The 72,089-nt window shown below is 43.9% G+C and overlaps 1 protein-coding gene across 1 annotated transcript; it reads right to left on the bottom strand.

Moving 5' to 3' along the window:
* Window positions 1-27,049: 27,049 nt before the first annotated feature.
* Window positions 27,050-53,654, bottom strand: IL1RL2 (interleukin 1 receptor like 2). Its single transcript, XM_070472952.1, has 10 exons — window positions 53,597-53,654; window positions 52,327-52,558; window positions 48,566-48,761; window positions 45,959-46,118; window positions 43,332-43,406; window positions 41,567-41,696; window positions 40,511-40,647; window positions 35,727-35,870; window positions 31,536-31,697; window positions 27,050-29,027 (listed from the first exon to the last, which is right to left on the bottom strand). The coding sequence occupies exons 1-10, from the start codon at window positions 53,652-53,654 to the stop codon at window positions 28,573-28,575; spliced, it is 1,749 nt and encodes a 582-aa protein (XP_070329053.1). The 3' UTR covers window positions 27,050-28,572.
* Window positions 53,655-72,089: the final 18,435 nt, after the last annotated feature.

The following is a 72,089-nucleotide window of genomic DNA, read 5'->3' as shown; positions in this document are numbered from 1 at the left end:
TGTTTTACTTTTTGACAACTGGTTTTATACCCTTTCACAGAACGGTTTCAAGGTACAAGATGCTTACTCATGATTACACAGGATGAGCATTACATCATTTTGATTTTTAGGAAAAGCAGGATTTTTTTGCTTTTTAATTTTATAGTAATTCTTCTGGCCTTGGGGCTATTAACATTTTATGCAGGTCAGGTGATTGTAAACCTATTTTCTGTTTTTATGGTGACTTTAACTGAAAGGTAACAGTGTCATAGGGAAATAGTACAGAGTAGAATTATATTCTTGTTAATACAAAAATTAATCTTTCTGCAAAAGTTGTCAGTTGCGTTTATCTAAGAAGTTTACCCCACACAGACTCTGCGACTTTGGTGAGGCAGCTTCTGCCTAGCACTCCTGACTGACAATTAACAACCATCTCATTGGTACCACACTAGGGCTAACTTCTTATTTCTCTAGATCTTTAACTATATTAACAATGGTTTTTATAACACAAGCTTAGCACATTAAAGGCAAAAATACAGCAAGCAAAAACACAGTAAGCAAATCACAACCCAAGAACCACCTATAGAATAATTTTTCTTATGTTTTCTAATAGGACTCCTTTACCCCTTTAAAGGGCTCTATATCTATTAGGGCTTTTATATAATCAGGTTCTTTATGCTATTTTATGATTAGGATATTATAAGCAATCATGCATATTAGTACCAAAGGCATAAATGCATTTGGCTAACAAACTACCAGCAAAGGAGTTTAAATTAAAACACTTCTTTCACCCTGGATAGTCTCATAAAATACCACCACCTGGAAAACTTATTGATTAAAGTTCTAAATTGATTCTTATTTGGGAAGAGATCGGGGAAGGCCTTTTGCCTGTGTCAGAGAAATTAGGGAATAGTCCATTGAGGCAGGCAACAGAAAGACAGATATCATCTTTAAGGTGAGCGCCGGGGGCAGCTTTTCGAAATCCCTGAAAACCTGATCTGCCTTGCCTGTCAGGCTTTCTCCTCGTGACCTTGTCATGGGTGGGATCTCGCGAGCTGGTTTTCGAAACCCCTGAAAACCTGATTCACCTTGCCTGTCAGGTTTTCTCCCTTACGGCCTTGTCATGGGTAGGGTCTCGTGAGCTGACTTTTTCGAAACCCCTGAAAACCTGATCCACCTTGCCCGTCAGGTTTTCTCCCTTATGGCCTTGTTAGGGGTAGGGTCTTGTGTGTTGGCTCCGGCAGACCCCCACCTCAGCCCCTTGTAGCTGCCAGGTCAGGGAATGCCGCCTGCCCGTGAGACCCCCAGAGCAGCGCTCTATTAGACAAGAGTCGCCCAGTCACCCCCAGCACCCTGTACTTACGACAGAGCCCAGAGTGCAGTTTTTCTGTAGTCCAGACGTCCACCACCACAAGCACCCTTATCAGAGCACCCTTATCAGAACCGGGGTGGGGAAGGAAGTGACAGGTTAGAGGTGAGAGGGCCTTTCACATTTGCCCTCTGGGGACAGGTGTGCTGGCTCTCTAGGGCTGGTGATTTAGTCGCTAAATCATGTCTAACTCTTGCAACCCCATGGACTGTAGCCCACTCGGCTTCTCTGTGCATGGGATTTCCCAGGCAAGAACACTGGAGTGGGTTGCCATTCCCTTCCCCAGGGGATCTTCCCGGCCCAGGAGTGGAACCCAGGTCTCCTGTAGAGAAGGCAGATTCTTTACCAACTGAGCTAGAGGGAAGACCCCTAGTGGTTCAGTGGGTAAAGAATCCACCTGCCAATCAGGACACCTGGGTTTGATCGCTGGGTCCACAAGGTCCCCTGGAGAAGAAAAAGGCAACCCTCTCCAGTATTCTTGCCTGGGAAATCCCATGGACAGAGAAGCCTAGCGGGCTACAGTCCATAGTGTCACAAAAAGTCAGACACAACTTAGTGACTAAACATGCACGCACACAATTCACAACAGGTACGCTGACTGCACTTTGAACTGTGTCAAAGTTATGCTTGGCTGGACTCACTCCTGTAGACTTAGCCATTTGTGAGTGAAATGATTTGAGAGTGTGCAAATTGAGCATTAAAGTAACAAATAGGAAATCTATCGTCTCGCTTCTAATGCCAATGGGATTACAACAATGGGTGCCAAGATATTATTTACCACTACATTATGTTATAAACAGTGAAGAATAAATTTTCTAACTATGATGAAATAAAACTAAAAATAATTATCTGTGCTACATGTGAACAAACTGAACCACTAGGAAAAAAGAAAGTCATCAAAATTGAACTTAAAATTGGAATCGAGATTTTAAAAATCCAAACATGTGGTACACATTTCATGATTTATATAAGGAAACTTATACTTTAAAACATAAACTTATATTTATATATATAAATTTATACACCTTAAACTGATGATTGAAGTAAGTCAAATCATTATGCTGAACATCTTAAACTTATGTCAATTAAATCTCAGTAAAAGTGGAAAGAAACAATTTAAAAATCAAAGCTTGAATATTAGCCACAAGAATGTCACATATCAAACTTGGGGTATGGTGAAAGCTGTACTGAGCGGGCAATTCTTTGTTAATTAAGCATTTATCTTGAGAAGTTAGAAAAGTCAGTAATCACAGATAAAGTTGAAAAGAAAGGTACAGATACTTATGGATAAAAAGAAAAGGAAATTAATTGACTAGGAGGAAATATTTGCATTGGTAAATCCAAGCGTTGAAAGGACTGCTGCTGAAACTGAAGCTCCAATACTTGGGCTACCTGAGGCTAAGAGCCCACTCATTGGAAATGACTCAAATGCTGGGAAAAACTGAGGTCAGGAGAAGGGGGCGACAGAGGATAAGATGGTTGGATGGCATCACGGATTCAGCGGACATGAGCTTGAGCTGACTCTAGGAGATGGTGAAGGACAGGGACACCTGGTGTGCTGAGCCGATGGGGTGCCTAAGAGTCAGATAACAGCAAGACAATGGAAGGAGACGATGAGACAGACGGCTCTGCTTGGTCAAAAGGCGGGAGGGAAAAGTGAAAGTGGAAGGAAACAAATTAGATGAAAAAAGAACCATAATGTATATATTTAGGACCTAAGGGCTTTTAGAAGGATTAATTTATTTATATCTCTCCACGGCAATAAATTTATGTCCACAGTTTCTAGATAATTATAAATTAGCAAAATTGATTCAGAAAACTTTTGTAACCAAATTAATCAATAAATGTGATGGAAATAACAAATAGCGTGTAAAATCACCATCAGAGTGATACTGTACTCAGACAGTTTCATGGGCAAAGTCTTCAGATCTATAGAAAAGAAAGAGTTCCCTATCTATGTTAACACCTGCAGAGCCAATGAAAGATGGAAAGCTTCAAAATTCCTCCTATAAAGCCAGCAAAATACCTACAGGCAGAGTTTTAAAAAGTAAAGATCAGTTTCATTTGTACATATAAATGAAAATTCCAAATAAAATTTGATAAATGTATCCGCAAATAAGATTACAGTCGTCATTCAGGAATGCAAAAATGGTTAATACAAGGTTACATATTAATACGTCTAATCAAAAAGCCAAAGAAGAAAAAGCATACAATCACCTTAATATCTGCTAAAGACTTGTGATGAAATTCAAGCACCTTCCGATACTTTTAGTAAATTAGGACTAAAAGATGATTGTATTCAAAGCAATTTGAATCTAAAATAATTAAAAATCTTAACAGTCAACAGCATAGCTAAAGTTAAAACATAGAAACATATCTACTCTCACTTCTATGAATAAAATTCTAGACATTCTAACAATTAAAGAAAAAGAAATAGGTACCATAAATAATGGAAAGAAAAAACAAATCTATTATTATTTTCAGATTATTTTTTAATTTCATAAGCATCTATGTAGGAAAAGCATAGTTAAATCTGCTCCCAAATGTTTAAACTAATAGGAATCAGCCAGTTACAAAACAAAAATACAAAAATCAACAGTACCCCATTAGTCAAGAATTAACTGCTAGAAAATATGGGGTTAAAAAAAGATCCTAGTAACAATTCCAATAACAACAAAAACAAAATAATTTCTGGAGAGGAACTCTTTAGGAAACTTTGGCAAAGATCTACATAGAAAAAAAATTATTAAAGCACAATGTTTAACATGAAACAAATATTGAGTTGAGAGATATTCCATGTTTTTAAAGAGGCATAATGTAAATTATGGAGAGGGAAATGGCAACGCACTCCAGTATTCTTGCCTGGAAAATCCCATGGACGGAGAAGCCTGGTAGGCTACAGTCCATGGGGTTACAAAGAGTCGGACACGACTGAGCGACTTCGCTTTAATGTAAATTAATGCATAAATCCAAGGCAGTTCTAATCAAAATACCTTTAGAAATTTGTTGAAACTTGAGAAACTAATGAATAAACAAGGAGAGTTAGGAAAGTGTTGGGGGAAAAGTATAATAATAATAGTAAGCGGTAGGTCACATTTCTAGATGTTAAGACACATAAATGCACCATCAGTCGTGTCTGACTCTTAGTGACCCCGTGGACTGTAGCCCACAAGATTTCTCTGTCCCTGGGATTTTCCAGGCAAGAACACTGGAGTGGGTTGCCATTTCCTCCTTCAGGGAATCTTCCCAACCCAGGGATGGAACTGGAGTCTCTGTGGCTCTTGCTTTGGTAGGAGGAGGGAGCCCAATTAAGACTTAGAGTATAAAAATATAGACAGTGTTTATGCCCAGATTTATGAATGTTTTTTCCTATGCTTTTTTTTGTGTGTGTGGCATTTTCAAAATTTTACTCAAGTATTTATAAACAAGAGAAATCTTTGAAAATGTAAGCTGTGTACAAAATCCTAAACCTCTCCCTCTGCCCTGCTTGAGGCTCCCACTCACTCCCTTCCATTCACCCTCTGCTCACTCACCTCTCAGCCTCTCCCTCATTCCAGCTTTATGCTCTGGCTCCAGTTTGATAAGGGGTCACGTTTCCCAGAAAGTTCTCCCCGACCTCCTGTCCCGCATCCTCACTGCTCTTCTCACGTCACATTTAAATCATGTGTAAACAAGAGAACTGATCAAAGAAACTCTTAGATTGAAGCTGGTATTTCCCTAGATGAAGGAAGTATACTTTATCTTATGCAGAAAACTCTTACACTTATTTCTTAATCAGATTATTTTCAAGATTGGTTGTCTCATTCATGTTTTAATCTTGAAAGGGAAGAAAAATAATGTCCCTTCTTCCTCTCTGGGTTCTATAACTGAGCACCCCCCACCTCCCTGACCAAAAAAAAAAAAAAGATTCACAACAGAAAAACAAACTAAAGTTGAATAACATGTACACCTACTGTCTGTATGGGTGGTACCCAGGAAATCTTAGTAAACTCCCTGAAATGACCGAAGTTGCCATGGTAAATACCACCTCCAGCTCAAAACACAAGAAAGCTGTTGGGGGTGGGGGACAGTTATGGGAAGTCATCAGTAAGTGGACAATGAAAAAGGGTAAGGCTGTTAGGCAGATGTGACTAGATGCCTTCACCCTGGACCAGTTTCTTATGATTTACAGTCATCTTCTTTCTGGTACTGAGGATAGATTTACAAATGGAGACTTCCTTTATGAATGTAAATTTCTCTTAGAAAAGGCTAATTTCTACTCTGTTCAGAGCCTCTCCTGTATCTGCCATGGCTTAAAAATAATCAGCTCAAAATATATTCTCCTTAAGCCAAACAGGCAGGTTTTGAGATGGTATATTTTATTCCTCTCCAACCCTGGGACTTAAAACTAGCTTATCGTTCTCAATTGAAGTATCTTTTTTAAACACAAAGTGGTAACATTACAAGGGATGTGTATAGCTCTATATTTAAGGCAGATTTGTTGTCTGTTTGGAAATAGGCACAGAGAAACTTAAACTAGAGAGGTGTTTAAAGTCTTTATACATAACCCTTTGCTGAGATCTCGAAGGCAGAAAAGGTTCCCATCGCAGCCTTCACTAAATGTTCATGTTTTATTGTTCAAAACTCTCTGGCCTCTGCCCATTCTGTTTATGTTTTACCCTTTCACATCAATGACCCAAATCTCTTTCTGATCTTCGGTGGTTTCCTTTTGAACTTCCTCCCATCAGTGGGGATCTTACAACCTCCCATCAGTGGGGATCTTACAATTCTTTCTTCTCCATGATATTTGATTGTTGGTTTTTTGTTTGTTTTCCTCTTAAAAAAAAAAAAGGAAGGCAGCATATTAGTCAGTCCAGCCTGGGAACAAAACATAAATTAACTCTTTCGTTCAGGAACGACTAGGAGCAAACAGACTTGTCTTTTCACCTGGGAATTCACACAAGGTATTGGGGACAAGGTGGTAAGTGAATCAGAGCTTCCTGGCCAGAGGAAACAACTGCATATTTTTCTGCAGAATTTGTTTTGTATTTCTGCAATTTATCCCATACCTGGTAGGTAGCAACATCAGAGAAAGAGAGACAGAGAAAAAAGAAGATGAAGAAGACGAATGATGAGTAGGAGGAGAAAGAAAGAAAAGGAGAAGGAAAGAAAGGAAGGAAGAAAAGAAACTGCATCGTGCCCTGCTAATTCTAGCTCATGGTTTCAGCTAAAATAAAAGGCACGATTATTAGAGCCATCCCAGACAGCAGCTCCCTTAAGCTCCCCGCCTTCAAACAAGCAGAACAAAAGCCAGCACACCAAGCCATTGCCATCATCAGCACCTGATTCCTTCTGGCACGTCACCCTGTTGCATGATGCCCTATCTAAATCCCATGACTTAAGTAGTCTTTACATTAGGCATTGGGGAAAATAAGAGAGAGGGAGAGAAAGAGACTTCTCTGTATTTGGTTGGGTCAGGTATGAAACGGAAAATTCTTCAACATCCCAACCAGCCCGGTTGGCACCAAGACGGAAAAGGCTCACAGCTGGGACGTTCCTCTCCGGGACCTGCGAGCTGGACGGGCCTGTGATGACAGCCATCCCTCTCACAGTAAAGGCTCCCTTGCTCAGCCCTCGTTTCCATGGCTGATTGGCCTGTTGCCAAGCGGAAGCTGCGTCCCTTGGTACATGCTTGTCCTCATGTCTTGTAGCATCATTTGGACCGCCCAAATACAGCAGCGACAGTCCTATTTCTCTCCTGGGTGTGCTGTCTCTTACTTGCCTGCCAGCTGCCTAGGAGAGGCCCACTAAGAAAAGACCCGTCTGCTCCAAGCTGCCGTGTTAGCAGCTAGGACCAGTTCTCACTCAGTTACCCTGACCTGTGGCGGGCAGGCGTACGGAAGCAGGGCCAGGGAAGCATGCCGCTGGAGGCCCAGCTTCATTTCATTTTACCAACTATCGAAAGCGTTGATGAGGTTTTGTGTTGTTGATGTTTAGCCGCTCAATCATGTCCCCATGGACTGTAGCCTGCCCAGCTCCTCTGTCCATGGGATTTCCCAGGCAAAAATACTGGAGTGGGTTGCCATTTCCTTCTCCAGGGGATTTTCCCAACTTGTGGATCAAACCTACATCTCCTGCATTGGCAGGTGGATTCTTCATCACCGAACCATCTGAAAAGCCTGTTTATTTGGCCAAGTTACACCAAACAGATACATTAAAAATTGCTTCTGAGCCACTGAGTCATTTTATAAAGGCTCAAATCCCTTTCATCAAAGGAGATTCAAACTCATTAGATTTTATTCTGTAGGAAAACTTGCATAGCTTATGGTTGATATCAATAAAAACATCTGAAGAATAAGTTGAAAATATTGAGGAAGCTTATATTTGTCAGAATTTTTTCAATTGCAAGAAACAGACATCCACCTTAAGCAGAAAGGAGGAAGATCTAATTCCTGAACTTGAGCATTCTAGGGAATTCAGGTGCGGCAGGATCCAGCATCTCCAACAAGGTCATGAGTCAGGCTTTCTCTTTCCAGAGCTCTTTTCTCCTTCTCTGATTCTGCCCATCTTTGTAGCTCTTCACTTTGGGCATGATTCTTTCTTAATTCTGACAGTTTCTATGTTTATGGGAAGAAAAATTGCTATTGGCAACCCACTTCCAAGACAGAAAGAAAGACGGAGAGAGACAGAGAAGAAAGCAGACAATTTTTCCCTTATTCCAGCTGAAAAGAACCACGGAGGATTCTGGTTCATCCATCCTGGGTCTCAAGACTATCTTCAAACTGTGAAGACAATGGTTTATTAGGATTGCCTGAGCCTGCGTCATAGACCACAGGGTCCATATACATACAAGTGGGAGTTTCTCAATGGGATCAAAGGAAGGGTGAGACAATGTATAGGTCAGACCCAAAGTGTAGTCTACCACAAACCCAAGTCCTGTATAGGAACAAGAAGTAAAATAGGAGGAAAATCATCATTCAGTGACGTCATGGCATATTGAATTTTTAAGTCAACTAACACTGCCTTCAAATATTGTGTGTATTTAGAAAAATGTTTAAATTCTGAAGCTCAATTTTAGCATCTGCAAAATGTACCTGACAAGGATGGTGTGAGCTAAGTGACTGGAAGATAGTAGATGCTCAATGAAACTTAACCCCCACAGTCACTGAGTTAGCGGGTATCATGCCCTGTGACAGGTTTATGTGTTTTTACAAACACCCACGTTCATTTATCTTTTCCCTTCCTCTTATTTGCAAAGAACATATACTGTCCCCAAAGTGGGGCCACGATGCCCTCTCCCCAGAGCAGCCCACATTGAAAGTCAGTCCCTCATTCTTTCCAGTAGCAAATCTCCCATTTTACAGCTCTGCTCCTTCTCAGTTACCTGTCACATTGTGACACAATCGACCTACTTTCCCCTGCAAGTGTATGAATAAAGCCACTGGGGGCATCTCCTTTTAAGGAAACATTCTTCTTTATACTGCATGAGTGTGTGCATTTTAAGTCACTTCAGTCTCTCTGTGACCCTATGGACCATAACCCACTAGGTTCCTCTGTCCATGAGATTATACAGGCAAGAATACTGGAGTGGGTTGCCATGTCCTTCTCCAGGGGATCTTCCTGACCCAGGGATCAAATCTGTGCCTCTTATGTCTCCTACATTGTCAGACAAATTCTTAAACCACTGTACCACCAGAGAAGCCCAGATTCATTTTTTTTAAACTGGGAATAAGAGTTGATCTGGGGAACATACTACAGCTTTGGTGTTCTCCTATATGTGTGTATATTTAGCTTGCTCCCAAATTTCCATTCTTACAAACAATGCAACAATAAATATTCTTTTAACTCGGGGAGGGTTAATTTTAAATTTACACTGGCTCTGCTTCAGTGACTTTAACCCTTTTTTGTTTTTATAAGCACACATGATGGCCTGCCTGGAGGAGATAACCTGAGCCGCCCACCTGCGGAGGACTGTAAGGAAGTGAAACTAACACATCACCCTATCTGAGGCTTGCCTTTCTAAGGGACATGTGCAAAGACTGAATCGTCTTTTTGCTTTGTTTCCTGCCCCCCCCCCCCCCATTTCTGATCCATAAAAGAACCTGGCAACCAGGGCCTGCCAAGTTGGCTATTTTGAGGTGCCATCTTCTTGGTCAGCTGGCTCCCCAATTAAAGGCTCTTCCTCTCCTCAACCCCTTATCTCTCAGATTCACTGGCCTGTCCTACATGGAGCAGAGCGCCCTTGGACGTGGTGACATTCTTACACGTGGGTCTTTGTTTGCACATGTGATTATGTCTTTAGATCACACCTTAGACAGCTATGCTGGTTTTCACCAAACTCTCTGCACAGTGATCTTAACCAACATGTGGCGTCATCAGAAGAGGGGGAGCGCTCTGTTTGCCCCAGCATCTTGCCAGTGCTGTCAGACTGTTGGCACTTTGCTAATCTGCCGGCCATAAAGCAGCATCTTGCCACCTCATGTGCTTCTCTCACTGCTGTTGAGACTGGGCTTCCCTGCGTGCCTGGGCCACTTGGTCTCCTGTCCTGTTTTGGTTTTCCCATTTATATCACCTTTCTATTTGTTGTTGTTGTGGTTGTTGTTTTCTCTCTTTAATATTTAGGAATTCTTTTCATAGTTCAGACATTTATCTTCTGTTATTGTGTGCAAGTAGAACCCGCCTGCCAATGCAGGAGACACAAGAGATGCGGGTTCAATCCCTGGGTGGGGAAGATCCCCTGGGGGAGGAAATGGCAACCCACTCCAGTGTTCTTGCCTGGGAAATCCCCTGGACAGAGGAGCCTGGAGGGCTACAGTCCATGGGGTCGCAAAGAGTCGACACAACTGAGCCGGCGAGCACAGGTCTTCTTCAATAGTTAAATTTCTAAAATGTTTCATTTAGAAGTCTTCCTTCTGATCAGTAATTTTTAACATACTTTGTAATATAATTTTATAGTGTAATGTAATTTTAATTTTAAGGACTTTGGGGAAATTTTCTATGAAAGTCAACTTTTCCTCTGGATGATGTTACAAAGATCAGTAACATTTTCCATCAGGGGTCCCCTGTCCCTTTAATTATGGATGCTAAAGCTAGTCTTCCCAGAGCACTGCAGGGTGAATCATTTGTCCCACTGTTACAGATGGGGAAACCAGTGCTCAGTTCTGATAAATGATGTGTCCAAGATCACAAAGCTAAGTGACCACCCAAAAGACATATCTGAGACTCTGTGCTTCTGTAACTTGAAAGTTAGATGGTTGTCATTCACAAGCTCTTCACTTTGTCTTTTTAAGAGCTCTCTCCCGTTTGAGCCTGTTCCAACCTGTGTCATGACGACCCCAGATCTGACTTTGCCTCTCACGCTCCTTCCCTCCACCCTTTCCATCTCCTTTCTTCCGCCAACACTGATTCACAGAGCTGAGTGAACCGAGGGAATGGGCTACCTCCGCCCCATGCCTCGGGGCAGTGATTCTGGAAAAGCACTGGATCAAAGGACCTAGGTGAGGCCTGGTCACCTGAAACCTTTTATCTTCCTCGTGTGAAAATCTGTGCCAAAGGGAATCCAAGCAGGATCTTTTCTCTGTCTCTGATTTTCAGCTGAGCCTGAGACAGAGGAGGGAATATCTTAGTTCCGCCTAACCTAAGTGCAGACAGTGACAGCTACAGGCCCATGGGGAGGCAGGGTGCTGCAGCTGAAGTGGCCTCGTTACTGGCCAAAATCTTGGCCTTCTCTGCCCACCGAAGCCAAATGAAAAATACGGAGACAGAGTTTGGAGGAAATAGAAAGATGGCTTTCCCAGCCAGCGGAGAGGGGAACATAGTAGGCTCGGGCTACAAGAACAGGGCTCCTCCCATGAGGGGTCCAGGACCGTATATGAGGGCTTGCTGTCTGGTATTGGTGATGAGGAACAAAGGTGATAGGATCTTGATTTTTCCTTCTTGCATTGTTTCAAACACAGTCACAGGCTGGAGTCAGTAACCCAATAATTGAATCTGGCAGTTCGGTGGCTCTGGGGCCTACACTCTGACATGTAACTACAAGGGGAAGGGTGTTGTAAAGAACACCAGATACAGGATGTATTAGGCATAGAATCCAAGGATAATAGGTGTGAAGTGCAGCTCCTGAAGAGTTGGGGGGCAGAAAAGCAAACATGGAGAGTTACGCAATCCCACTCCTGGGCATACACACCGAGGAAACCAGATCTGAAAGAGACACGTGCACCCCAATGTTCATCACAGCACTGTTTATAATAGCCAGGACATGGAAGCAACCTAGATGCCCATCAGCAGATGAATGGATAAGGAAGCTGTGGTACATATACACCATGGAATATTACTCAGCCATTAAAAAGAATTCATTTGAATCAGTTCTAATGAGATGGATGAAACTGGAGCCCATCATACAGAGCGAAGTAAGTCAGAAAGATAAAGACCAACACAATATACTAATGCATAAATATGGAATTTAAAAAGATGGTAACAATAACCCTATATGCAAAACAGAAAAAGAGACACAGATGTACAGAACAGACTTTTGGACTCTGTGGGAGAAGGTGAGGGTGGGATGTTCTGAGAGAATAGCATTGAAACGAGTATGCTATCAAAGGTGAAACAGATCACCAGCCCAGGTTGGATGCATGAGACAAGTGCTCAGGGCTGGTGCACTGGGAAGACCCAGAGGGATGGGATGGGGAGGGAGGCGGGAGGGGGGATCGGGATGGGGAACACATGTAAATTCATGGCTGATTCATGTCAATGTTCGACTAAAACCACTACAATATTGTAAAGTAATTAGCCTCCAACTAATAAAAATAAATGGAAAAAAAAAAGGAGCAGTTAAAGTAAAAAAAAAAAAAAAAACTAGGAATGGTCAGGTCTATTCAATGTTCTCTTTATCATCTTGTTCTTGGGAAAGGGAAAGAAAAAAAAAACTCATTCTTTAAAAAAGAATTATTTTCCTTTTCGCTGCAACAGCCTGACCGCTTCCCTTCCCACTCCCCACCCCAAGGAACAACCACTCCAAGCCTGAAGAGACTCCATGGGCCACCTCTGTTAAGAGTGTTTGGTTCTTGGAAAGAGCCTATTCCTTCTCCGCTCTCCTGGGGGTGGGGGTGGGGGAGCCCGAGAGAGTTTTCCCTGAGTGAGCTGTCTGACACAACTGAGCAACAGGAACAGGAGATTCTCATTGCTTCGTGTCAAATCAACCTTTCAGCTCTTCACAGAAACCCTCAGAAATTGAATTTTTAAAAATGCCAGGGCTCCCCCTGCAGGACACGTGGAGCAACTACAGATGCCTCGAGGGCCGCCTGCATCAACGCCAGGTTTGGGGTGTGGGGGTATTCCTGCCGCTTGTGTGCCGGCTGTTCTGTGCTTAATCGCTTCAGTCGTGTCTGACTCTTCAGTCGTGGGACCCCACGGACTGTAGCCCGCCAGGCTCCTCTCTCCATGGGATTCTCCAAGCAAGAACACTGGAGTGGGTTGCCATGTCCTCCTCCAGCGGATCTTCCCCAGCCAGGAATCGAACTGGGGTCTCCAGCATGGCAGGCGGATTCTTTACCAGCTGAGCTACCAGGAAAGCCCTTGTCTGTCTGCAGGGGTTTTTAAAGTCAGTCCTGGTCCTTGGGGGCAGACAGGCAGCCACCTCCCAAGGGAGGTTCACAGAGAGGCTGTGCCCCAGTGGCCTGCCAACCGTGATTGGGGGCGGGGCAGGGGGCTGGGGGTTGCCCTGGGATGGGGCCAGCAGCCCTGAGGACAAGTCATTCTCTTCCAGATTCTCTTTCATCAGCAAAGTGGAACCTTCCCCCATCGGGGCCACCACCTCCCTCCACCGGAGTCAGAGTGTGGATGCTTTCTTTTCACTCTGAATGAGATGGACAGAGCCTACCTCTCGTTCATTCAGTCGTTTGTGGAGATTTTCCCAGCTGACTGATGTTATTCCAAATAAAAAAGATGGAAATCTCAGAAGGGAATGGTTTTCAAACACGGAGGCCTGGAGTACATGTCCTGCTATTTTCCACCCACCCCAGTAAACGATTTTGCACTGTTGATTTATTCCAACAAGCAGATTTTTTTTTCCATTTATTTTTATTAGTTGGAGGCTAATTACTTTACAACATTGCAGTGGTTTTTGTCATACATTGAAATGAATTAGCCATGGATTTACATGATTCCCCATCCCGGTCCCCCCTCCCACGTCTCTCTCCACCCGATCCCTCTGGGTCGTCCCAGTGCACTAGGCCCGAGCGTTTGTCTCATGCATCCAACCTGGGCTGGTGATCTGTTTCACCCTAGATAATATACATGTTTCGATGCTGTTCTCTTGAAACATCCCACCCTCGCCTTCTCCCACAGAGTCCACAAGTCTGTTCTGTACATCTGAATCTCTTTTTCTGTTTTGCATATAGGGTTATCGTTACCATCTTTCTAAATTCCATATATATGTGTTAGTATACTGTAATGGTCTTTATCTTTCTGGCTTACTTCACTCTGTATAATGGGCTCCAGTTTCATCCATCTCATTAGAACTGATTCAAATGAATTCTTTTTAATGGCTGGGTAATATTCCATGGTGTATATGTACCACAGCTTCCTCATCCATTTGTCTGCTGATGGACATCTAGGTTGCTTCCATGTCCTGGCTATTATAAACAGTGCTGCGATGAACATTGGGGTGCACGTGTCTCTTTCAGATCTGGTTTCCTCGGTGTGTATGCCCAGAAGTGGGATTGCTGGGTCATATGGCAGTTCTATTTCCAGCTTTTTAAGAAATCTCCACACTGTTTTCCATAGTGGCTGTACTAATTTGCATTCCCACCAACAGTGTAAGAGGGTTCCCTTTTCTCCACACCCTCTCCAGCATTTATTGCTTGTAGACTTTTGGATAGCAGCCATCCTGACTGGCGTATAATGGTGCCTCATTGTGGTTTTGATTTGCATTTCTCTGATAATGAGTGATGTTGAGCATCTTTTCATGTGTTTGTTAGCCATCTGTATGTCTTCCTTGGAGAAATGTCTGTTGAGTTCTTTGGCCCATTTTTTGATTGGGTCATTTATTTTTCTGGAGTTGAGCTGGAGGAGTTGCTTGTATATTTTTGAGATTAATCCTTTGTCTGTTGCTTCGTTTGCTATTATTTTCTCCCAATCTGAGGGCTGTCTTTTCACCTTGCTTATAGTTTCCTTTGTTGTGCAAAAGCTTTTAAGTTTCATTAGGTCCCATTTGTTTATTTTTGCTTTTGTTTCTAAAATTCTGGGATGTGGGTCATAGAGGATCCTGCTGTGATTCATGTCAGAGAGTGTTTTGCCTATGTTCTCCTCTAGGAGTTTTATAGTTTCTGGTCTTACATTTAGATCTTTAATCCATTTTGAGTTTATTTTTGTGTATGGTGTTAGAAAGTGTTCTAGTTTCATTCTTTTACAGGTGGTTGACCAGTTTTCCCAGCACCACTTGTTAAAGAGGTTGTCTTTTTTCCATTGTATATCCTTGCCTCCTTTGTCGAAGATAAGGTGACCATAGGTTCATGGGTTTATCTCTGGGCTTTCTATTCTGTTCCATTGATCTATATTTCTGTCTTTGTGCCAGTACCATACTGTCTTGATGACTGTGGCTTTGTAGTAGAGTCTGAAGTCAGGCAGGTTGATTCCTCCAGTTCCATTCTTCTTTCTCAAGGTTACTTTGGCTATTCGAGGTTTTTTGTATTTCCATACAAATTGTGAAATTATTTGTTCTAGTTCTGTGAAAAATACCGTTGGTAGTTTGATAGGGATTGCATTGAATCTATAGATTGCTTTGGGTAGTATAGCCATTTTGACAATATTGATTCTTCCAATCCATGAACACGGTATATTTCTCCATCTGTTTGTGTCCTCTTTGATTTCTTTCATCAGTGTTTTATAGTTTTCTATGTATAGGTCTTTTGTTTCTTTAGGTATATATACTCCTAAGTATTTAATTATTTTTGTTGCAATGGTGAATGGTATCATTTCCTTAATTTCTCTTTCTGTTTTCTCATTGTTAGTGTATAGGAATGCAAGGGATTTCTGTGTGTTAATTTTATATCCTGCAACTTTACTGTATTCGTTGATTAGCTCTAGTGATTTTCTGGTAGAGTCTTTAGGGTTTTCTATGTAGAGGATCATGTCATCTGCAAACAGAGAGAGTTTCACTTCTTCTTTTCCTATCTGGATTCCTTTTACTTCTTTTTCTGCCCTGATTGCTGTGGCCAACACTTCCAAAACTATGTTGAATAGTAGTGGTGAGAGTGGGCACCCTTGTCTTGTTCCTGATTTCAGGGGAAATGCTTTCAATTTTTCACCATTGAGGGTGATGCTTGCTGTGGGTTTGTCATATATAGCTTTTATTATGTTGAGGTATGTTCCTTCTATTCCTGCTTTCTGGAGAGTTTTAACCATAAATGGATGTTGAATTTTGTCAAAGGCTTTTTCTGCATCTATTGAGATAATCATATGGTTTTTATCTTTCAATTTGTTAATGTGTTGTATTACATTGATTGATTTGTGGATATTAAAGAATCCTTGCATTCCTGGGATAAAGCCCACTTGGTCATGGTGTATGATTTTTTTAATATGTTGTTGGATTCTGTTTGCTAGAATTTTGTTAAGGATTTTTGCATCTATGTTCATCTGTGATATTGGCCTGTAGTTTTCTTTTTTGTGGCATCTTTGTCTGGTTTTGGAATTAGGGTGATGGTGGCCTCATAGAATGAGTTTGGAAGTTTACCTTCTTCTGCAATTTTCTGGAAGAGTTTGAGTAAGATAGGTGTTAGCTCTTCTCTAAATTTTTGGTAGAATTCAGCTGTGAAGCCATCTGGTCCTGGGCTTTTGTTTACTGGAAGATTTCTGATTACAGTTTCAATTTCCTTGCTTGTGATGGGTTTGTTAAGATCTTCTATTTCTTCCTGGTTCAGTTTTGGGAAGTTATACTTCTCTAAGAACTTGTCCATTTCTTCCAAGTTGTCCATTTTATTGGCATAGAGCTGCTGGTAGTAGTCTCTTATGATCCTTTGTATTTCAGTGTTGCCTGTTGTGATCTCTCCATTTTCGTTTCTAATTTTGTTAATTTGGTTCTTCTCCCTTTGTTTCTTAATGAGTCTTGCTAATGGTTTGTCAATTTTGTTTATTTTTTCAAAAAACCAGCTTTTAGCTTTGTTGATTTTTGCTATGGTCTCTTTAGTTTCTTTTGCATTTATTTCAAGCAGATTTTTAAAAATTAATTTTTATTGGAGTAGACTTGCTTTACGACGTTGTATGAGTTTGTACCGTGCAGCGAAATGAATCCGTCGCACATGTACATATATGGCCTCCCGTCTGCACTTTCCCATCCAGGCCACCACCGGGCATCAGGCAGAGTTCCCTGCGCGGTACGGCATGTTCGTACTAGTCACTCTGTACGTGCCAAGTCACTTCAGTCGTCTCCGACTGTGGCCCTCTGGACTGCGGCTCGCCAGGCTCCTCTGTCCATGGGATTCTCCAGGCAAGAATACTGGAGTGGGTTGCCACACCCTCTTCCAGGGGATCTTCCAGACCCAGGGATCGAACTCACATCTCCTGAGGCTTCTGTACTGGCAGGCAGATTTTTTTGTTTTTTCTTTTTCTTCACCTCTGAGCCACCTGGGAAGCCCTGTCTATTGTATACACAGTATCAATAGTGAATATGTGACAGTCCCAATCTCCCAGTTCCTTCTACCCTCTCTTTCCCACTTGGTGTTCATACATTTGCTCTCTACATCTGTGTGTCTATTTCTGCTTTGCAAATAGGATCATCTGCACCATTTGTCTAGATTCCACATCTGCGTTAACATACAATTTTTCCTTTCTCTTTCTGACTTCCTTCATTCTGTATGACAGTCTCTAGGTCCAGCCACATTTCTACGAATGACCCAGTTCCCCGACAAGCTGATGTCAATACCTACTCACAAGACCTATAGTCTCCCCAAGCATCTCTTCTCAGGAATATCCGTACCTGTCACCTGTGCTATGCGCAATTAACTCAGAACCAGTGACTTCGGAGCAGGGCAGGGACATCCTCCAATTGCAAGCCTCCTCTTAATTTTAGGGGCTCACACTCCTCACAGGGGAGCAGCTCTCCACGGTGGCCCACCTGACTCACTTTGGTCCTCTCCTCTTAAAACCAAAGACCTCAGCCTCTTTCAGCTGGGGTGGGGAGGGAAAGGAGAAGACACAACAGAGTTGTGACATCGCTGTTGTGTAAGTAACTTACTCTACCGGAGTGGGCAGCAGGCAGACGCGGTACCTCGATGCCTCTCCCCTTCATTTGTTTGGAGCCCTGTACCTCTCCTCATCCCTATACTGTGGGTTGTCAAGGTTTTAGGATGCAACTGGATGGGGCAGCAAGAGAGCCCAGACCTGAGGAGCGGCCCCGCCACCAAGTCAAGGTACTGCTTGGAGACCGCGCCCCCCAGGGCCACCAGCATCATAGCACACATGGTCTCACCCAGGCACGCCCCAGGGAGACAGGCCTGGGAATTACACAGCTGCACCCCAGGCCCCAGAAGTGTGTAACCTGGTCCTTCAAGACTCCAAATATCCCACCGCATCTTGTTGATCATCTCTTTTGAAGCATACAAAAATGCATGAAACAAGAAATTTTCCATTGTGATGACCAAAATAACAATTCAAACATGAGCCTGAAATTCTTTAACTATGAATAAATATTTCACTTGCTGGTATCTTCAACCAGTATGGTATGAGTCACAACCACAAGTTTTCTTAAGGGGAATTTGAAAGGATGTTTCAGACGTCTTAACTTGGAAATTCTATTTCCAGTCACCTATCCAAGGCAAATCATCAGATGAATGCACCACATTTGCAAAAGCAACAAATTGGAAAAAACCTAAAGACCCCTTTTTTCCTAATATTTTTTAAAGAATTTTTTATGGACCATTTTTTTAAAGTCTTTCTTGAATGTGTTACAATATTGCTTTGGTTTTATGTTTTGGAATTTTAGCCATGAGGCATATAGGATCTTAGCTCTCTGACCAGGGATCAAACCCCCATCCCCTGCACTAGGAGGTGAAGTCTTAACCTCAGGACCACCAGGGAAGTCCCAAAAGATCCTAAAATCAAGGATTAGTTTAAAAATTATAATACTTCTATCCAATGGGATGCTAGTGTTAATTGCTCAGTTGTGTCCGACTGTTTGCGACCCCATGGACTGTAGCTCTCCAGGCTCCTCTGTCCATGGTATTCTCAGGCAAGAATACTGGAGTGGGTTGTCATTTCCTTCTCCAGGGGATCTTCCTGACCCAGGGATCGAACCCGGGTCTCCTGAATTGCAGGTAGATTCTTTACTCTCTGAGCAATGAGGGAATTTCCATAGGATGCTGCTGCTGCTGCTGCGTCACTTCAGTCGCGTCCGACTCTGCGACGCCACAGACGGCAGCCCACCAGGCTCCCCCGTCCCTGGGATTCTCCAGGCAAGAACCCTGGAGTGGGTTGCCATGTCCTTCTCCAATGCATGAAAGTGAAAAGTGAAGGTGAAGTCGCCCAGTCATGTCTGACTCTCAGTGACCCCATGGACTGCAGCCTACCAGGCTCCTCCATCCATGGGATTTTCCAGGCAAGAGCACTGGAGTGGGGTGCCATTGCCCTCCTCGATAGGAAGCTAGGCAACCATTAAAAATGGTGGGTGGGGAATACAGCTAATAATCCTGTGTTGTATGTTTGAAAGGTGCCAAGAAAGGAGATCTTGAACATTCTCATTACAGGAAGAAAAATGGTAACTATGTATGATGAGGGATATTAACCAGAGTTATTGTGGGAACCATTTCACAGGATATACAAATATTAAATCATTATGTCGTACACCTGAAACTGGTTTAGCTATATGTCATTTATATCTCAACACAAAACATGTAGTTCTATCTTACTGGATTGTAATTATGTCCACGATACGCTGGAATGCTGATATATTAGTCTGTTATTGGGGAACAATTAGGTACAGATTCCAAGATCAGGTCTATGTAAATATTCATATGTACACCAAAATATTAATAAATATTTTTAATAATTTCATGTCTTTACAAATCTTTCCAATGGACAAATAATCAGGAAAAGGAAAAGCTCTTTATATATTTTTTCATTTATTTTTATTAGTTGGAGGCTAATTACTTTACAATATTGTAGTGGTTTTTGCCATACATTGACATGAATCAGCCATGGATTTACATGTGTTCTCCATCCCGATCCCTCCTCCCGCCTCCCTCCCCATCCCATTCCTCTGGGTCTTCCCAGTGCACCAGCCCGGAGCACTTGTCTCATGCATCCATATATTTTTGACAATAAAAGAAAACCACATGCCTTTTCCCTTAGCTAGAAAAACAAATCTTTTTCTTTTTTTGTAGACAAATTTGCTCAAGTGTCTGAGAGTTAGTTGGTTGTTTTTTTTTTTAATCTCCTTTTAACCAACTGGAATGTTTCAACTTATTTTGGAGAAAAGTTTATATATATACAAAAACAGAGAAAATAATACCATGGGCCCCCATGAGCATCATTCACAGTTATCTTTTTTCACCCATTCTCTAGAGGGTTCCTCCTCTCTCTATGCTGAATTATTTTGAGGCTAATCTCTGACATCCTAGTATTTCATCCATAAATGCTTCATTATATCCCATCCAAAATGCAAGGACTCTTTTGGAAACATAACAGTGCTATTGTTATCACATCAAGACATTTAAGGGCAAAGCTACAGTACCATTAAACACTTTGTGATGCATTTCCCTCGGGCCATTTCTTACAACTGCTTACTCCTGGGTGATCTCTTATATCCTTAACGTCTTCATTTTTAGTGTGGAGAAAATATAAGGTCACTGACAGTACTAAATTGGAAAATATATTAAAGAGGTTAGTATAGGAGTCCAGCAGCTTGTACGTGTCCTAAACTGGCAGTGACAGGCGACTTGCGTGTTTTCCACTTCCTCTTCTACTAGGCATTTGTAGGAATTTGCCCTTATTTTATGAATTTCCTATTCATATCTTCTGGCCCCTTTTCTAGTGGGCATTAAGAATAGCAACGCTTATCTTTCTTATGCTTGCTCACCTTTTTTTTTTCAGTTTATTCTATGCTTTTCTATTTTACTTACAATTATGTGGGAAAATACATCCTTCCTTTCCTTTGATTGGACCCAATATAATATATAATCTATATTTTTTCAGTGTTTTGTGTTTTTCTGTTTTTTATTCGGTTCATATAAACTTTGAGGATCACTCACTAAATGAGCCCCACAATCTATTTTCACTAAAAAAGCAAAAATATTGGGTTGGTCAAAAGTTCACTCATGTTTTTCTGTAAGATGTTATGGAAAACATCAAACAAATGTCTTGGCCAACCCAATATAATCACTCTTTGAGCTCATGAGCTTATTTTATATATGCAAAATCAGGTTTTTCCTAAGATGGAACCACTCTGTAAACTCAGTTACATACAGTAGTCTTGGGTAAACCATATTCACAGCAATACCGATTAGCAGCTGTGTGTAGGGCTTCCAGCCCTTTCCACATATCGCACTTAATATTTACCACTCCTATCAAGAAAGTATCACCGTCACCTGGATTCTAGAGACGGCTCACTGGGCTAATGGAACAAAGAGATTAGCCACCTGGAACCCAGGTTCTCCACTTCCCAAGCCCCTCTAACACCAGACCAAGCTTCCTTCCTCACTTGCAAAGTGGAAATCCTTAGGGTGCCACCTCACAGAGCTGATGATGAACCATTATGTACAAAGCATGTAGAAAAATGTCTAAAATGTTGTGAGTACTCCTTGAATGCTACTTATTGCTGTTATCATTAGTGTAGCAACAAAATTAATAAGTGCAAAATAATAACTATAATAAAAATGACAGTACAGTAAAAAATAATATGAATTATTATTGTTGTTTAGTCATGGAGTCATGTCCGAACCTCTTGTGACCCCACGGACTGTAGTCCAATAGGCTTCTCTGTCCAGGGGATTTCCAGGCAAGAATACTGGAGTGGGTTGCCATTCCCTCTCCAGGGGATCTTTCTGACCCAGAGATGGAACCTGAGTCTTATGCACTGGCAGGCGGATTCTTTACCGGCTAAGCTACCAGGGAAGCCCATGAATTATTGTAACAGTATAAGAATAATAAAAGCCAGTGTTCACTGAGGTCTCACTAGGCACCAAGAAGTATTTTACTGGCTGGTTGTCCTGCAATATTGGTACTTGTATTTTTTTTTTTTTTTCTTTTTTACAGAGGAAGAAACTAAAACAGAGAATATGCGACTTGCCTTGAGGGGCTAAGAAGTCACAGATTTAGCAAATGCACTCAATTAGTAGGTGGTGGATTTGCGGTTGGAATCCAGGCAGCATGGCGGCGGGGCAATCTTTTAGGAACGATCACCTCACACCCCTGCGTCGTGGGCATAAAAGCACAGTCTCCTGGTCCCCGTCACAACTCGTGGACAGACGGCTCAGGCTTGGAAGCCCAAGGGTTAGAAACTCAGTGACAGGCTTAGAAAATGGCGCTCTCTCAACCTTTCCCACAGCCTAAGAAGGAGGAGGCTCTTGGCTTCGACAAGCTGCGCGGGCCGCTGCAAGGGTAAGGATGCTGCGTTCTCAGTCCGGGATGTTCCAGGCTCCCACACAAGGGGCGCGTTCACTCGGATTCGCCAGCAGAGGGCGCAGTGGCGCCGCGGGGAGACCTTGGATGTCTCCAAGTTGGGGTGTTAACCTCGGTTCCCCCCCTGTCTCAAGAGAGGAAATGCTTTTCTCTTTCACAAGATCCTTCACCCACGGGGCTGCTTTCTTTCCCTCTTGATGTCATCCTGTTACACAGGCAGGAAGTTCTGTTGGCTCAAGACTTGGCTGTAGGGAAGACTTCTGCTGCCCTGCGGTCACAGAATAACAAACAAAGCCCTTTGACCTAGAAGTTATGCAACCCACGAGGAGCCGGAATCACTTGATACAGCCTGTTGATGGGCGCGAAAGAGGAGAGTGAAAAAGCTGCCTTCAAACTCAACATTCAAAAAACGAAGATCATGGCATCCAGTCCCATCACTTCATGGCAAATAGGGGGAAAAGGTGGAAACAGCGACAGATTTTACTTTTTTTAGTCCCCAGAATCACTGCGGACAGTGACTGAAAAGTGAGTGTTAGTTGCTCGGTCCTGTCTGACTCTTTGTGGCCCCATGAACTGCAGCCTTGCCAGGCTCCTCTGTCCATAGGATTCCCCAGGCAAGAATACAGGAGTGGGTTGCCATGCCCTGACCCAGGGATCAGACTCGCACCTCCTGCATTGGCAGGCAAATTCTTTACTGTCTGAGCCACAAGAAAAGCCCTGTGGGTGGTGGCTGCAGCCATGAAATTAAAAGTCACTTGCTCCTTGGAAGAAAAGCTATGATAAACCTTGACAGCATATTAGAAAGCAGAGATGTGACTTTGCCAACAAAGTTCTGTATAGTCAAAGCTATGGTGCTTCCAGTAGTCACGTATGGATGTGAGAGTTAGATCATAAAGAAGGCTGAGCACCGAAGAACTGATGCTTTAAAACTGTGATGCTGGAGAAGACTCGAGAGTACCTTGGACAGCAAGATCAAACCAGCCGATCCTAAAGGAAATCAACCCTGAATATTCACTGGAAGGACTGATGCGGAAGCTGAAGCTCCAGTACTTTGGCTACCTGATGCAAAGAGCTAACTCACTGGAAAGGACCCTGATGTTGGGAAAGATTGAGGGCAGGTAGAGAAGGGGATGACAGAGGATGAGATGGTTGGCTGGCATCACCGACTCAATGGACATGAGTTTGACCAAACTCTGGGAGATAGTGAAGGACAGGGAAGCCTGGCATGCTGCCATCCATGGGGTCACAAAGAGTCAGGCACAACTGAGTGACTGAACAACAACAACACAGTATTTCATTCTGGACAGAGAGGGGGCAGGGGTACACAGTCTTCAGGCACAGTCTTTGAGTCCACCGGAACCACTGGCTCTCACCCCATCCAGCTCTCCTCTGTGGCAGAGCTCAGGTGGGTCTAAGAATCCCACCCCAGCCCCTCCTGCAGCAGGAAACTGGAGGCAGGCAGAGAAGAGGAGACAGAGCAGAACACAGCATGAGCCGTCCCGTGAGACATTTTAGTGCCACCTGTTTCAGCTGACGTGAGTGCACCCCTGTCCCCCACAGCCCCTTTCTGGATCTGCATTCAGAAAAGATGCACTTTCTCCTCTTCCCAGGAGCTGAGAGGTGGGGGCTGGGCAGCCTCCTCCTGATAAAGACAAGAAAACCGCCTGAGGTCCAGTCCTCTGATGACGTCTCCCTGTGGATTCCATTCTCCTGCTCTCTCTTCTTCTTCAGTAAAGTTGCTGAGGTCCTTGCAGATCGGCATCTGTTGCGTTCCTAGGAACAGTCAGATCAGGGCATCAGAGGTGGGGCATGGCAGTTGTTGTTAATAAGAGAGCCTCTGATCAAGACAGCTTAAACTGCAAACCCTCCCAAAGCAGTCGAGAAAGGCAGGAAAAACCAAACAACCACTTGCCATATTAAAGCAGCTTGTTTATATCCTGCCAAAGTAGCAAAAAAACTAATTTTTGTGTTTTGTCAGACGGTTACTGGAAGGCGTGGGGTGGGTCTGACCGCTCGATGCCCAAAAGCCAATAAACAGGCCAGGTTGGTGGAAAGGAAAGTTTGCTTTATTTCAGATGCCAGCAACTTGGGGGTAAGGGCAGACATCTGTCCAAAAGCCAACTCCCCCCACAGAACTTTTATAGTCTGGGGTTGGGGGAGGGGGGCGGGCTTCATGCAGAACAGCACAGTCTGATAGTCATCGTCAGATTGGTCACTGGTGGCCTGACCAGTGTCATCTTGATTGTTTTAGGTACAGTTAATCTTCATTTCCAGGGTCCTTTGTTCCCAATTCTTGGATTTGTGGCAGCTATGTCCTCTGTACAGTCTTTTCATCATGTAGTTAACTTCTCCCATCTGGTGTTTTAGTATCTATAAGACAGCTCACAGGATACAGCTGAGAATATTATCTATAGCCCTTGACAAGAAACTAAAGGTCCTTGACTGTGCTTAACAACTGCATCATTATCATTTGGTCTCCTTTGACTGTTTCCCTTTGTTTCTGAATTTCTCGTTTCTCTGATGAAACTTATTCTTTGACTAAAGTTTTCCACAGACAAAGGGGAGTCAGAGGACCTGCTGGGGAAGGGACCATGAGGTCCTGCTCTATTTCAGGAGTTTGAGTCAATGGTAGACTGGAACCAACAGATTATTTAAGGAAAAGCAGACCCATTCCTAAAAAACCTACCTAAACAGGTTGGCAAATGTGCAGGTTTCGGAATCTACACTTCCCTTACAACTCACAGGCAGGAACTGTACTGGCTTTCTCGATTTTGTGGATTTGATTTAAAAAAGAAGAAGAAGAATAAAAGAGCCTCTGGGGAGAGGTGACTCACGAGGGCAAGAGCCAGGGCTCAAGGTCTGATTGCCCCTTCCTCTAGGAGGAAGAAGAGGAGGGTGAGGTTTCGGTTTCACTGCAACAAACATCAGCATCCCTTAGGAGCTGCCTGGGTTTGGCAGGGGAAGAGGGATAGCTGCACAGTTTCCATCCTCTGTCACTCAAGAGCCCCAGAAGAATTCCGCTTGAGACGTGTGGCCTCCAGGGCTTCGTCCCAAAGTCCTGCAATTCTGAGCGCTCCCCAACCCCCATCATTTATTGCAGATGTTGTGGACTCGTCATCTGTAGAGAAGTCTCGAAGAAGGAAGCCAAGGAGGAATTTTCCACTTCCTGAACTTGGCACACACACACCCCTGGATACGGGATAAATGAACCACACACGCAAGCGTGGAAGGAAAGTTTATAACTGTGAAGTGGGATGGAGCGCTGGGAAAAGGTCAGCTGCCTGGGGCCAGCAGGAAGCCTCTGAGTCACTGTGGGGGCAGGGGGATGCAGGGGGTGCCAGGAGGCACTGAGGGACCGGCCCCGCCACCCACTCCCTGTTGTTCAGACAGCTCCTCATCCGACCTGGGAGCGTGCCAAGCACTCTCACGGGTGTATCTGCATCTCAGTCTTTGGGGGAAAGACCAGCTCTCTCTGGACCCTTTGTTTGACATGACTCAGCCTTGAGGCTGCCCTTTCTCAGGGACAGATGCATGGTGTTCGAGGGGAGAGACCAAAGGAAGTGGGTTTTGTGGGCAACTCAGTCATTATAGGAACGAAACAGAAGTTAGAGGGGCATAGCACCTGCATGTCACCTTGACTCTGACCTCTTCACCTCTCACTGTAAGGGAGCAGGACCCCCTGGGGCCTTCCCGTGTCCTCTGCTTGACTTCCCGCTGAAGCACCTGGATGACAGTGTTTGGTGCATGTTTCCTGAGGTTTTCTGGTAGATAAAATAAAACCATCCCTCTTCAACAAATGGAAAATGTTAACTACTTGACAACCGTGAGCACACAGCCCCAGGCCTCTTGGAGCCTAAGGACTGATGGCGTTTTGTTTTTAAATATTTATTTTTCTGCTCCAGGTTTTAAGTTGCAGTGGCACAAGGAATCCAGTTCCCTGACCACGGATTGAACCCTGGGCCCCCAGGCCTGGGACTGACGATGTTTGTCCCTGTGACATTACCTGCTACCTCAGCATCAGCCAACCAGGGTCATGCTTGAGCTTATCACACATCTGTGACCCTCCTTTCTCCTCGGGCTTTTAAAAGGGTTTTGTTGAAACCCTCAGGGAGTTCGGGGCTTCTTAGGGCACGAGGCACCCATTCTCCTTGCATGGCCCTGAAATAAACCTTTCTCCGGCCCAACCTCCAAAGTTTCCATTTGTTTGACCCCACTGTGCACCAGGGAACTTGTCTTAACATCACCCCTACCTCCAGGCCAGCCTCTGTCCCCTAAGGTTTGCCCAGGTGACATGGGGCTCACCCCCAAGGACGGGGACACAGCTCCTTTCACCTCACCAAGCCCAGCTGCTGAAATGAGCAAACGAACCAGTGGTGGCCTTCAGCTCTCCTACACCCTGCCTCTTTGTCCACTTCCTTGACACTTAAACCTTCTGTTCTATGCACATTGAGCGTGAGCCCGTGTCAGCTGGGTTGCTTCTCTGGTGGCTCAGTGTTAAAGAATCCATCTGCAACGCAGGGTTCATTCAATCCCTGAGTCAGGGAGAACCCCTGGAGTAGCAAATGGAAACCCACTCCAGTATCTTACCAGGGAAATCCCTTAGATTGAGGTGCTTGGAGGCTACAGTCCCTGGAGTCGCAAAGAGTCGACACGACTGAGCGACTACATACAGCCGCACTCACGCCTTGTCAGCTGACAAATGAATGTTCTCAGCCTTTACCGGCCAGCCTACATTTCAGTAACAAAGCCAGTCTAACTCAATTATTTGTCTTTTCACCTTATTGCTTTCCTACAATTTCATTTAAAAATGAGTAGAAATTAAAAATGAAGGTGCTGCAACTGCTAGTAATAAGATCAAGAATGATTTGAGAATTCTTGGGTATTCACAATGGCAAATATGTCACTTGTGGTTTACACTTTGTGATCTTTAGCAGCTTAGAGATGTGCTCAGTTGCTGAGATAAAATAGTAAAGGATGCCCCCAAACCAGTGAAAATGCACATGTTAAGGACCGCCCACAGACCGACCCCCTCCAGCCTCTATGATGCTTCTTTAGGGCCACACTCTAGTCTGCTTGGCTGCCGTAACAAAATACTATAGACTGGGAGGCTTATGAGCAATAGAAATTCATTTCTCAGTGTTCCAGAGGCTGGGAGTCTGAGACCCAGGGGCCAGCATGGCCGGGTTGGGGGTCCCCTTTCCAGATGGCAGATTTCTCACATGGCAGAAGGGGCAAGGGAGCTGTCTGGGGTCTCTTTTATAAGAGCACTGATTCTACCCCCCAAGGCTCCTTTCTCAGGACCCAGTCACCTCTCAAAGGCCCCACCTCCTAAAAGTATGATGCCAGGAGTTGTTGCTGCTTATCAATCGCTCAGTCATGTCCGAGTCTTTGCAAGCCCATGGACTGCAACATGCCAGGCTTCCCTGTCCTTCACTGTCTCCTGGAGTTTACTCAAACTCATGTCCATTGAGTCGGTGGTGCCATCCAACTTTCTCATCCTCTGTCGTCCCCTTCTCCTCCTGCCGTCAGTCTTTCCCAGCATCAGGGTCTTTTCCAATGAGTCAGCTCTTCACATTAGGTGGCCAAAGTGTCGGAGCTTCAGCTTCAGCATCAGTCCTTCCAATGAATATTCAGGGTTGGTTTCCTTGAGGACTGACTGCTTTGATCTCTTTGCAGTCCAAGGGACTCTCCAAGTCTTCTCCAGCACCGCAGTTCAGGTGTTAGCATTCAAATGTGTGACTTCGGGGGACAGGAACTCTCTGAGCATTGCAGCCACCTTTGCAGGCTGCTGTTGTCAACCACAGAATAAGAGCTGGACTGTTTCTCGGCTCCTCCATATCAGGGTTTGACTGATAAGACTTTATAGCTGATTTTAACGTCAGTGATCCCTTCTGAGTTGTTCAATCATGAACTGACCTGTGAAGAAGGCACGCTGGCTGGATGACTCTGTCCGCTCAGAATAGAACTCCGTCATCTTGGTGGGGTGACTGTGTCTACCACGGGTGGCTCAGAATTCTGGCTGCCAGAGGCCCGCTGGGAAAAATAAGGGCGTTAAGCCTTGTTTTTTGGTTGGACAGGCAAAGCGGGAGGCCCACCAGCAGGGGGCGCTCGTGGGCAACCAGAGTTGGTCCCCACAGGTCTAGGTGACTTCCAAGTTGCTTCCCGTGTCAAGGGGCCCAGAGTGCAGCGTCACAAAACTGTTTATTTGCACGAGAGGAGTAAGGGGCTGAGAGACACAGTCAATGCTCCCTGAGGACAGGGCCCTGGCACGCTGGTCAGGCGTGACCTCTGCCAGCCCTTCCCAAGCCCACAGGGTCCTCCCGTGGATCTGACCCCCCACGCTCCTGTCTCCAGCCCCGTGGGGGTCACACCATGTGCCAAACCTCCTGACAGCTGAACCATGACTCCCAAACCCTCCATGGCTCCTCCCCGGGGCTCAAAGGCTAATACTCCACGTTCGCAAGTCTCATGAGTGCTCCGAGCCAGTCAGTTAATGAGGGCCTCTTGAGAGGTGCTGTCTTCCCCTAAAGTAGCTCTGAGCAAAGGCAGCAGATAAACCCAGGTCTTTCCAGAAGGACACAACAAGAAACAGTAAGCTTCAAGCAAGCAGCCCAGATGCAATGCTTCCTTGTCTAACTGTGCACAACGCTTGGGAAGATATTCTTTCCATCAGGGGAGATGAATCCCGTGCGGGCCTCCCACTTGCCAGCCGTGAGGTCAAAGGGTGTGTGCTTCAGCAGCTGGACAGGAGGAGAAGGTGGCCACCTCTTGGGAGGCATGCGATATCTCACTTTTTTCCAGAACTTGCTCTTTGCACACTGGGACTGTTCTGTGAAGTCCCCACTCCACTGGACAGCCCCATGCTTCTGTCTGATATACTGAATGGACTCTGGCAAGGCCGTGTAGTCCTTGACCTTGCCCAGTTCAATCAGGATGACCTTTATCCCGTGCTGGATGAGGGCACTGTAGACTGCAATCTGTTCTTCTGACAGATTCTTTAATAGGCCAAAGCTCAGCTCGTCGGGATCGATAACGATGATCAATCTTCTGCACAGCCTAATATTTTCGTCGATGACATTGACCACAGCTGGAAATTAAGAAAGAAAACGTAAAACAGCTCACAATAAAAACAGCCCCACAGGGACTTCCCTGGTGGTCCCGTGATTAAGAATCTGCTTTGCAATGCAGGGGACACGGGTTCAATCCCTGGTCGGGGAACTAAGATCCCAAATGCCTGGAGCAACTAGGCCCATGAGCCACAACTAGGGAGTCCATGCACTTTAACAGAAGATCCCACGTGACCAAATGCAGCAAAATAAATTTTTAAAATAATAGATGAAAAATAAAACAGCCACTGGTTATGAACTACTCAGAACAAGAATCTTATTATGTCTAACCTTTTTTTTTTTTCAAAGGTTTCTGTCTTTTTTATTTCCCCAAAACAGCATTCCTATGGGAAGTACAGGGCTTCTAGAATTTTCTCCACCTGAATAAATAAATTTTTAGTAAAGAGTTTTTTTTATTGACTAAGATCCATAATATCTAGAGTCCACTGTCTTCTGATGAAAAAGTCTTATTTTCTGTTTTATAGTAAACAATTGGGATCTTTAAAATTTTCTGGATTAATGCAAAACTAGTTAAGCTCAAAGTATATAATTTACTTTCATATGTATAAATATCCAGTATTTTTTATAATTCCCATTTTTATCATGTGTAACTTTGTATATCAAAACTTAGCTAAAGGTCTGGTATATATTAGAGGATAAATGCTTTTCATCTCTTAAATAACAGACTTTTAAAGGATAGGACGCATGTACTCAGTTCAAATGTACTAATCTTATTGTGTTTTCCTCTTGTGCTTCATGGGTATTTAAATGACCAGGACTTACAGGACTAACTTGAAACCAAATAATATATTCTGCTGACTTGGGGAAGGGAGATAAACTTGGTGTCTTTTAGAAATAAAGACCAAGTCTTATATCATCCTTATCCTTAGGATATAAGAACAGACTGTAACCTCCCCAAGAGCATATCCTTCTTCTCTTTGGTTTATTTTAATATTTCTAGTGCCTACAACATTGCCTGGCACATGGCAGGGGCTCAATAAATATTTGTTGAAGAAGTGAATGAATGAACCGTTATTGAAACAAGAGCTCTTCTGCATGTTTGTAACAAGCCCTGGATCATACTTTCATTTCTCCATGAAGAAGGATTTCATAACTTGAAAAGATGTGATAAGCTATGGATAGGAGCAGCCTACAAAACCAAGGTATTTAGAAACCTTTTATTTATTTACTTAAGTTTTATTTGACTATTTTTGGCTGTGCTGGGTCTTTGCTGCTGCACGGGTTTTTCTCTATCTGCAGCAAGTGGGGGCTACTGTCTGGTTGCGGGGCACGAGCTCTCCTTTCGGGGGCTTCTCTTATTGTGGAGCATGGGTGCCAGGACACAGGCTCAGTGGTTGTGGCACATGGGCATAGTTGCTCAGTGGCACGCGGGATCTTCCCAGACCAGGGATCCAACCGTGTCTCCTACATTGGTAGGTGGGTTCTTTTGCCACTCAGCCAACAAGGCAGCCCTATTAATTTTTTATCAAGTTACTTAATTATTTGGCTCTGCCAGGTCTTAGTTGTGGCACATCAGATATTTGATATTTGTTCTCAAATGCAGGACTTTTAGTTGAGACAAACTATTTGATCCTAGAGGAAATCAACCCTGAATATTCATTGAAAAGACTGTTGCTGAAGCTGAAGCTCCAATACTCTGGCGGCCTGATGGAAAGAGCCATCTCACTAGAAAAGACCCTGATGCTGGGAAAGATTGAAGGCAAAAGGAGAAGGGGACAGCAGAGGATGAGATGGTTAGACAGCATCACCGACTGAATGGACATGAATTTGAGCAAAGTCCAAAAGATGGTGGGAACAGAGGAGCCTGGCGTGATGCAGCCCATGGGGTCACAGAGTTGAACACAACTCTGTGTTCAACACAATTCAGTATTGACTGAATGACAACAACAAGGAGAAGATTGGAGGTGATTGAAGCTCATAAAAACCAGCTTTAAACATGAATTAATTTACATACTCAAACCAACAGAAAACACTCAGTGATTGGTCTCAAGGATTCCACAGCCAATGACCAGTTGTCTGTTTTGGGTCTTTTGGTCAAGGCTAGGTTTCTGTTCGATCGGCTGGTCATACAAATGGGTCAACCATATCCGTACCCAACCAGGAATCACAGTTATCCTGTTATAGGAATGAACCTAAAGAGAGAAAAGAGATTAGTCCTAACCTCCTCAGCTTGGGAGCTGTGGGCAGAGGAGGTGAGGGGCTACTTGTGGTTCCATGCAGAAGGCAAGCATACTTCCCACCATTTGTGAAGTGAAGGGAAGAAAGAGATCCCTTTCCATTTTCTTTCTTCTTCTTTTTTTTTTTTTTTGATTGAGTCTCAGGATGAGGGATCTTAGTTCCTGGACCAGGGATCGAACCCATGCCCCCTTGCAGTGGAAGTGAGGGATTCTAACCACTGGACCACCAGGGAATTCTGGTTAATTTTCATGTTCTTCATTTCTTATTTTTATACCTCACTGAAAACATACCTTGTCCAGGAAACTCATCCCTGCCAAATATAAATAACTTGTATCCACACTGCTTCTCCAGCACCTCAGGAAGAATTTTCAACACCAGTGTGTCCACATCATGACTCTGGCTTTCTCTCTGAGGCTTGGGATATAAAACATAAGCATCATACAGCTTCCCATCTGAAAAGGAAATGGGGCAAGCTCGTGAAATTATTCCTACCAAATTGTGTGTGTGTGAGTCACTCAGTTCTGTCCAACTCTTTGCGATCCCATGGACTATAGCCCACAAGCCTCCTCTGTCCATGGAATTCTCCAGGCAAGAATATGGAGTGGGTTGCCATTTCCTCCTCCAGGGGATCTTCCTGACCCAGGGATAAAACCCCTGTCTCCTGCGTCGGCAGGCAGGTTCTTACTGAGCCAGCTGGGACGCCTCCCTAATGCAAGCAGCTCCTCGAAGACATAAAATATTGATAGATAACTAATGAGAACCTATTGTATGACACAGAGAACTCAACTCATTGCTCTGTGGTGACCTCAACGGGAAGGAAATCCAAACATCTCCTTGCAGGAGGCCCTTTTGTCCTGTCACTCAGCAGAGCTATATTTCAATTTAACCTTTACATCAGGTGCCTCCAGCCTTAACTCATCTCTGTCTGAAGCACACCTTTCAAATCTTTTGATCACGTAATACCTTGCCTAACCTGTTAACTCCTTTCTTAGATTAAAGAAGCTAAAATGAAGAATAAGTAATTCAAGATGACCAGATCTCTTCCCCAGCTTCCCCTTCAGTCAGCTCACAAACTGACTGTGAACAAGAGAGCTTCTAAAGAAAGACTCCAAGGAATCAAGGAGCTTGCCTGCAGTGGGAGACGGCAACCAGCCTGGCTCCCATCTCATGATTAACTAAAATTACTTCTCCTTTTCCCCTTTCATGGCCAAGCAGAATCTTAGGAGGTAGTTCTGGGACCCTGGTCCACCCTCTCCCAGGTTGCCGGCCTCCTGAATAAAGTAGCCTTTTGTTTTCCAACCAATCCCGGTCTCTCGAGTAGTGGCTTTTGAGAGGTGAGCAGTTGGACCTGAGTTTGGTAAGATGCATGTTAGTAGGGCTTCTCTGGTGGCTGAGACAGTAAAGAATCTGCCTGCAATGCAGGAGACCCAGGTTCAATCCCTGGATTGGGAAGATCCCCTGGAGAAGGGAATGGTTACCCACTCCAGTATTCTTGCTTGGAGAATTCCATGGATAGAAGAGGCTGGCAGGCTATAGTTCATGGGGTCAGAAAGAGTCAGACATGACTGAGCGATTAACACAACACAATAACACGCTACCAATCACAGATCCAGGGTGTCACCTTTGCTCCTGACCACTGAGCTACAAACTGGAGGTTCCCCTGACCCCCACCTTGGGTTCAGTTATTTGCTAGAATAACTCACAGACTCAGAGAAACATGTTATCATTAATAACTAGATCACTGACTTATTATAAAAGGATTTTTAAAGGATATGAATCAAAAGGCAGATGAGAAGATGCACAGGGCAAATGATGGGGAAAGGATACAGAGGCTCAATGCCTTCTCCAGGGCCCTGTTCTCCCCAGGCACTACCTGATCACCAGCCCAGAAGTTCTCCAAACCCCGTCCTGTATGGTTTGTACGGAGGCTTCGTCACATAGACTTGTTTGATGAAATTAGGAAAAGGAAGCTTCACAAAGTTCATCCCTGAGTCAATATGGGCAACTGGGTCAGATTGTATTTTCCAAAAATAGCCCCAGAAATATTTCCAGTCCCACAGGCTCTTTTCAAACTTTGCCACACCCATAAAGAGGAGGATTCTATTTCCCCTCCCTTAGCATTGGGTAAGACTCTGCAGCCGCCATGATGCATGAACGTGGTAGAACCGACACTAGAAATCCAAGGTCTGAGTCATTTTAAAAACTATGGGGTGAGAGGGGAGGACTTCCCTGGTGGTCCAGTGGTTAAGAATCCGCCTGCCAATGCAGGAGACACGGGTTCAATCCCCGGTCCGGGAATATTCCACATGCTGCAGGGCATCTACACCTGCATGCCTGTGCCCCACAACTACTGAGCCCAGGCTCCACAACAAGAGAAGCCGCTGCAGTGAGAAGCCTGTGCACTTCAGCGCTCACTCCAGTGTCTTGCTGGGAAAATCCCATGGATGGAGGAGCCTGGTGGGCTAGAGTCCACAGGGTTGCAAAGAATTGGACCCAACTGAAGCGACGGAGCAGGCATGCGTAAAATATTGATCAGTAACTAACAAGAACCTACTGTACAGTATGGAGACCTCTACCCAATCTCTGTGGTGACCTAATGGGAATGAAATCTAAAAAAGTGGGGATGTGTGTATACATAGAGCTGATTCACTTTGCTGTGCAGTAGAAATTAACACAACATTGTGAAGCAACTATACACCAAAAAAAATTTCTTTTTAATAGACAATACATAGAACTTATGGACTTTAGCCAAGACCGTCCAGGACTCTTAATAACTGTGAATTAGACACACCTCACTATGAATCACTTCTGCAGCTTGACTAATCTGGTTGGAGTAAACTTATCAGGAGAAGGACACACTTTCTCTTCTTCACTGGTATTTGCTGCCGCTGACTGCACATGTTCCCAAATAACCAGAGAACGTCCTCAAAGGGCCCAAAGCTGGGTTCACCTCAAGAGTCTCATCACTCACTGACTGTTGAAGTCACACTCAGAGGGGGATCAGACTGGGCTGGAGGAAATGTAGTCACAAAGAACGCATGCACGTTGCTGACTTGAAGAAGAAGAGAAGCCCTGGCTGACTGTCAGTTCCCGTCTCAAGTCCTCAGCCCACTGGTTCCGAACGTGGTCAGCAGCCTGGTCTAAGCAGAGGGCAGGGCTCCCTGAGTCGCTTGTCTGTCCAGCTTCCGCCACGCGGGATAAGACACCACGCAATGCCTTTTCCTCTTCCTGCTACATCTGACTTCACCCTCGGCAGCCTCAGCACACACACTGCACTCACAGTCCCTGGAATCCCAGTGAGTCAGAGAGACGGAGCTCCGGGGACACCCCAATAAGCCCCTGTCCATCAACGCATGAAGCCTCTCTGTGTCAGAAAAGACAAACGGCTTTGCTGCCCTGAAGCCTCTTCTCAAACAGCTGCAGGAGGATCACGGGCAGAGATGGGCTGACATGGAACAGGGTCTACAGGGACCACAGCCTGGCTCAGCCCAGCCCATTGCCCACAGCACTAAACGAGTTTCAGGGCAGACACAGAGAACAGGCTTGTGGACAGAGCCGGGGCAGGAGAGTGTGGGATGAACATGGAAACATATACGTCACCATGTGTAAAGCAGATGGCCAGTGGGAAACTGCCGTGTGACACAGGAGGCTCAACCCGTGCTCTGTGACAACCTCGAGGGGTGGGATGGAGTAAGAGGTGGGAGGGAGGTCCGACAGGGAGGGGATACATGTCTCCCTATGGCTGATTCATGCTAACGTATGGCAGAAAACAATACTATAAAGCAATTAACCTCCAATGAAAAATAAATATTTTTAACAATCTTAAGAAAAAAGAGCTTCAGGTTGCACTGGTCACACACAGCCAATTTCCACAAGTGAATTTTGCTATCAAAAAAGAATTTGTTGTTTCCCAGGTTGCTCAATGGCTGCTGATTTTGAATTCTGAGATTTCATTTAAACTCCAAGTTAGGACACCTGTGCTTTATCAAACCTGTGCACAAGCATGTGCTTTTTTCTACGCAAAGCAGGCACTTGGTGTGAATATCGCCCTTCTGTGCAACAAGGATTCTTAACAGGTGCCTGGACCTCCCACTCCCCTGAGTTCCCATCAGCATGCAAGTCTGTGGGCCTGACAGTGTGCCTCCATGGATCTCCATGCAGAAAGTTGCAGACAGACCTCTCTCAGCCGTGTATGCCTTTTTCTATCCAATTAAGAGAGATTAAAGCAGATTTAATGATGATGAAGCTGGAGCTCCAATACTTTGGCCACCTGATGGCCCTGATGCTGGGAAAGATTGAAGGCGAAAGAAGAAGCAGGCGGTAGAGTATGAGACGGTTGGATGGCATCACTGACTCAATGGACATGAGTTTGAGCAAGCTCTGGGAGATAGTGAAGGACAGGAAGCCTGGCGTGCTGCAGTCCATGGGGTTGCAAAGAATCGGACTTGACTTGGCGACTGAACAACAGCAAGTACACTCACCTTCTATGGGCCCTGCAGAATGGAAGGAACTTCGATACCAAAGTACAATGTCGATCTTAAAAATGTTGTAGATACACATGGCAGACACCACTGCACCAGTCAAGATGAGAAGGCCTCCTATCAAGTAAGCTCGAAAATCTGGAGCTACAAATGACAGCAAAAATAAATAAATAATAATGCTACAAAGAGTCAATTATACACTTTACTTATATGGATCCCATTACATATGCCAAATAGAAATGTATTAAATGTTAATGAGAATAACACAAAGATTTCTTTACAGTTAAATAATAGGTTTTTGTTGTTGCTGTTTAATCACTCAGTCATGTCTGACTCTCTGCAACCCATGGGCTTGACTGTAGCCCACCAGGCTCCTCTGTCCATGGCATTTCCCAGGCAAGAACACTGGAGTGAGTTGCCATTTCCTCCTCCAGGGGATCTTCCCAAGAGAGGGATCAAGCCCACTTCTCCTGCATTGGCAGAAGGATTCTTTACCACTGAGCCTCCTGGGAAGCCCCAAAATCTCTTCACAGTTAAATAATAGGTGTGGGGAGTAGATTAACTTGGTCTTGGCCATGAATCTGAGGAAGAATTGTGCTCTTGGGAACTTGGAGAGGGAAACTCTGTAGACACCTAGCTCCAGATGATAGATGTCATATGGCTCTGACTGCAGAAGACTGCTCACCTGTCAAAGCACACCTGGCTTTTGGACTCTGTGGGAGAAGGCGAGGGGGGGATGTTTTGAGAGAACAGCATCGAAACATGTATATTATCTAGGGTGAAACAGATCACCAGCCCAGGTTAGATGCATGAGACAAGTGCTCGGGCCTGGTGCACTGGGAAGACCCAGAGGGATTGGGTAAAGAGGGAGGTGGGAAGGGGGGATCAGGATGGGGAATACATGTAAATCCATGGCTGATTCATGTCAATGTATGACAAAACCACTACAATATTGTAAAGTAATTAGCCTCCAACTAATAAAAATAAATGAAAAAAAAAAAAAGCACACCTGGCCAGGTAACTCCTCACTCATCAGTAGACTCTCCAGAGGCAGAGCCTGAGCACATTTATTGACAACGTTCTCTGGGTGATTCTGTTGCACAATTTTTTTAAAAAAGAAAATGATTTTTTTTTAAATGTGAGCTATCTTTAAAGTTGTTATTGAATTTGTTACAGTATTGCTTCTGCTTTATGTATTGGTTCTTTGGCTGCAAGGCAAGTGGGATTTTAGCTCCCTGACTGGGGTAGAACCCCCACCTCCTGTGTTGGAAGGTGAAGTCTTAACCACTGGACCACTCCGGACATTCCCTGTTGCACATTCTTGATTATTATTATTTTATTATTTTTTTCTTTCAGCTGCTATTGACAACCTTTACTTATTGTTTTTTAATTTAACTTTTTATTTTATATTGGAGCATAGTTGATGATTGGGCTTCCCAGGTGAAGAACAGGGAAACCAGGCATGCTGCCGTTCATGGGGTCAGAAAGGATCAGACACCACTTAGCGGCTGAACCATAACAGGTGGCACTAGTGGGAAAGGATCTGCCTGCCAATGCAGGAGACACAGAGACACGGGTTCAATCCTGGGTGGGAAAAAAGCCCTGGAACAGGAAATGGCAGCCCACTCTAGTAACCTTGCCTGGAAAACTCTATGGACAGAAAAGCCTGGTCATCTGCAGTCCGTGAGGCAGCAGAGAGTCAGACAGCACTGAGCACATCTATCTACAGCTGATTAACAACGCTGTATTAGCTTCAGGCACACAGCAAAAGGATCCAGTTACACATACACATGTATCTATTCTTCTTCAAATTTTTTTCCCATTTAAGTTGCTACATAATACTGAGCACATTCTTGATTCTGTTATATTACTGTTATAATCACCTTCCCAGTGACTCAGAATTGAGCAGCAGGACCCCCATCACGGGGCTTCCCAGGTGGCACTAGTGGTAAAGAACTCGCCTGCAATGCAGGAGACATAAGAGATGCAGGTTCGATCCCTGGGTCGGGAAGATCCCCTGTAGAAGGAAATGGCAATCCACTCCAGTATTCTTGCCTGGAGAATCCCACGGACAGAGGAGCCTGGTCGGCTACGGTCCACAGAGTAGCACAGAGTCGGACATGACTGGAGTGATTTAGCATGCATGCACACGCCCCCATTGCAGATAAAAAGAACCACCAGTTGCTGCCCCTGGAAACCATCCCCATGGCGCACAAGACTGGCCGAGGGCCAAACTCCAGCCTCATCCCCTGTTGGCCAGCAGCAGCTGGGGCGGCACCTGTCTGCAAGACACCAGCTCAGGAAGGGCGTTTACACTTGTGAGCACCTTGCTGAGCAATTAAGGCAAAAAGCAATGGGCAGATGTCCAAGGAGCAGAACCAGTTTCTCTGGAACTCCAAGTCCCTGAAAACATGCTTCTACATATCTGAGAAGAGGAACAGCCCACAGCTTTCTGCCTTACCATGGCCCAAAGTTGTGCTGCCAAAGAAGGAGGCTCCAGGAGGGAGAGAATCAGAAAAGAGGAACCAGGAGAGGGGAAGAGAAATTCTCTCCATTCTTAGAATCCACCGCACGTCTACCACTTCCTTCATCCTCCCTGGTCCTCTGGTCCCCACTGGAAAGTGTGCGTGTGTGGGGAGTTGGGGAGGGGGTGCGGGGGAGGGGAGCTTACTAAAGAGCCAATCACAAGCTGCCCCAGGCCACTCCATGTTGCAAACATTTTGCAAAGAAATCCTTATGCACACTTATATGTCTTCGAATACATAGCACAATAAAGCATGATAAATAAAAACACCTTCTGTACCCCTAAAATCAATCCACTGATGAAATCCCAGCCCTGCCAAGTGGAGCTGCTCTGCACACTGGTGCCGTTGGTCCTCACCTCTTGTCTAAGCCTCTAGCTCCTAACTATTCGATGGATTCTCCCCCTCCTCCCTCCCACCATCCCCGGTTTCTTCGCCCTTTACCAGCTCTCAGACCAACTGTACCACCTGTCTCTTTGGGAACACTGTGTCTGGTGACCTTCACTGTACACGTCAGGGATATTGGCATTATAAACGATCATGATAAAGAGATCTTGCCCACAATATTTATGAGATTCAAAAAGCCCCCAGTAAAGTAGACAGGAGTGATGGCCTGAAACTCTTGGGTTGATCATTCACTGCATTCAGGAGTGTCGATTCCCTCTGCTCTATAAATGAGCTAAAAGACAATGATATTCAAAACAGGAAACTAATTAATAAGTTCAAAGGGAGTATTGGCTTTGAAACTGAAATAAGTGGGAAACTCTCTGTTGAGACATCAGGTATCTGAGTGAAAACTCTATTCAAAGTGGGATTTATCATTTGGGTCCACATGGCTACCACCAGCCTCAAGCTGAGATGGTAAGCTGAGAACAAGCAATTAAAAGAAATTTATAGAAGGGCATACCCAATCCAAACAACTCTCTAGAGATCCTACTTCTGATAAACGAAATCAGATTCACACCTATAGATGTCTTCAAGAAAAATCAGGAAGTCTAATGGAGAAGCTGTGATTTTACCCCTGGTTTCAAGTAAACCAAGATGAGGCTTGAATTTAAGTTCCTAAGAATTTAGGGGAAACAAAAAACAGAGTGCACCTGTCCAGAAATACATGGCATGTGAGATAAGAAATCAGCGTTAACAGGAACAGTGATGAATTCAGTAAGTGTAGGTTTCTTAACTAACCTAAAACAAAGCAGCCAAAGGACCCTTTCCTTCTCCTGTGTGAGCAAGCAGGTGTTCACCGCTAGCACCATTCGTTCTGAGCCTCAGAATCCTTCTGAACACAGTGCTTCCATGCAGTCAGGATCTATAAGTCAGTATTGACACAGAAATCTCACTGCTCATCCTCAGGCTAGTGGAGGCAGATTTCAGTCATAGCCATTTCAGGTCTTGTGTGAGCTCCAAGGTTTCCCACAATCAGATTCCCCTCTTTCCTCTGGGCTGGACTGTGAGGTACTCTGCCAGCAATTCTACTCCTGATGATGAACCACAGAGAAATGCTTCTACAGGAGTACTGCTGGCAAATCAAAGCCTTCTCTCTTGGGTGAAGCGATCCAAAAACTAAACAGTTGATGTGAATAGAGTTGTTTTTTTTTTAAAGCTGTTTTGGTAAACCACAAGCCAGTCTCCTACAGGGTACTTTAAACACTTCCTCTGATTTTTCTCCTGATGATTTCACCCTTCACTATCTACTCTCTGATCCCATTGCCTCCATTAGATAATGAGCACACTTTGCACAGTGCTAAGTGCACCATCTGCATACACACGTGGGGGCAAAGTCCAGGCTCCAGCAACTAATGATGTTAGCGACTCACCCCTGCTGATGACACAAGAGAAAAGAAGGGTCCTTCCTGCCCGAATACCTGAATTGAGCAGCTATCGATAATATTACAAAGCTACATGATAACAATATACATTGGCATTTTATATCACATGACTTCTAATAAACAACCGAAAAGCTGAAAATCACAAGCACATGATTATAGACGTTGAGCAAATCAGGTGTAATAAAGGGATACCTCTGCTTCCTGGAGTGTCGATGCATAAAATCTCAATGTATGTTCAGAAGGAGCTTTCTAAGGACACTGCAGCCTGACCCCGAGAGCATATTCAGACAGGGTATCAGTAGATTTCATGTTGAGTTTTCCTTACTCAAAACCACCCTGCTGTCTCACAGCAAGCATTTAGTGCTCTTTGCTGTGTGTTTCCTTGCCATCATCTGGAGCTCTCTGAGCAATGCACACCCCAGTAGGACATTACCTGGGAGCTTTAGGATAAAGTAAGCAGCAGACACTCCAGCATGACACGTGAAAGGGTGACCATAATCTTCCATTTTCACTTCTAAGAAGGTTATGTTCACTGTGTAAAAAATATGTTCTGGAAAAACAGTGTAGTTTCTATAAAAGAAAAGAGTCCATCATTAATACATACAGGAGCTGTCTTTACCCAGCAGATTTTTATGAACTTTTGTCTGGAGAATAAAGTTCTTTCTTGGAGCACACTTGGAACCATTATTTTACCCTGAGAATACCCCCACTGGCTCAATGAAGCAATGGATTATGTAGCTCCAGATGTAATGTGCATTTTCTTTCAGACAGTGACATAAAAGTGTGCTCCCTCTCGTTAGAGACACCGTCCACAGCCCAAAGGGGTCCTCCCCTATTCCTCTCCACCCATTCTAACTTATTTACACTGCAACATCCAACACACAATCATCTGTCCTCTGACCTCATTTGCCTTGTTTTCTACCACTGAACTTAAACCATCATCAGTTGGGTTTGTACCACTCCATTAGCTAATGGTCATGCATCATCTCCCCCAAGAATCCCCGTGTCACTGTCCACTTCACTGTTTAAGCCTGGAAGACCCATGGCTCATGATATAACTAAATAGGAATGAGATTGATTATAAGGCCTAGCTGAGAAGAACTGACTGTGATGCTTGAAGCCATACCTGATTATTTTGCCTCCTTTCTCTAAGATGGAAGCAGCATTGGTAGCATGAGCATCTTTTTTAAAAATTATTTTTACTACTGGTTGAGTGATTAGCAGCGCTGAGGGACATGAGGGATCTTAGTTTCCTGACCAGGGATGGAACCCGTGCCCCCTTCAGTGGAAGCTTGGAGTCTAAACCACTGGACCACCAGCAAAGTCTCTGAGCATCTTCTCTGACCCAGATGCTTGGCTCTCTGAAACCACCAAAAGGAGCGAGGGAGAGGCTGTGAGAGTCACCGCACATGCAGTACCAGCACCAATGTCATTTAGATGGAGAAATTCTTGCTAGGTTTTAGAGGAGCCAGGAAAACAAGACACCCACTCAATTCCTTCCTGAATGCGCTTGGAGTCCCCGTAGTAGTCATCCACCAGGGTATTGTTGACCCTCCAGCAGCGTGGGTTTGTGTTGTCCCGCGTGTCTGTTATGTTGCAGTTGACGATGAGCATGGAGCCTGTGCGAACAAGGTCAGAAACACTCAGTGAGATCCCAACCAAGGTGACCTGCTTCAAAAAGGCACCTTGCTTCTGAACCTTGAATAGCTGTCAATTACCAAAAACATCCTCCCTGAGGTCAACATCCGTCTACTTTATTCTCTCCCTGGACAGAGATGAGGACATGAGACCGTGCAGGATGCGCACTGCAGAGACAAGAATAAGCGGCCAAACATCACCAGGTTGGGGCTAGTGTTTGTCACAACATCAGGGACACAGACACTACTTCTGCTCTTAGCAAAGTTAGCAAAGAACATTAAAATTTAAAAAGTATTTCACACATTTTGGTCTTCATATCTAAAACACTCCTACAGAGCAGAAAAGGAGTAGTGTTATTATCCCCATCTTAGAGATGAGAACATTGAGGTCCAGATAGATCAAGTGACTTGGTCACACATCAGAGGAAGGAGCGAGACACGAGCTCTGGTTTTCTAATTCCAAATCCAGTCAGATTAAGCACAGTCCATTTCATTTCTAATTTTAAAAGATTTTTATTTTTAAATAATGAATTCCTAGTTCAAGTTTTCTAAATGACTTTTCGGTATCTATGCAGTAAGTGTATCATTTTTTTTCTCCTTAAGCTTGTTTATGCAAAAGATGAATTATCTAATATTAAACAAGCTTGCATTGCTCCATGTAACCCCAGTTTTGCCCTTTACGTATGTAAAATAAGTTTACTAGCAGTTTGCTTTACATTTTTCATCTGTGTTTATGAATGATTTGGTCTGAAATTTTCCTTTGTAATAATGTCCTTGTTGGGTTTGGGTGTCAAGGTTTTCCTGACCTTATGAAATGAGATAAGGATTATTTCCTCTTTTTCTTTTCTCTTAAACAATTTGTTGAAAATTGGCGTTAATTCTTTATTAAATGTTTTTTAGAATTCACCAGGAAAGCCAAATAAACCCAGATTTCTGTTTGTGGGAAGATTTTAAATTAATTTATATGACTATCTTGCTCTTCCAAGGCTTATCTTTTCTCTCTTAATTACCTAAGCACAATGACTAGAATTTTCAAAGACAGGAGAGGGGAACAAAGTTAATTGAGAGTTAATAACAGGTATACTTACCTTGTGTAGGTGTTTATGAAATCCACAAGAGTATTCACATGGTGAGTGATTTCTAAACAAATATCCTAATTGTTATTATTATTATTGAACTTTCCTTGAAAATTCAAAAGAACTAAAGAACTCTCCTTAAAACATGTGGGTCTAGAGACTTTTAAGCAGATGGGCTTCCCTGGTAACTCAGATGGTAAAGAATGTGCCTGCAGTGCAAGAGACCTCAGTTTGACTCCTGGGTCAGGAAGATCCCCTGGAGAAGGGAATGGCAGTATTCTTGCCTGGAGAATCCCATGGACAGAGGAACCTGGTGGGCTATAGTCCATGGGGTCATAGTCGGATATGACTGAGAGCACACACACATTTGATTTCCTATTTTGCTTTATAAGCTTTCTCATCTCTATCTTTAATGTTTGAGTTTCTCTGAATTTGAGAGACTCAGTTTGCTGGAGCTTCCTCTCCTTTTTTTATTCTGCCCCATTCCTGCCCCAACACTTCGGCCCTTAGCAACTTCAGAAGCTCTGATAAGTTTACTCACCAGGTTTTACTTCAATTGAATTGTTTTTTGGATAAATGATCTGAGGGATTCTTCCTCCATTTCCCACTTTTTCTGCTAAAAAATCATAACCACATGAGATTGTGTTAGAAACATACTCAACTACTTGAATGCAATCATACCATAAAACATGGTACTGAGCAGACCCTCAATAAACATTGGTCAAGAAAAAACAAAACTCATGGTGCGACAAAATATCACTCCATAAATGAATATTCTTCAACCAGGTTATAACTGAATTGCTAAGGGAAAAATCTGAAGGCTGGGATACCAAGAGAAGTCATGTCACTGTTTTACATATTTAAACATTTATAAACATAAATGGATGCGATTGTGTGAGAAATTCTCACTGCCTGGTCATCCAATATACTTCCTAAGCAGTGGCAATAAGTGAAGCTCTGACCTGAGTCCTAGACAGAGAGAAATAGTAACCCTAACGGTCTATCGCCAGTTCCATCCTTCCACTCTCCAAGTCTGCCCTTCTGGATTCTTCACGCCCTTCACCTCTTGCTGTCCTTCACCTTTTTCATCCCTCTCCCTCACGTTATAACTGTCCTCCTTGTGTTGACTCCCCAACCCTTTGACTTTCTCCATGTCTTCCCTTCTCCATTTGTCTACCAATATTTAGCAATTGGGCGTCCCAGGTGGCTCAGTGACAAAGAATTCACCTGCTGAGGCAGGGGATATGGGTTCGATCCCAGGTCCAGGAAAATCCCACACGCCGTGGAGCAACTAAGGCAGTACGCCACGACTGCTGAGCCTGTGCTCTAGCGGCCGTAGCTACCAAAGCCTGCACGTCCTAGAGCCTGCGCTCCACAACAAGAGAAGCCACGGCAATGAGAAGCCTGCACACCACAACTAGAGAAGCCACGGCAATGAGAAGCCTGCACACCACAACTAGAGAGTGGTCCCACTCCCCACAGCTGGAGAAAAGCCCACGCAGCAACGAAGCCCCAGCACAGCCAACATTAAATAAGCGAAAAAATTACCCATCTCATTCGTGAATCATCTGATTCATCTCTGCCTCTTTTCCGCTCAGACTTCAGGACTCCATCAGAGCAGCGGTCATGGCTCTTCTCATCATCATGATCCCCCTGCCCAGCACAGGACCTGACCTTGATGACCTTATGGACCCCAGTAAAGGGTCCATACATGACTGTCTGAAAACCGTCTCCTCCCACTTGCAGACAAGTGCAGATGATCACACCCAGATGATGCTATGGCAGCTTCCTAAGTGGTCTCTAGATCTCAAGACCCTCTTCAACTCCTCCTCAAACCACCTCAGAATTGATTTCGTCCATCACGAGTGGAGCCTTGGGGCTCTGCGCTTGCATGCATTCAAGGACTCCTCAGTGGCAACTTGGTAAATCCACTGTATAATCGGCCCCCTTGACCTTGCCCCTCTTTAACTCCACAAGCTCAACTCCCATCACTTCTCAGCTCACAATTCTATACGCCCTAACAAGATCACTCTTAAAGCCAACATGAACTATGATGGTACACATTTCTATGCATTGTCTGAGGCTCTTATCTCTGCCTTTCCTCCCTCTTCTTTACTTCTGTAAATCCTGCTCATCCTTCAAACTTCAGTTGAGAAGATACATCCTCTTAGAAGCCTTCCAATACCATTTATTTATTTGCCACCCTTGCATCTACTTTTGATTTTTTCCTGCTCCCCCAGACCCTGTCTATAACTCTCTGTTTGCCACATAATGTTAAGACAATCCATTTATATCTCTAGCTCCACTATAACTGGGCTGATAGCTCCTCAGTAGAAGAAAGAATTTTTAAATTTTTCTTATTATCACATTTTAACAAGTTTTGGCACATAACAGATTACAAGTAAATGTTTATTGCAAAGATGTGACATATAGATGATTGGACTCAACGATTCCGTAAGGTATTCTTCATTTTGCCTTTGAAATTTCACCTTGTGAAGAATTCCCAATGTAAGACTAAAGCATAAGAGTAGTCAATCATTAAGTTCATCAACTATCTCTCTGAGTTTGCTCAAACTCATGTTCACTGAGTTGGTGATGCCATCCAACCATCTGATTCTCTGCTGCCCCCTTCTCCTCTTGCCTTCAATCTTTCCTAGCAACAGCGTCTTTTCTAATGAGTTGGTTCTTCGCATCAGGTGGCCAAAGTATTGGAGCTTCAGCATCAGGCCTTACAATGAATATTTAGGGTTAATTTCCTTAAGGATTGATTGGTTTGATCTTGTTGTCCAAGAGACTCTTAAGAGCCTTCTCCAGCACCACAGCTCGAAAGCATCAAATCTTTGGCACTCTGCCTTCTTTACAGTCCAGCTCTCACCTTTACTGAATATCTATACTTTTTCAGAAACCCCATGAGCTTCTCTATAGACACAATCTCATTTAATTTTTGTGCATAAACCAGGAGTTTTGAGTCTTCTATTTTTTCAGATGAGAAAATTAAACTGCTCATGCCCTTTTACCCCACTATTCCTAACCTCTGATCTGAATAAAGACATATTTGAGAGCCTGTTAATCCTCAAGAAAAGCAGGATGGGGAAACCCTTCTGCCCAAAACCACTCATCTTGAGCAAACCCAAGAGCAGTCAAGGTGAAGGGTAAGTGCATACTTACTGACAGTCACAGAGATGCTATTGAAAACAGTGTGCTGTTTCTTTACATGTGTAAGCCTGGCTTGACATTCATAGTTCCCTCTGTCCTCCAACGAGACATTCTTCACTAAAAGCTTTTTTCCCCGAGAAATAAACCGTTCTCCTTCTATCTCTATACAGTCCTAAGGAAAAAAAAAAAAACTCACTTTTTTTCAATTCAAAGAGTATCTTAGGGTATCAGTTATATTCCTAGTTAGCACCAGTCCATGAACCACAGAGAGACATGAAATCTATGTGATCTCTAGACCTTAGGTAATTTATAATCTAACTCAAGACATATATATTTATATAGTGAAGCAGCTCAGTCATGTCCGACTCTTTGTGACCCAACGGACTATAGCCCACCAGGCTCCTCCATCCATGGGATTTTCCAGGCAAGAGTACTGGAGTGGGTTGCCATTTCCTTCTCCAGGGGATCTTCCCAACCCAAGGATCAAATCTGGGTCTCGTGCTTGTAGGCAGGCAGACACTTTATTGTCTGAGCCGCCAGAGAAGCATATATTTATATAAGATACATACATATTATCTCCTGAAGAAGGAAATGGCAACCCACTCCAGTATCCTTGCCTAAAAAATTCCATGGACAGAGGAGCCTGGTGGGTTACAGTCCATGAGGTCACAGTCAGCCATGACTGAGCACATCAGTATATATATAAATATATAATATATATCCCCAGAAAATTTGACAAAGAGTACTCTACAGGCTAGAGTGAATGCTATAAATATGAGTTGAGAGAAGAGAAGCCTGTGTAGACAGGAAGGAAGACTTCATGGGGAAGGATTACACCTGCTCCATAAAGGAGTTTGGTAGGAGGATATGGTCAAGCAAGAATGTCCTCCACCCACAAGAGCCCAAGTCCCTCAAAGCACTGCCATTCAATGGCACCAGGTAAGGCTGCAAGCCCAGGTGAATAAGGAATGCCCCCTCATTCTATCCATTCTACCTCACACGCTGTCTTGATGATCCCCACCTCCTAACTCAATTTCTCAAATAGCCTAAAGATCAGTGTGGCACCGTACTAAAGTCCTTCTGATTGATTCACCAAGTGAGGACTTGACTGAAAAAACAGGTGTCAACAAATGAATGGATAAAGGAGATCTGAGGTATATATCTGCAACTATCTATCTATATTTCAATATTATTCAGTCATAAAAAAGAATGAAATAATGCCATCTGAAGCAACATGGATGGACTTAGAGATTATCATACTGAATGAAGTAAGTCAGACAGAGAAAGACAAATATCATATGATATGACTATATATGGAATCTAAAACATGATACAACTACTTATTTACAAAAACAGACTCAAGACATATGGTTGTCAAAGGAAGGGATGCAGGAATAAATTAGTAGTTTGGGAGTAGCAAATATAAACTACCATATATAAAACAAAAAACAAAGACCTACTATACAGCATTGGGAACTATAGCCAACATTTTTTAAGAAACAATAACAGAAAAGAAAAATAAAAAAGGAAGGGAAACGGACATTCATTGCCACATTCCTGTGAGAGAAGAAAACAGAAACAAACTAAATGAATGTGAAATATATAACAAAGAAGATCAACAAAGGCGAAGATTGGTTCTTTGAAAGGAGTAACAGAACTGACAAATATCTTATGAGACTAATTGAGTGAGAGAGAGATAGAGAGTGTGTGTGTGAGACAGACAGAGATACAGAGAAACACACTGTAGTAGGGATTAAAGGTAAAGCTTACTATAGAAGGAGACATTAAAAGCAGATCATTGAAATTGTTTAGCAATTTCATGCCAGATCATCTGTAACATTTAATGAGAAGAACAATTTCCTAGAAAACAAAATCTTACCAAAACCCATTCAAGAATAAGCAAGAAATTTGTATAATTCTATGACTGTTAAATAAATTGAGTCAGTAGATGAAAACATTCCCACAAGGAGGACTTATGACCCAGATGGTTGTACTGGCAAGTGCTAACAGGCAAAGCTGGGGGAAAACTAATTCAAATATTAAATACCATACTAGCTTGTGCTCCTGCTTGCCAAGGATTATGCCTTATACATTATTATCTACTGATACAGTCAAGAAAGCAGAAAATTTGAAGGTAAAAACACAAGGTGTAGAAGGGTGAGTATATGATGCCCCATTTCCATAAAAAAGGAAGGACCAAGACATAGGGCGAGCTTCTCCAAAAGGGCTTATGCCAGCATGCTGAGCCTCTCAGGACGGCTGCTATCAGTATGCTTGTACAGAATTACACAAGGATGATGCAAAGCCTGCAAGGAACTAATGATAGCAGCCAATGGGCCCAGGAAATACGGATCAGAACTACTGAGCCCACACACCCCAGAGTCCGTGCTCTGCAACAAGAGAAGCCACCGCAATGAGAAGCCTGAGGACCACAGTGGGAATGTATCCCCCTGTAGCCACAACTAGAGAAAAGCCTACGAAGCAGCAAAGACACAGTACAGCCAACAAATAAAGTTTTTTTTTTTAAAAAGGTAACTTTAACTAAAAAAAACAAAAACAAAAAATGAGATTTTAAAGAACAGGAAGGAAAATATCATTAGGAATTTTTTTTTTTTTTACCTTATACCACTTTACTGAATCCAAATAAAAACTGTTTGGGAAGTTGAGATGACATATAAGGATGTCATCTCTTCCAACCTGCAGGATCTGCTTGTACTCGTGAGGCATGTTTAGTTGACTGTTTCCGGAAGCACCACACCAATGTTTTTCAAACACAGTAAGGTTGACTTGCATTCTGGGACAGATGTCCGTATCACTATAAGAAAACAACAGATTGTAACTTCAGGAACTCAAATAGTCACAGAACCAAATGATTCTGTCCATCTCCAAAAATTTCCCAATCCTTTTCCATGCTCTGTGCCCAACCCTTTACCTCAATAAGACAACATCCATCTCACAAGTCATTCATTACAAAAGGAAAAAAAAAGTATTTGGATTGTGGAAACATGGGAGGACATCTTATCCAAATAATCAAAATGAACATCCCCAAGAACAAGCATGTGAACGAGGTACTGTCTGAAAAGAACGCAAACCACTTCCAGAGCGTTCCAGCCAAGGAGGCTCAGCCTGAACCGACTGAGGAAGAAATATCTGGCAAACCCAAATTAAGAGATACAATACAAAATAATTGCCCATACGCCTTAAGAATGTCAGTGTCACACACGCACACGCACACACACACACACAACAGGCTGAAGATCTGTTCTCAATGGAAAGAGACTAAAAATAAACCAGTCCATTCTATTCATCTGAGTCTCTATTGCTGCTAAGTTGCTGCTAAGTTGCTTCAGTCGAGTCCAACTCTGTGCGACCCCATAGACAGCAGCCCACCAGGCTTCCCCGTCCCTGGGATTCTCCAGGCAAGAACACTGGAATGGGTTGCCATTTCCTTCTCCAATGCATGAAAGTGAAAAGTGAAAGCGAAGTCGTTCAGTCGTGTTTGACTCTTTGCGACCCCATGGACTGCAGCCTACCAGGCTCCTCCGTCCATAGGATTTTCCAGGCAAGAGTACTGGAGTGGGGTGCCATTGCCTTCTCTATGAGTCTCTATTCCTGCCCCACAAATAGTCTCCTGCCCCACAAATAGTTTGATCTGTACCATTTTTCTAGATTCCATATGCAGGCATTAATATACAATATTCATTTTTCTTTTCTGACTTCACTTCTGGACATAGGGGAGGAGAGGGTGGGATGAATTGAAAGAGTAACAGTGACATATTCACACTACCATGTGTAAAATAGCTAGCATGAAGCAGCTCTATAATACCAGGAGCTCAACTCAGGGCTCTGTGATGATCAAGAGGGGTGGGATGTGGGCTTGTGGGAGCGAGGCTCAGCAGGGAGGGGACACATGCATACTTATTGCTGATTCACACTGTTGACAGTGTGAAACCAACACAATGTGTGTGCGTGCTCAGTTGCTTCAGTCATATCTGACTCCTTGCGAGCCCGTGGACTGTAGCCTGCCAAGCTCCTCTGTCCATGGGATTCTACAGGCAAAAATACTGGAGTGGGTTGCCATGCTCTCCTCTTGGGGATTTTCCCCACCCGGGGATCGAACCCGTGTCTGCCTGTGTCGTCTCCTGCATTGTGGGTGGCTTCTTTACCCACTGAGCCAGCAGGGAAGACCATCAACACAACACTGTAAACCAGTTATCCTCCAATTTAAAAAAAAAAAGAGAGCTAAATGCAATGCAATGATCCTGAATTGGATCCTCTACAGGAAAAGGAAGAAAAACATTTATAAAAGTCATCCTTAGAAGATAGATAAAACTAGAATATGAAACAGGGAGTAGATAAAAGTATTGTGTTGGTTAAATTTCCTGAATGGGATAACTACTTGGTGATGATGTAAGAGAATATTCTTGTTGAGAGAAAATAGATATTGAAATGAGAGAAATACATCAGGGTCCCTGATGTCTCTGAAGGTAAAGATTCTGCCTGAAATGCAGGAGACCAGGATTTGATCCCCAGGTCAGGAAGATCCCCTAGAAAAGGGAATGGGTGAACCCACTCCAGTATTCTTGCCAGAGGAACCTGACAGGTTACAGTCCATGGGGTCACAAAGAGTCAGACACGACTGAGCAAGCAAAACTTTCACTTTTCATATGTATATGTATACCTGAATCACTTTGCTCTGCACCTGAAACCAATGCAACACTGTGAATCACTTATCCTCCAACAAAAATAAAGAAAACTAAAGCCCTAGTTAGAGCAGAAAATGAATAAATCCAGACTGGACAGTCAGACAGATTCATGTGACATAAGATCTCCAATTCCAGTTAATTAATAACCTAAGGAAATGGGAAATCAGACCCTATAAGACAGGGGGAGCTGGTCTGCAGAGAGTGAAATCATGGGGCTGGGGCCACGGGCACTTGCAGGTGGGCCACTGAGCGACAGCGTACCCTGAGTCAGTCACACGGAAATGAGGAGTCTGGCAGGGACTAGAGAGGCATGCAGTCATCTGGAAACACAGACAGGGGCCTAGAGACCCTAGGTGCCATGAGAGAGGAAGGATGCAGCTGCATTTCTGGGGTACTTCACATGGGACCTGGGGTAATTTTCACTTCAATCCTATCTGACTGGCCTGATTTCCACTTTACAGATAAGAAAGCCAAGGCTCATGGAGGTCAAATAATTCATGCAGGTCATACCCGTTGGCAAAGGAGGATAACAAAATGGGACCCTCAGCCAAAATTAGGTCCACAGATGTGTTTTAATTAGGACACACACACAAAGCTTATTGGAAAGTTAACAGCATACACACTCATTCTAATTTCCAGGTTACCTTGACAATTTGGAGGATGTCCTTGAACTGAATGAGTGTGTGTGTGTGTTGCTCAGTTGTGTCTGACTCTTTGCAACCCTAAGGACTATAGCCTGCCAGGCTCCTCTGTCATGGGATTCTCCAGGCAAGAATACCGGAGTGGGTTGCCATTCCCTTCTGCAAGGGATCTTCCCAATGCAGGGATCAGACCCAGGTCTCCTGCATTGCAAGTGGATTCCTTACTGCCTGTGCCACCACTGAACTGAATAGATTACTGATTTTGGTGAGGCATATGTTTTTCTGTTCACCGCAGTCCCCGCCAGACTCAATTACCTCCCACCAGCCCTGTGTCACTCACTCACATTACTTTCTAGCACAAGCCTTACCTTGAGGTCTGGAACACACCTGATGCTTGGACACTGTTAAATTCCCACAACAGACTCCTTACAAAAAAGGGCTTGAAGGAGGCATATACCTATCTGGATGAGCTGCTGGTCACAAAAACTTTTATTTCAAGAAAGAAGGCAGCAATCATATTGGGATAAGAAGGCTTTGTAAGCTGGGCTGACCTTGGGCAGCATTTCAATGAGAAAAGATGCATTTCCTGTTTCAACAGCTGATTTACAAATCTCTTCTGTTTGAATGCCTGTTCATTGAAACCATCTCCTAACAATCACAAAAACTATATTCTTCTCATTGAGTTTTCTACATTGATTAACAGTTTATCAAGAATTTTTCTAAAAGAATTATACCCATATGTATATACACATATATACACATGGGGTTCCCCGATGGCTCAGTGGTAAGGAATCTGTCTGCCAATGCAGGAGACTTGGGTTCAATCCCTGGGTCAGGAAGATCTCCTAGAGAAGGAGATGGCTACCCACTGCAGTATTCTTGCCTAGGAAATCTCATCGACAGAGGAGTCTTGTGGGCTACAGTTCATGGAGTTGCAAAAGAGTCATACAAAGCTAAGCAACTATACAACAACAGCATATATACACATATATATATGAGTAAGAGAGAGTTCTATTCTGAATGAGGAACTTACTTTGTAAGACACTGGTAGATCCCAGAGTCCTCCCCTTTCACGGGGAGAAACAAAATCCAATTTTGGTCCTGGTGAATTCTAGACTGTGTGTTTTTGGATATTGGGATTTTGCTAGGATATTTATACCACATTGCATCTACTTTCCCCGATGTTGGCAGAGAGTAGATGCAATTAAAAGCTGTAGGCTGGTCTACTGATGCCGTCTCTTGCAGAGTCAAGTCCTCACAAGCATCTAGGGAAGGAAAGGGAAAAAATAATCAAAACTGAGAGTGCTGGTGTTGGTTATTATTTGTTTGAAAAAACACCTTAATTTTCTTGCTGATTTGAAATTTTATTTAAAAGTTATCTCAGCATGAGAGTTTCCTAAAAACAGTCTACTGATGTGGAAGTATAACCCAAACTCCTTCCATCTGTCTCTAAGAGGGAATTTACTGAGTCCAATCCTTCCCCCATCCCCAAATCATCCTTCCCATTTGGAATGATTTTCTCTTTCCCTTCTATTCCCCTGTGGCTCAGCTGGTAAAGAATCTGCCTGCAATGCAGGAGACCTGGGTTCAATCCCTGGGTTGGGAGGATCCCCTGGAGAAGGGAAAGGCTACCCATCCCAGTATTCTGGCCTGGAGAAGTCCATGGACTGTATAGTTCATGGGGTCACAAAGAGCAGGACACGACTGAGCAAATTTCACTTTCTTCACACTTTCTTCTCTTCTAAGACCCTAGTTCCTTCATCCTCCTCCTTCAGAGAAGACATTCCTATTCTGAGCCCCATTTGAGCTGTTTTACTTCAGCACTGCCTTCCAATTAATTCAATCTGTCCCAAATAAAACCTGTAAGTATTTTGTCCCACAAAGGATTGTTGAACAGTTCCCTCACATTAAAGTTCGTTTCTAACACATTGCTTAGTTTTTCTTAAAAGTAATTTGTTCCATTGCTAGTTTCTTTGCTTTTTACCTTGGTCTAAAACGTCCCTTTGACATATAAAACAGAGGCATCATAATCCCTCTGTGCGTTTTAACTCGAGTCTTGACTTGCAACTTTGCCCAACTCCTCCCCGCTTCAAGTCACTTCAAAGCTCACAGGTGACATTCCGCGCAGGGCATCAGACCCTTGGAGCTGAAACCTGCAGTTTCCCCGTCCCGCGGGATTCTGCCCGGACCACTGGGGCAAAAGTCACCACACGCGATGCTCCAGGTTCGCGCGGGGGCTCGCATAGAGCGGCGGGAGGTCGGGAGGGAGGACAGCCGCGGAGACCCGAACTAACCGAACGTACCTGCTCTGATAAAGCGCGGAAGAGCGATGGACACGACGCAGAGGAGCAAGGACAGCATTCCCCTGTCAGCTGCGAGAAAGAAAGAGGATGGCGTGGGAAGGGGCGCAGCGGGCACGGCGCGCGCTTCTCTGACACAGAGCCTGGGTAGTGAGACCTCTGAATCTCAGAGATCCCAGCCGGGCCACCCACCTTCCCTTCTTCACCCGGAGCCCACCAACTTTGGCCCCACGTGTACCCGGACGTGTCCCCCAAGACTGCTCCCTCCCCTGCCCCGGTCTCGCTCTGAGCGCCCACCTCCGGAATCCGGCATCAGTGGGAGCCTCCACGCCCCGGGAGGCGCCGTGGGGGCCTCGGAGCGGGTCCTTTCTTCCAGGCTGCCCAGTCCTCCCTTGGGGGCTCAGCGACATCCCCTCTGTCACCCAGCCCTCGGCCCCTGATCCCCATGGTGGCGCCCGGGTCCCCACCCGCGTGTAGCGCGAAGACTCTCCTGCGGGCGCTTGACCTAGGGATCCTTCTGGGCCCGGCAGTCTACACGGAAACTCCAAACACCCACGCACTCCGGAGAAGCCAGCTTAGGCCTGCTTGGCAAAGGCTGGCAGGAACAAAGGTAGGTAGACGCACGGGCAGTGGACCGGTGCTCCACACCTTTGTCCAGAGACGGAGTTGTCTCCCCCAGGGTCGCCCAGCCGGACAGGGGCCGCCCGGGAGTGCAGATCGCCGCCCCCCGCCCCAGTCGAGCGCATTTTCGCCACCGCCTTCCCTGAGCACCTTTCCAGTGCCTGGCGCCCCGCCCGCGCGCTGCTCACCGCCGACCTCAGCTGGGTGTGTACCTGCCGGACTGGATGGGCGCGCAGGATCGCATAGAAAGTGCAGCCCGACAGCCCGGGATTGAGCCCCGTGGTGGCATTTCCATACCAGGCTCGTTCCTCACCACCGTGGGCGGTGCAGGTCTGCCTTCCCAGTGGGAACTTAAGGAGGAAACTGCCATCGCACTAGGAAGTGGCTTTGAAGGGTTTTGGCCAGATTGTCTGGCAGCTAAGACGTCCTCCATACCCAGTAGTGTTAGTCTCTCAGTCCCTGTCTGACTCTCTGTGACCCCATGGACTGTAGCCCACCAGGTTCCTCTGTCCATGGGATTCTCCAGGCAAGAACACTGGAGTGGGTAGCCATTCTCTTCTCCAGGGGATCTTCCTGACCCAGGGACCAAACCCAGGTCTCCAGCATTACAGGTGGATTCTTCACCGTCTGAGACTTCAGGGAGGAATCCCCATCCCCAGTAATGTCTGCTGAAATCTACTCTAAATTATCCCAGCAAATGAACTATTCCTTCCTTTCCGAGCTCCATTTGAGCAATTGTTACATGCATTGGCCTGTATAGGATGCTCCCAAAGTGGAAGCCAACTCAGATGGCTTTTAAGGAGTATCATTTATTAATATCTGCCTGAATCATGTTGGTTAACTTCTGTAAAGCAGACATCCCACTGTTGCCTAGTTCAAGCTGATCTGATAGGTGCAGGACAGGTGAATGAATCTGAGACACAAGGTGTTGAGACAAGGAATATGACTTTATTTGGAAAGCTGACTGGCTGAGAAAATGGCAGACTAATGTCTTGAAATAATCATCTTGTTCGGGGTCTGGATGCCAGGTTCTTTTATGACTCAGAAATGGGCAGGGGAGGTCAGGAAACAAAGTAAAAAGAACATTGATCTTGCATATACCTCCTAGAATGACCTGCCTCAGGCGGGGTGGGGGGAGGTGTGTGTTTATTTCTTCCTTCCTGCCATCTATAGGTGGACAGAATTCTGAACAAAGGCACTTTAACAGTTAGGGAGATGGGCAGGGGAAGAGCCAACTCATTGGAAAAGATCTTGATGCTAGGAAAGGTTGAGGGCAGGAGGAAAACTGGGCAACAGAGGACAAAATGGTTGGATGGCATCATCGACTCAATGGACATGAGTTTGAGCAAACTCTTTGAGGCAGTGAAGGATGGGGAAGCCTGGTGTGCTGCAGTCCATGGGATCACAAACAGTCAGAAGCGACTTATCCAGGGAACAACAAAGAGAGGTAGAAATCTCTGAGGCAGTCCATTATGTGTTATTATAATAATAAAAGCAATGGAAAACAAGTCAAAGAAACAGTTCCAAGGTGGAGTCAGAATTGGCTTTTCCCTGCAACACCTCCGGAATTCTAGATACCCCAAGCAAGTAGACTGCTCCAGTCTGAAACTTCTAACTCTGATGATATGAGGATGAGATGGTTAGATAGCATCATCGACTCAATGGACATGAGTTTGAGCAAACTCCAAGAGATAGTGAAGGAGAGAAGTGCCTGCTGTGCTGCAGTCCATGGAGTTGCAAAGAGTCAGATGCAACTTAGCGACTGAACAACAACAAATAATGATATCCACAGAACAAATCATGATATCCACAGGGACTTGTTGCCCTGATCATCAGGAGATACTCAGACACATCCCTGAGGGCTCTGAGACTTAGAAAAAGTATATAAAATGTAATCTCCTTTCAGAACTGGCCAAACCAGTTCTGGTGGTCCTTTTGGCATTCCAGGGAGACAGATGCCAAAGTAGCAAGGGGAGATGCCAGCAAAGCTTTCTGTGATAAACTGGGAGCCAGCAGTTTACAAATGTCTACATTCTTTAAAAATGATTGAGGATTCCAAAGTGCTTTTGTTTATGTCCATTATGTCTGTCGATATTTACTATGTTAGAAATTAAGATGGCGAGTGTTTTAAATATTTATTTTCTTGTTTATTTTATTGCTAAAGATTTCATGTGGACCATTTTTTAAAAGCCTATTGAACCTGTTATAATATTGTTTCTGTTTTATTTTTTGTTATTTTGACTGCAAGGCACCTGGGATACCAGCCCCTACCCCACCCCATCCCCGCCGCAACCTAACTTGTGCCTAACTTGTGCCTCCCTGACTTGGAAGGAGAAGTGTCCCTTCTTATTTTAAATAATAACAATAAACTCTCCATGTATTAATGCATATTTTCCATATTTTATGGAAAATAACTTTACTTTCCAAAACAAACAGACTTATTGAGAACAGTGGTATTCTACATAACACTACATACCCATACTTAGAGTTTAGAAACATCTAACTTAAGAGAGTTGAATTCTCATAGCCAGTCTCTTATGATGTGACATGTCATATAGCCTCTGAGAAAGTCCACTGTCCACAAGTCAGAGAACAAGTATAAAAAGACAAAGAAAGTCTTAATATTACAATGCAAATGACTTTGACTTCTGAGATCTTTTTAAAGGCTCTTGGGGATGCCCTAGGGCTCTCTACTCTGAGATCCCCTAGGTAAGCCAGAAGTGGAGATTTTTATTACTTTTCCCCTGGCATCAGCATTGAGTTTCCTCTGTATTAAGAGCAAAGAGTCGGACACAACTTAGTGACTAAATAACAACAACAGCATGTTATCATTTTAAGCAGCTGACACCAAGATTATATTCCCTCCTCTCCCCTCACTCTCCCAAACCTCAGAATTTGAAAAAGATTCATTCTTGATTAAATAACTTTGTTCTTTCATTTGTACAGATCAAGACATATAATTAAAAACATATATTTTGAGATTCCATCTCAGATACTGACAAAAACTTTCTGTAGTAGGGAAAACCTTTGAATTCTGTTACAAGTTAATCACTAAAGGGATGTTGCCTGTAAGCTTTAATTCGACATAATGGTCCATCTCTGAGAACCCTGGCTCCCAGATAATGATCATTAAGCCAAAAAGACTGCTGATTAGCTCCCAGGAGAGAGACAGATGAGGTTCACCTGTGACTGGCTGCAGAGAGGAAGAAATTCACAGGTCCCCTCCAGAGGCTGAGGTGAACCAGGAAGTGTTTGACTTATTTCCGCCCTCCCCACCCCCTCCCTGCCCCGCCCCCGCTTAGTATAAAAGAAGCCAGAATTCTAACTCAGGCAAGATGGCTCCCTGAGGAGTGGCAGTCTGTCATATTTTTGGTCTGCTGGCTTTCTCAATAAAGTCCTTATTCCTTGACCCAGCAACTCACCTCTGGACTTACTGGTCTATTATGTGGCGAGGAGTATAAAGTTAGACTTGGTAGCAAGTTTTGATGAAACCTGCCAGGAGCCTTGCGGCTCATGCCAGCTGGCCCTGGTTGGGGAATATTCGGGAAAGGCACTGGTGGTTGCCAGGACCACTTGGCCAAGGAGCTTCCCTTCAGATTTCTGGCTGCCTCAGCACCAGGCAACTAAAACAAGGAATCAACATTTAGGAGCTGAGGTGCTGCCCCATAGATAAGATAGTCCCTCTGGTGTGTACAGCCAGAAACTTTATTTCCTCTTATTCGGGGCTTTTTTGTTTTTTCTTCTGTGGAATATGCCAGTTTGTTTTGTGTTTGTTTTGTGAGTGGGGCACCCTGTTAGAGGAAAGAATTGCTAGGGTTTTTTTTTTTTTTTAACCCAATTTTTATGTCTATCCAGCCCCAATTCCTGATGTGCTTAGGACTACGCCTCCCTTTTAATCATTATTTATTTGGCTGTACTGTGTCTTTGTTGCATCAAGGGCTTTCTCTAGCGGTGAGCAGGGGCTACCCTCTAGTCCTGGTGGGCAGGCTTCTCCTTGCAGCTTCTCCTGTTGCGGAGCACGGGCACTAGGGTACACAGGCTTCAGTAATTATGAAGAAGGAAAGGAGAAGTTTGCCCTGACTGGAGTGACTCCATCTTATGCTCTCGGTGAACTTTGGACTATATATCTGGGAGGCCACGGAGATAAAATAGCAACAACCAGTAAGCCTCCTGGGCACCTGGAAACCAGACCAGGCTGACCCTATCCTGAGACCTCCAAGAGCCAAAAGGAATGCAACGAGCACTATGTAATCAATTACTATCTGTAATCTTAATAATACCCATTGATGTAAGTTAGACTGCATGGCCGAGAATGTAAATTTATGTCTGTTACCTGATTGTATCTTGCACTAACATTGACCAGACTGGGCTTTAGAGAATTTGGGGGTTGTGGGCTTGGGCATGTATGCTTTAGGTATGAAAGGTTATCACAAAAATCAGTTGGGGTCCCTGACTAAATAGAAAACTCTGCCTTGGACCCACCGGTGTAAAAAACTGCACTCCACTATCCACACTGTCCTTCTGAGTGAGTTTGCTTCCTGAGGCATTTGACTATAAAAGTTGTGGCTCTCAGGCTCTAGAGAACAGGCTCAGTCATTGTCCTGCATGGGCTTAGTTGTGCCATGTCATGTGGAATCTTCCAGGACCAGGGATCGAACCTGTGTCTCCTGCATTGGTAGGTGGATTCTGAACCCACTGAGCCAGCAGGGAAGCCCAGGACTATCCCTCCTCATAGGAATCAATTAGAAAATCCAGTATTAGTTTCTTCTGCACAGGAACTTGGCCTGGTGTTGCCATCTAAGATCCAACAGGGCCCCCAGGTTGAGTCAGAAGCCACGCCCAAGGTAGACAATTCCTCTTATATAATCAGCTTGTGCTCTTTATGTACTGAGTTGCTTCAGTCATGTCTGATTTTCTGTGACCCTGTGAACTGTAGCCCATGAGGCTTCTCTGTCCGTGGGATTCTCCAGGTGAGAGTACTTGAGTGAGTTGCCGTGCCCTCCTCCAGGATAGCTTCTTAACCCAGGGATCGAACCTGCATCTCTTATGTTTCCTTCATTGGCAGGTGGGTTCTTTACCACTAGCCCAACAGTCAGCTTTCAGGGGACCTAAATGCAAACAACCAGCCAGGTGAGTTTCTCAGACACCTTTAATTGGAAAGATTGCAACCCTCCTTGCAGAGAGGATCTGTTCCACCCGAAGCCCTCTTGGCAGCACCCACAGCTGAACCACACTGTGACCCTGGTGAGGGAGGGATGCCCTTATCAGAGCATTCCCAAAAGTGCATGTTGATAGGGGTCTTTGAAAAAGGGAATGAAAGCAAAGCAACTTGAACAAAATTCAAGAAATTCAGCATAATAAGTACTCCTTTGAATTCTTGGAAAAGCTTTATTGGGCCTACAGACATACTAATGCAGGTCCCAAGGCCCCTGAAAATATTAGAATGATAATGGTAAATTAAGCGTTTTTTGAAGAGATGGGGTGCAAAGTGCCTCATATTAGGAGAAAAATTGCTAAAATAAGGCATTTGGAATGAACCTAATGCACTTTCTGAATTGGTAGATGCTGCTGTTAAAGTGTTCAGTTTTGAAGAACAAACACAGAAGATAAATATGCAAAACAAAATACCTTTGTTTTTTTTTTTTTGGCAATGGCATTGGATTCCTGGAAGGCAAGTAACCCAAAGGTATCAGCCTGCAGATGGTGCTCATGAAAACCCCAGCCAAGGAGACACAGCTCCATCCCCTCTGGAGGGCCATGAAAAGACCAGAAGTGCGTATAGGCTTGTGTGCAGTCTTCTCGATGTCTGGTGACCTTTTTTCTTTAGATACTATCTTGTTAACACAGTTTGTTCATGAGATTACTGAATGGGGATCTAGAAGTAATACAGCTATTAATAGCAGTATTAGTAAGGTCATATGTGTGTTCACTTAGTTTCTCAGTCATGTCCGATGAGACCCCATGGATAGTAGCCTGCCAGGCTCCTCTATCGGTGGGATTTTCCTGGATAGAAAACTGGAATGAGTTGCCTTTTCCTTCTCTGGGGGATCTTCTCAGCCCAGGAATTGAACTTGTACCTCCTGCATTGACAGGCAGGTTCTTTTCCACTGAGCCACTTGGGAAGCCCCAGTAAGGTCATAAGTAACAATTTAAGTTATGAAGTTCCAGTAAGTACAGCCCAGTATATCCCAGGTCATCTGACTTAGTCTAGACCAACTCTTATCTTCAAGAGAAATTATCTATTGGCATTGTCCGTAAGGCACCCAGCCCAATTTCCTAGTGTTACTAGGCTTAGTATTTAATTGTTCCCAACCAAAGGGAGTTTTTAAGCTTAAATGATGTTAATCAGAAGAATCCATCCCATAAAATTTTGGCTAAATTTTTTCTTGTTGCCTTGATTGAGCTTGAGTAACTTTAGAGGAAAATTCGTATTTATGGTCAAGGTCAGAACATGTATTACTAATTGGCCAGATGAGGGAAACCCACCTAGTAAAGTCAGTAGTCTCTGAAACAGACAATAACTTCTTTCCTCTAGAATAAATGTCCTAAGAGCCAACCAATAAGAGCCATGGAGCGGAGAAATCCACCAAAGCAACCCAAGAATATCGGGTATAGGTGTGTGTGTTAGTGGTTCAGCTGTGTCCAACTCTTTGCGATCCCATGGACTGTAGCCCGCCAGTCTCTTCTATCCATGGAATTCTCCAGGCAAGAATCCTGGAGTGGGTAGCCATTCCCTTCTCCAGGGGATCTTCCCAACCCAGGGTTTGAACCCAGGTCTCTCACATTGCAGGCAGGTTCTTGACCATCTGAGCCATCAGGGAAGCCCACTGTATGGGTAACTGACCATGAACCAAGCAATTGAGTTAACTTAACTCTGCATAAGAGCATGAAATGCTCTGAGCAGTGTTTTAGGATGATTTTGAGCTCAATAGTCCTCTATATAGACAAGTGCAGTGTCCTTTCCAAGTGGAAATATTAATCCAAGAGTCAATTCCAGTTGCTTTTGCTGTAGAGGAGATAGTTCAGAGTATCTAATAAAGGTCCTTCCATCTTAATTGGAGATAGGCCTTTTAATTACCCATGATCTTCTGGTTATAGGTCATGGGGCATCTGATCTCGATCCAATGATTACTGAAATAAGCATCAGAAACAAACTCAGAGTATCCTTTTAATAAATTAATTAAACATTGAAACAATATAACATAGCAGCAAGGAACTATCTGGGGACTGAACCTTAGTCCATACACCTCAATTAACAAAACTAGAATTTAATATCTTCTGAAACATTCTTTTTCTCTCTAAAATTACACTCATTTCTACCAAATACAGCCAAATAAAGATTAAGGTTTTGTTTAGTTTTTTTTTTTTTTTCCAAAATGGTCTCTGGTTCTTTATCACACAGGCTCTATTTTTTGTTTGCTTGTTTTATTTTTCTAAACATACTCTTTCTTAGTTACTTTATTTAAACAACAAAGCACTATTTGGGGAAATCACATGAGCCCTCCTTGACTCAGCCAATGCTAGTTTCAGATGTTTAAAGGGGTTACCTACTAGAAATGGGGAAAAAAGGCAAAGAAGTTTGACAGGGATTTAGTAATTATTCTGGGGGTCATGACCTCACAGTTATCACGTAGGCTCCTTTAATCTGGCCCTGCCAGAAATTTCCATAAAGAACCTTGATATTAAACCTTTTTTTTTTTTTTTTTTTGCCCCAACAGGGATTGAAGCCCAGTTTTATTTATTTATTTTTTTTTATTTTTATTTTTTTTTCAATGTTTTTTTTTCCATTTATTTTTATTAGTTGGAGGCTAATTACTTTACATCATTACAGTAGTTTTTGTCATACATTGAAATGAATTAGCCATGGATTTACATGTATTCCCCATCCCAGTCCCCCCTCCCACCTCCCTCTCCGCCCGATCCCTCTGGGTCTTCCCAGTGCACCAGGCCCGAGCACTTGTCTCGTGTACCCAACCTGGGCTGGTGATCTGTTTCACCCTAGGTAATATACATGTTTCAATGCTGTTCTCTTGAAACATCCCACCCTCGCCTTCTCCCAGAGTCCACAAGTCTGTTCTATACATCTGAGTCTCTTTTTCTGTTTTGCATATAGGGTTATCATTACCATCTTTCTAAAGTCCATATATATGTGTTAGTATACTGTAATGGTCTTTATCTTTCTAGCTTACTTCACTCTGTATAATGGGCTCCAGTTTCATCCATCTCATTAGAACTGATTCAAATGAATTCTTTTTAATGGCTGAGTAATATTCCATGGTGTATATGTACCACAGCTTCCTCATCCATTCGTCTGCTGATGGGCATCTGGGTTGCTTCCATGTCCTGGCTATTATAAACAGTGCTGCGATGAACATTGGGGTGCACGTGTCTCTTTCAGATCTGGTTTCCTTGGTGTGTATGCCCAGAAGTGGGATTGCTGGGTCATATGGCAGTTCTATTTTCAGCTTTTTAAGAAATCTCCACACTGTTTTCCATAGTGGCTGTACTAATTTGCATTCCCACCAACAGTGTAAGAGGGTTCCCTTTTCTCCACACCCTCTCCAGCATTTATTGCTTGTAGACTTTTGGATAGCAGCCATCCTGACTGGCATATAATGGTACCTCATTGTGGTTTTGATTTGCATTTCTCTGATAATGAGTGATGTTGAGCATCTTTTCATGTGTTTGTTAGCCATCTGTATGTCTTCCTTGGAGAAATGTCTGTTGAGTTCTTTGGCCCATTTTTTGATTGGGTCATTTATTTTTCTGGAGTTGAGCTGGAGTAGTTGCTTGTATATTTTTGAGATTAATCCTTTGTCTGTTGCTTCGTTTGCTATTATTTTCTCCCAATCTGAGGGCTGTCTTTTCACCTTGCTTATAGTTTCCTTTGTTGTGCAAAAGCTTTTAAGTTTCATTAGGTCCCATTTGTTTATTTTTGCTTTTATTTCTAAAATTCTGGGATGTGGGTCATAGAGGATCCTGCTGTGATTTATGTCAGACAGTGTTTTGCCTATGTTCTCCTCTAGGAGTTTGATAGTTTCTGGTCTTACATTTAGATCTTTAATCCATTTTGAGTTTATTTTTGTGTATGGTGTTAAAAAGTGTTCTAGTTTCATTCTTTTACAGGTGGTTGACCAGTTTTCCCAGCACCACTTGTTAAAGAGGTTATCTTTTTTCCATTGTATATCCTTGCCTCCTTTGTTGAAGATAAGGTGACCATAGGTTCGTGGATTTATCTCTGGGCTTTCTATTCTGTTCCATTGATCTATATTTCTGTCTTTGTGCCAGTACCATACTGTCTTGATGACTGTGGCTTTGTAGTAGAGTCTGAAGTCAGGCAGATTGATTCCTCCAGTTCCATTCTTCTTTCTCAGGATTACTTTGGCTATTCGAGGTTTTTTGTATTTCCATACAAATTGTGAAATTATTTGTTCTAGTTCTGTGAAAAATACCGTTGGTAGTTTGATAGGGATTGCATTGAATCTATAGATTGCTTTGGGTAGTATAGCCATTTTGACAATATTGATTCTTCCAATCCATGAACACGTAAACCTTTTATTTTTTATTGCAGTATAGTTTATTTACAATGCTTTGTTAGTTTCAGATGTACAGTAAAGTGACTCAGTTACACACTTCTATATCAACTCTTTTTCAGGTTCTTTTCCCTTACAGGTTATTACAGAATAGTAGAGTTCCCTGCACTATACGTGAGATCCTTGTAATCTATTTTACATATAGTAGTGTTACTTGTTAAGCCCAAATTCTTAATTTACCCCTCCTCACTTTCCCCTTTGTTAACTGAAATTTGTTTTCTATGTCTATGAGTATATTTCTGCTTTGTACATAGATTCATTTGCATCATTTCTTTTAGATTCCACATATCAATGATATCATGATATTTGTCTTTGTCTGGCTTTGCTTCTCTAGGTCCATCCACGTTGCTGCAGATGGCATCGTTTCCTTCTTTTCTATGGCTGAGTGGTATCCGCTGTATCTATGTACCACATCTTTATCCATTTGTCTGTCGATGGACATTTAGGTTGCTCCCAAGCCTTGGCTATTGTAAACAGTGCTACTGTGGACGCTGGGCTGCACATATCTTTTCGAGTTAGAATTTTTGTCTTTCCTGGCTGGATATATGCCCAGGAGTAGGATTGTAGGATTGTATGGTAGCTCTAATTTTTTAAAGCAATTTGCATGCTGTTCTCCATAGGGGTGTACCATTTCTCCAGGCCTTTCTCTCTTCTTCCAGAATCCCATTATTGCACCAATAATGCAAACATTGGTGTATTTGATGTTATTCCATAGGTCTCTTAAACTGTCCTCGTTTTCTTTCATTCTTTTTTCCCCCTCCATCCCATGGCAGTGATTTCCACCATTCTGTCTTCTCACTTAACCTTTTTCCTACCTGGTTTTTCTGCTTTTGATTTCTCCTCGTGTGTTTTCATGTCAGTAGTTGCAGCCTTCAGCTCTGCTGGGTGGTTCTTTGTATTTTTAACTCTTTTTAAAAAGCTCCTATAATTTCTCTTGCGGTGTCTCCATCCTATTCCTGAGTTCTTGGATCATCTTTACAATCATTACTCTGAACCTTTTCTCAGGTAAATTGCCTTCTCCACTTATTCTTCTGGGTTTTACTTTGTTCCATCTTGTAAAACATTGGGTTTCCCTGGTGGCTCAGTCAGTAAAGAATTCCCCTGTAATGCAGGAGACTTGGGTTTGATGCCTGGGTCAGAAAGATCCCCTCAAGAAGCAAATAGTAACCCACTCTAGTATTCCTGCCTGGAGAACCCCATGGACAGAGGAGCCTGGGGGGCTACAGTTCATGGGGTCAGAGGAGTTGGACATGACTTAGTGACTAAACCACCACTGAAATGTATTCCTTTGCTGTCTCATTTTGTGTAAATTTCTGTGTGTATTTTTATGCATGTGGAAGATTAATTATGTTTCTTGACCTTGGAGAAGTGGCCTCTGTAGGGAATGTCCTATTGTTCCATCAGTAACACCTCCCTCTCATCACCCAGGTGCCAGCTGGTCCCAGGGTAGGTTCTGATCTGTTAGAAGACTCACCTCTGCAGGCTGTGGGATGGTAATTTTCTTGCTTCTGGTATCTGCACCCTAGTGCATGAGACTGTCTAGAGGTTTGTTTTGGTGTCCTGGCAGGAGGGTGCCAGTACTGGCCCACCCATGGGTAGAACTGGGTCTTGGCACTCTGGTGGGTAGGGTCCTGTCAAATGGTGCATCTAGAGTCTTCAGGCCTGTCTGCTAATGGGTAGGATTGGGTTCCCTCCCTGCTGGTTGCTTGGCCTGAGGCATTGTGTCACTGCACCTACAGGATGTCGGTGGGATCAGGTCTTGGTGCCAAAACGCAGGTGTCCAGGAGAGCTCGTGCTGATGAGTGCTTCCTGATACTTCTGCCCCAGTGTCCTTTCCCCAGAATGAGCCACAGTCACCCCCCACCCCCCACACACACACATCCTCAGGATACCCTGCAGACCAGCAGGTAGGCATGGCCCAGCCCTCTAGGAAATCACTACTTCTGCCTTGGGTCGTGGGCAGCCTCCATGGGTGTAGTGTCTGTTTCCCCCAGTCCCATGGAGTACCTGCTGTCAAGCCCTGCTGGCCTTCAGATCAAATGCTGGGGGGGCTTCTCCTCCCTCTGCCAGACCCCCAGGCTGCTATGGGACTCAGAACTCTCACTCGTGTGGGAGAACCTCTGCAAAATAATTATTCTCCAGTTTATGAGTCACTGACCCATGTGGTATGACATTTGATTACCTAGTCAGGGTACCACCTCCAACCATCTCATTGTGGTTTCTTCTTTGTCTTTGGGAGTGGAATATCTTGTTTGCAGCAGAGGATGACAGAGGATGAGATAGTTAGATAGCATCACTGATTCAATGGACATGAACTTGAGCAAACTCCAGAAGATAGTGAAGGGCAGGGAAGCTTATTGTGCTGCCATCCATGGTGTCGCAAAGAGTGTGACTCGACTTAAGTGACTGAATAACGACAGCGTGTTCGCTAGGTTCCAGTTTATTGATGGTTGAGCAGTTGTGGTTTTGCTGTGCTTGTGAGAGGAGGTGAGCTCAAGGTCTTCTACTACATTATCATCTTTCCAGAATTCTCCTATGAACCCACTAGAGAGCTTGTCTAGTGAGGGGAAAACACCAGATCACTGGGTAGACACATCTTCAACTGTATTGGGTGATCCCTAGCTTTCTCCACATTAGTATCCTTTAGAGCAGAGGTCCCCAACCTCCAGAGTCTAATGCCTGATAATCTGAGGTGGGGCTGATGTAATAATAAGAGAGGTAAAGTGCACAATAAATGTAATGTGCTTGAAACATCCTGAAACCATCTCTCCCACCCCAGTTCATGGAAAATTTGTCTTCCATAAAACCGGTCCCTGCTGCCAAAAGAAAGTTAGGGACCATTGCTTTACAGGGTAAGCATTTCTTGCTTCATGTTCCTACCAACATTTGGTAATTTTGGTTGGAACATCTGGCACATTTTACATTGTGCCAGTTTTTACTAGTCCAGTGATATAAAAGCTGTCATGTTTTATTTTACATTCTCTAATTATTAGGAAGGTGGGATATCCTTGCCCATGTTCATCCTGTGTCCTCTGTGTGAAATTCCTTCTTTCTCATGTTTTTTTTTTTTTCCATTTTACCCACCTGGTTGTTTTTCTTCCTCTCATTGATTTGTAGTAAGTGAGTGAGTGAAGTTGCTCAGTCGTGTCCAACTCTTTTGCGATACCATGGACCAATACCATGGACTATAGCTCACCAGGCTTCTCTGTCCATGAGATTCTCCAGGCAAGAATACTGGTGTGAGTTGCCACTTCCTTCTCCAGGGGATCTTCTGACCCAGGGATTGAACATACGTCTCCTGCGCTGGCAGGCAGATTCTTTACCACTGAGCCACCTGAGAAGTCCTCCTAGACTTTTACTCAGTAAATGAATCTCAGGCTTCCCTTGTGGCTCAACTGGTAAAGAATCTGCCTGCAATGCGGGAGACCTGGGTTCAATCCCTGGGTTGGGAAGATCCCCTGGAGAAGGGAAAGGCTACCCACTCCAGTATTCCATCCTGGAGAATTCTATGGACTCTATGGTACATGGGGTCACAAAGAGTTGAATGCAACTGAGAAGCTCCAGCAAAACGGTAGGCGCTGGAGCAATGGTGAAGATACCCCACGTCCAAGGGCAAAGGGGAAGCCCCAGCAAGATGGTAAGAGGGGTGAATTCACGTTTAGAATCAAACCTGATTCCTGCCAGAGACCTTCAGAGGGCTCAAACAAAACTTGTGCACACCAGGATCCAGAGACCCCACAGAGACTGAGACAGAACCTCCTCTCCTGGGGAGGTCCAGATCAGCAATGGACTGCTGCAGGGACAGGGGCTCTGGGTGCAGCAGACTTGAGTATGGTGTAAGCCCTCTTGGAGGAGGTCGCCATTAACCCACCATAGAGCCGCCAGAACTTACACAGGAGGGGGGAACAGACTCTGGGAGGCACAAACAGAACCTTGTGCACCAGGATCCAGGAGGAAGGAGCAGTGACCCCACAAGAGACTGACCCAGACTCGCCTGGGAGTGTCCAGGAGTCTCTGGTGGGGGCGTGGGTCAGCGGTGGGCTGCTGCAGGGTGGGGGCACTGAGTGCAGCAGTGTGGGCATGGGACCTTCTGAAGGAGGGCGCCTTTATCTTCATTGCCTCCACCGTAGTTTGGCCCCAGGTCAAATGACAGGGAGGGAACAGGCCCCACCAATCAACAGAAAATTAGACTAAAGATTTACTGAGCATGGCCCCGCCCATCAGAACAAGACCCAGTTTCCCCCTCAGTCAGTCTCTCCCATCAGGAAGCTTCCATAAGCCTCTTAGCCTTCTCCATCAGAGGGCAGACAGACTGAAAGCCACAATCACAGAAAACTAACCAATCTGATCTCATGGCGCACAGCCTTGTCTAACTCAATGAAACTATGAGCCACGCCATGTAGGGCCACCCAAGATGGACCTAGCAGTCATTGTGGAGAGGTCTGATAAAACGTGGTCCACTGGAGAAGGGAATGGCAAACCGCTTCAGTATTCTTGCCTTGAGAACTTCATGAACAGTATGAAAAGGGAAAAAGATAGGACATTGAAAGATGAACTCCCCAGGTCAGTAGGTTCCCAATATGCTCCTGGAGATCAGTGGAGAAATAACTCCAGAAAGAATAAAGAGACAGAGCCAAAGCAAAAACAACACCCAGTTGTGGATATGACTGGTGATAGAAGTAAAGTCTGATGCTGTAAAGAGCAATATTGTATAGGAACCTGGAAAGTTAGGTCCATGAATCAAGGCAAATTGGAAGTGGTCAAACAGGAGATGACAAGAGTGAACATAGACATTTTAGGAGTCAACAAAATAAAGTGGACTGGAATGGGTGAATTTAACTCAGATGACCATTATATCTACTACTGTGGGCAAGAATCCCTTAGAAGAAATGGAGTCACCATTAGAGTCAACAAAAGAGTTCAAAAGGCAGTACTTGGATGCAATCTCAAAAACGACAGAATGATTTCTGTTCATTTCCAAGGCAAGCCATTCAACAGCACAGTAATCCAAATCTATGCCCCAATCAGTAATGCTGAAGAAGCTGAATTTGAATGGTTATATGAAAACCTACAAGACTTCCTAGAACTAACACCCAAAAAGATGTCCGTATCATTATAGAGGACTGGAATGCAAAAGTAAGAAGTCAAGAAACACCTGGAATGACAGACAAATTTGGCCTTGGAGTACAAAATGAAGCAGGGCAAAGGCTAGTAGATTTTGCCAAGAGAATGTAATGCACTGGTCATAGCAAACACCCTCTTCCAACACAAGAGAACACTCTACACATGGACATCACCAGATGGTCAATACCAAAATCAGACTGATTATATTCTTTGCAGCCGAAGATGGAGAAGCTCTATACAGTCAACAAAAACAAGACCAGGAGCTGACTGTGACTCAGATCATGAACTCCTTATTGCCAAATTCAGACTTAAATTGAAGAAAGTAGGGAAAACCACCAGACCATCATGCATGACCTCAATCAAATCCCTTATGATTATACAGTGGAAATAACAAATAGATTCAGGGGATTAGCTCTGATAGAGTGCCTGAAGAACTATGGACAGAGGTTCATGACATTGTACAGGAGATAGGGATCAAGATCATCCCCAAGAAAAAGAAATGCAAAAAAGCAAAATGGCTGTCCTAGAATGGCTTACAAATAGCTGTGAAATGGAGAGAAGTGAAAAGCAAAGGAGAAAAGGAAAGATATACTCATATGAATGTAGAGTTCCAAAGAATAGCAAGGAGAGATAAGAAAGCCTTCCTCAGTGATCAATGCAAAGAAATAGAGGAAAACAATAGAATGGGAAAGACTAGAGGTCTCTTCAAGAAAATTAGAGATACCAAGGGAACATTTCATGCAAAGATGGACATAATAAAGGACAAAGATGGTGTGGACCTAGCAGAAACAGAAGATATTAAGAAGAGGTGGCAAGAATACACAGAAGAACTACACAAAAAAGATCATCATGACCCAGATAATCACAATGGTGTGATCACTCACCTAGAGCCAGACATTCTGGAATGTGAAGTCAAGTGAGCCTTAGGAAGCACCACTACAAACAAAGCTAGTGGAGGTGATGGAATTCCAGTTGAGCTATTTCAAGTCCTAAAAGATGATGCTGTGAAAGTGCTGCACTCAATATGTCAGCAAATTTGGAATACTCAGCAGTGGCCACAGGCCTAGAAAAGGTCAATTTTCATTGCAATGCCAAAGAATGCTCAAACTACCACACAATTGCACTCATCTCACATGCTAGTAAAGTAATGCTCAAAATTCTCCAAGCCAGGCTTTAACAGTACATGAACCATGAACTTCCAGATGTTCAAGGTAGATTTAGAAAAAGCAGAGGAACCAGAGATCAAATTGCCAACATCCATTGGATCACTGAAAAAGCAAGAGAGTTCCAGAAAAATATCTACTTCTGTTTTATTGACTATGCCAAAGCCTTTGACTGTGTAGATCACAATAAACTGTGGAAAATTCTGAAAGAGATGGGAATACCAGACCGCCTGACCTGCCTCTTGAGAAATCTGTATGCAGGTCAAGAAGCAACAGAACTGTACATGAAACAACAGACTGGTTCCATACTGGGAAAGGAGTATTTCAAGGCTGTATATCGTCACCCTGCTTAATTAACTTCTATGCAGAGTACATTATGAGAAACACTGGACTGGATGAAGCACAAGCTGGAATCAAGATCACTGTGAGAAATATCAATAACCTCAGATATGCAGATGATGCCACCCTTATGGCAGAAAGTGAAGAAGAACTAAAGAACTTCTTTATGAAAGTGAAAGAGGAGAGTGAAAAAGTTGGCTTAAAATTCAACATTCAGAAAACTAAGATCATGGCATCTGGTCTCATCACTTCACGGCAAATAGATGGGGAAACAGTATCAGACTTTGTTTTTTGAGGCTCCAAGATCACTGCAGATGGTGACTGCAGCCATGAAAGTAAAAGACACTTACTCCTTGGAAGGAAAGTTATGACCAACCTAGACAGCATATTAAAAAACAGAGACATTACTTTGCCAAGAAAAGTCTGTCTAGTCAAGGCTATGGTTTTTCCATAGTCATGTATGGATATGAGAGTTGGACTATAAAGAAAGCTGAGCACCAAAGAATTGATGCTTTTGAACTGTGGTGTTGGAGAAGACTCTCGACAGTCCCTTGGAATGCAAGGAGATCCAACCAGTCCATCCTAAAGGAAATCATCCTGAATATTCATTGGAAGGACTGATGCTGAAGCTGAAACTCCAATACTTTGACCACCTGATGTGAAGAGCTGATTTATTTGAAAAGACCTTGATGCTGGGAAATATTGAAGGTGGGAGGAGAAGGGGATGACAGAGCATGAAATGGTTGGATGGCATCACCAACTCAACGGACATGAGTCTGAGTAAACTCCAGGAGTTGGTAATGGACAGGGAGGCCTGACATGCTGCAGTCCATGGGGTTACAATAAGTCAGGCACGACTGAGTGGACTGAACTGAACTGAAGATTGGGTAGCATTTGTTTCTTTTTGCTTTTATTTTTATTGTGTTGAGAGACTAGCCTAAGGAAACACTCATACAGTTCATGTCAGAGAATGTTTTGTCTGTGATTTCCTCTGAAACTTACATGGTATGATGCCTGGAATTGCATCCTTTACTATTTTGAGTTCACTGCCATGTATGATGTGAGGGTGTGTTCTGACTCCATTGATTTCCATGCAGCTGTCCAACTTTCCCATCACTTGCTGAGCAGACTGTTTTTTCCCCATTGCACATCCCTGTTTCGTTTGTGCAAGATTAATTGACTGTAGATGTGTGGGTTTGCTACTGGACTCTCTCTCTTCTGTTCCATTGATCCATAGGTCTGTTTTTGTGTCAGTACCACATTGTTTTGATGACTGTTGCTCCGCAGTATTGCCTGGAGTGTGGAGAGGGCTATGCCTCCTGATCTGATCTTTGTGCTGAGGATTTTTTTTAGCAATATTGGGTCATTAGTGGTCCCACATAAATTTCAGTATTATTGGTTCTAGCTCTGTAAAAACATGTTCAGGGATATTTTGATAGAGATTGCATTAAATCTGTAGATTTCATGGGGGTACTATGGCCGTTTTAACAATTTAATGCTTCCAATAAAAGAGTTTGTGATATTCTTCCATTTCAAATTCCTTAATTAATATTTTTTAGTCTTCACTTCTTTTGTCAGGTTGGTTTCTAAGTATTTTCTATTTATATAATATTTTGCAACCATTTTATTTTCATTTCAATTTTATTCAAATTTCTT

The sequence above is a fragment of the Odocoileus virginianus genome, chromosome 2 (assembly GCF_023699985.2).
Source record: "Odocoileus virginianus isolate 20LAN1187 ecotype Illinois chromosome 2, Ovbor_1.2, whole genome shotgun sequence".
Classification (NCBI taxonomy): domain Eukaryota; kingdom Metazoa; phylum Chordata; class Mammalia; order Artiodactyla; family Cervidae; genus Odocoileus; species Odocoileus virginianus.
The sequence above is the reverse complement of the archived record's forward strand: the minus strand, read 5'-3'. Positions and strand labels throughout refer to the sequence as shown.

Bases quoted from the DNA above. Each gene is read 5' to 3' on its own strand.
- IL1RL2 (XM_070472952.1), bottom strand. From the start codon at position 53,654: ATGCTGTCCTTGCTCCTCTGCGTCGTGTCCATCGCTCTTCCGCGCTTT. The intron at 46,119-48,565 runs GTAAAAAAAAAA...TTTTTTCCTTAG, and splicing joins ATTCAGTAAAGTGGTATAAG to GACTGTATAGAGATAGAAGG. The intron at 40,648-41,566 runs GTGGGTGTCTTG...TTTCTTTTATAG, and splicing joins CGCATTCAGGAAGGAATTGA to AAACTACACTGTTTTTCCAG.